The sequence below is a fragment of the Oncorhynchus gorbuscha genome, linkage group LG05 (genome assembly GCF_021184085.1).
Source record: "Oncorhynchus gorbuscha isolate QuinsamMale2020 ecotype Even-year linkage group LG05, OgorEven_v1.0, whole genome shotgun sequence".
Taxonomy (NCBI): Eukaryota; Metazoa; Chordata; class Actinopteri; order Salmoniformes; family Salmonidae; genus Oncorhynchus; species Oncorhynchus gorbuscha.
In genome coordinates, this window is record NC_060177.1 from 47,451,896 (window position 1) to 47,523,984 (window position 72,089).

General features: G+C 42.5%; 2 protein-coding genes across 4 annotated transcripts; one reads left to right on the forward strand and one right to left on the reverse strand.

The window, feature by feature from the left end:
• Nucleotides 1–8,596: 8,596 nt before the first annotated feature.
• LOC124035982 (mitogen-activated protein kinase 4-like) lies at nucleotides 8,597–34,734 on the forward strand. 2 transcript variants are annotated; one of them, XM_046350002.1, is made up of 7 exons: nucleotides 8,597–8,973; nucleotides 10,784–11,215; nucleotides 11,463–12,051; nucleotides 27,558–27,702; nucleotides 28,640–28,807; nucleotides 29,034–29,247; nucleotides 32,338–34,734. In XM_046350002.1, exons 3-7 carry the CDS (start codon nucleotides 11,509–11,511, stop codon nucleotides 33,251–33,253), a joined length of 1,986 nt encoding a protein of 661 aa, XP_046205958.1. In that variant the 5' UTR covers nucleotides 8,597–8,973; nucleotides 10,784–11,215; nucleotides 11,463–11,508; the 3' UTR covers nucleotides 33,254–34,734. The 2 variants fall into 2 exon arrangements, with proteins under 2 accessions (XP_046205958.1, XP_046205959.1); XM_046350003.1 differs by lacking the exon at nucleotides 29,034–29,247 and having other exon boundaries at nucleotides 32,338–32,583.
• Nucleotides 34,735–44,139: 9,405 nt separating this feature from the next.
• On the reverse strand, nucleotides 44,140–66,972 carry LOC124035983 (G kinase-anchoring protein 1-like). Of its 2 annotated transcripts, none has more exons than XM_046350004.1 (12): nucleotides 66,837–66,972; nucleotides 53,742–53,974; nucleotides 53,465–53,623; nucleotides 53,127–53,204; nucleotides 50,828–50,975; nucleotides 49,684–49,712; nucleotides 49,359–49,505; nucleotides 49,122–49,208; nucleotides 48,943–49,006; nucleotides 48,766–48,836; nucleotides 48,598–48,678; nucleotides 44,140–44,514 (listed from the first exon to the last, which is right to left on the reverse strand). In XM_046350004.1, exons 2-12 carry the CDS (start codon nucleotides 53,964–53,966, stop codon nucleotides 44,473–44,475), a joined length of 1,131 nt encoding a protein of 376 aa, XP_046205960.1. In that variant the 5' UTR covers nucleotides 53,967–53,974; nucleotides 66,837–66,972; the 3' UTR covers nucleotides 44,140–44,472. The 2 variants fall into 2 exon arrangements, with proteins under 2 accessions (XP_046205960.1, XP_046205961.1); XM_046350005.1 differs by having other exon boundaries at nucleotides 66,831–66,960.
• Nucleotides 66,973–72,089: the final 5,117 nt, after the last annotated feature.

A 72,089-nucleotide genomic window follows, 5' to 3' on the forward strand; every position in this document is an offset into this window, starting at 1 on the left:
TCTGCATAACCACAGACAACGCAACAAACATCATCAAGGCTTTTGAAGAGTTCCTAGATCTGTGGCTTGGGTGCTTTGGCCATCATTTGAACCTGGCCATCTCAAAGGCTCTGAAACTACAGAGCGTTGACACAGCAGTCAAGGCCTGCCGTCATCTGGTCCAAGGCCTCTCACAGAGCTGGAAGAGAAGGAGAGAACTGAGAGAAAAAGCAAGCTGCCCTCAACATGCCACAGAAAGCTCTGATCCATGATGTGGTGACCCGGTGGGGATCGACACACAAGATGCTTGAGCGTTTCCTCAGCCAACAGCAGCCAGTCTGTGCGACACAGGCTGGAGAAAGAGGATCATGGCATCAGATGCCCAAGGATGCTGACATAAGTGTCATGGACCAACTGTGCCAGCTCTTTGAACCTCTGAGCAGGTTTACAGATGCCTCAGAGACACGAGTGACACTGTCAGCCATCAAGTCTGTCCTGTACCACATCACACGTGATGTTCTGGTGGAAAAGGATACGGAGCCATCCCTGACCAAGGAGATGAAAAGGATACGGAGCCATCCCTATCCAAGGAGATGAAAAGGATACGGATCCATCCCTGACCAAGGAGATGAAAAGGATACGGAGCCATCCCTGACCAAGGAGATGAAAAGGATACGGAGCCATCCCTGACCAAGGAGATGAAAAGGATACGGATCCATCCCTATCCAAGGAGATGAAAAGGATATGGATCCATCCCTGACCAAGGAGATGAAAAGGATACGGAGCCATCCCTGACCAAGGAGATGAAAAGGATACGGATCCATCCCTGACCAAGGAGATGAAAAGGATACGGATCCCTCCCTGACCAAGGAGATGAAAAGGATACGGAGCCATCCCTGACCAAGGAGATGAAAAGGATACGGATCCATCCCTGACCAAGGAGATTAAAAGGATACGGAGCCATCCCTGACCAAGGAGATGAAAAGGATACGGAGCCATCCCTGACCAAGGAGATGAAATGGATACGGAGCCATCCCTATCCAAGGAGATGAAAAGGATACGGAGCCATCCCTATCCAAGGAGATGAAAAGGATACGGATCCATCCCTATCCAAGGAGATGAAAAGGATACGGAGCCATCCCTGACCAAGGAGATGAAAAGGATACGGAGCCATCCCTATCCAAGGAGATGAAAAGGATACGGATCCATCCCTGACCAAGGAGATGAAAAGGATACGGATCCATCCCTATCCAAGGAGATGAAAAGGATACGGAGCCATCCCTATCAAAGGAGATGAAAAGGATACGGATCCATCCCTGACCAAGGAGATGAAAAGGATACGGAGCCATCCCTATCAAAGGAGATGAAAAGGATACGGATCCATCCCTGACCAAGGAGATGAAAAGGATACGGAGCCATCCCTGACCAAGGAGATTAAAAGGGTAATGAGAGAAGACCTTAACAGATACACAGAGAAGGCAAAAAGTCATGCACACGGCTTGTTTCATTGACCTCCGCTTCAAAAGGAGCTTTTTAGATGGGCCAGAGGCTGCAAAAATTGACACTGACAGCTCTGTCCAGGAGGCCTTGAAGCTGGCAGCTGCACAAGTCAGGGAAGAACCACAAAGCACCAGCAGGACCTATAACACCCCCACAGCGGCATTGTGGGGAATTGGGACGGGAAAGGCCTGGCTGGGTTGCTGAGAGAGATTACCTCAACAAAGCAGCAGAGGCGAAGAGGGTCAGATTCTGACCACCCCAGAAGATAGAGTGGAAGAAGAGATTAAGTTCTATCTGTCTCTGCCACCCATTCCAGCAGAAGAGGATCCACTGGTGTGATGGAGGGGCCATGTATCAGAGCTGCCTCACCTTGCCAGGGTTGCCAGGAAGCTTTTGTGCATCCCAGCAACCAGTGTGCCATCAAAGAGAGTGTTCAGTGCCAGCAGGCACATTGTCTTGCCTCGCCGATTACTACTTAAACCGGGCAAAGTAAATATGCTGACAGTTTTACATTTCAATCTCAAGGGAACAAAAATGCAGACATACAGGATGTTAGGCCAGCAGCACCTTATTTCTTTATGAAGGAGAGAACGCATATACAATCAGTGCTGTTCATTTGATTTGTTTACATATTTTGTGTTGTTCATGTCAACACCTGCACATTGGATTTGTTTACATATCAAATAAAACTTAAAAGTAACACAATAACAATAACGATGCTATATACAGGGGGTACCGAGTCAATGTGTGGGGTACAGGCTCACCGTCGCTGAGGGTACAAACACACCGTCGCTGGACCAGACAGGACTGGCAAAAAGTGCTCTTCACTGATGAGTCGCGGTTTTGTCTCACCAGGGATGATGGTCGGATTCGCGTTTATCGTCGAAGGAATGAGCGTTACACCGAGGCCTGTACTCTGGAGCGCAATCGATTTGGAGGTGGAGGGTCCGTCATGGTCTGGGGCGGTGTGTCACAGTATCATTGGACTGAGCTTGTTGTCATTGCAGGCAATCTCAACTTTGTGCATTACAGGGAAGACATCCTCCTCCCTCATGTGGTACCCTTCCTGCAGGCTCATCCTGACATGACCCTCCAGCATGACAATGCCACAAGCCATACCGCTCATTCTGTATGTGATTTCCTGCAAGACAGGAATGTCAGTGTTCTGCAATGGCCAGCGAAGAGCCTGGATCTCAATCCCATTGAGCACGTCTGGGACCTGTTAGATCGGAGGGTGAGGGCTAGGGCCATTCCCCCCATAAATGTGCAGGTGCCTTGGTGGACGAGTGGGGTAACATCTCACAGCAAGAACTGGCAAATCTGGTGCAGTCCATGAGGAGGAGATGTACTGCAGTACTTAGCATCTGGTGTAGCCACCAGCTACATTGACTGTTACTGTTAACCCCCCTTGTGCACACATTCATTTCTGTTCGTCACATGTCTGTGGAACTTGTTCAGTTTGTCTCAGTTGTTGATTCTTATGTTCATACAAATATTTACACGTGTTAACCTGTTGCAACGAGCAATCCCGTATCCGGGAGCGTAATTATAGCCTCAAGCTCATTACCATAACGCAACGTTAACTATTCATGAAAATCACAAATGAAATGAAATAAATATATTGGCTCACAAGCTTAGCCTTTTGTTAACAACACTGTCATCTCAGATTTTAAAAAATGCTTTTCAACCATAGCTACACAAGCATTTGTGTAAGAGTATTGATAGCTAGCATAGCATTAAGCCTAGCATTCAGCAGGCAACATTTTCACAAAAACAAGAAAAGCATTCAAATAAAATAATTTACCTTTGAAGAACTTCGGATGTTTTCAATGAGACTCTCAGTTAGATAGCAAATGTTCAGTTTTTCCAAAAAGATTATTTGTGTAGGAGAAACCTCTCTGTTTTGTTCATCACGTTTGGCTAAGAAAAAAAACAGAAAATTCAGTCATTACAACGCAAACTTCTTTTCCAAATTAACTCCATAATATCGACAGAAACATGGAAAACGTTGTTTCGAATCAATCCTCAAGGTGTTTTTCACATATCTATTCGATGATAAGTCACTCGTGGCAGTTTGGTTTCTCCTCTGTTTAAAATGGAAAAATGCACACACCTGGAGATTACGCAATAGTTTCGATGGAGGACACCGAGCGGACACCTGGTAAATGTAGTCTCTTATGGTCAATTTTCCAATGATATGCCTACAAATACGTCACAATGCTGCAAACACCTTGGGGAAATGACAGAAAGTGTAGGCTCTCTCCTTGCGCATTCACAGCCATATAAGGATACATTGGAACACAGCGCCTCAAAAATCTGGCTCACTTCCTGTAGGAAATTTAATCTTGGTTTTGCCTGTAGCATTAGTTCTGTGGCACTCACAGACAATATCTTTGCAGTTTGGAAACGTCAGAGTGGCTTCTTTCCAAAGCTGTCAATTACATGCATAGTCGAGCATCTTTTCGTGACAAAATATCTTGTTTAAAACGGGAACGTTTTTCATCCAAAAATGAAATACTGCCCCCAGAGGTTCAAGAGGTTAAGTTTGCTGAAAATAAAACGCAGTTGACTGAGAGGATGTTTCTTTTGTTGCTGAGTTTATATCTCAAATGTAAGCTGAAGCAAAAACACGCATTGGAAAAGGAGCATGCGGAATTGCAAGCTAGGAAAGAAAAGTTGGCCATGGAACGGCAAAAAGGGCCGGTGACAGTCACACACACTCAAAGGTTCAAACCTCAAACGTAAACACAGTTGTTCACACACACTTTTCATCATGAAGGAAGCTCTGACAGGGTTTGTGCAGAAGCTTTGAAGAAGTTGTTGAACGCTGTAGGAACACACTGTGGACCAGGAGAAACCGTTCAGCAGCACCATTGACACTGGCCTAACACTCTGCAGAATGGAAGACGTGGCTAAGGACAGAGATGTCCCTAGTGAACATAGGATGTAACAGCCAAGCTGTATTGGCCTCCATTCCTGAGACAGAAGGAACCAAGGATGTATCCTTGGACAAAGAACACCCTCCCGCTGACAGTGCCCTGGGTGTTCAAGGGTGCATTAATTAAAAAGATGCTGGCAATCCGTGTTGGTACCAGCAAAGAAACTTCTGATGTCAAGCATTGGAGTCAATGTAACAGAAGTCTGACAGATGCTGTTTTACTGAAACCCAATGCTCAGAGCATTGGTCTAGTCTTCCTCACAGAAGAAGGAACGACCTACGCCTTTAGTCAAACTCAATTTCACCTCATTTCACACAGACATCCACGAAAACAAAAATAACCCACCTAAGCTGGGTAAGGAATGGAAAAATAATTCTGAACAAACCACAAAGGAGTTCAATTGCTAAAGATAAGCAGGAATGTGGATGTCAGAAGAGACAGCTCCACATACAAGTCAAACCCAAAGCAAAAACAAGGAAAGTCTTAGAATAAGAGAGAATTAATGATGGAACAGGAAGTTAATGCCAGAAGAAGCAACCATCCTGTACCAAAGAACACTTACTAGAACTAAGACTTGATTGAAAGACTTTAAGACACTGAACAACTACATGACTGACCTGGCACACCAGTTTGTCTGTTCCTGTAAGAACCGACACTAGAGATGAGAAGCATGTACGGGGAGTTGAACATTTAATGAACGGACATGGAACAAAACAGGAGCAGCGTCAGAACAAGGGGAACAATAATGCTGAAGCGGGGAACAGAGCTGGGGAACAGACAGATATAGCGGAGGTAACAACACAGGTGATTGAGTCCAGGTGAGTCCAATGAATCGTTGATGCATGTGACTAGGCAGGCAGGTGTGCGTAATTATGCCGGCAGGAGAGCGTAATGCTGGGTAGCCTGGCGCCCTGGAGCGCCAAGGAGGGAGAGCGGGAGCAGGCATGACAGTTCCAGTCTTAACGTTTCTTTTTTCCTTTCAGCTCAAGAACACACTTATACCATGCACACGTTTTTACGTAAAGATCAATCATGCACATCTACACGAAGAGACACTCAATCCCTCGTTCGTACATGAAGATCAATACATGCACTTGCATACGAATAACTCACACAAACTCAGTACACTGTGTATAGTATATTATGTCATTTTCTTTTGAGCTACTTATTAAAACTAATGTTGTTTTATTGTTTAGCTTCATGCTGTCACAATGATGGGGTCGGTGTTTTAAGAGACATTTTGTATGTATAAAAGAAAATATAGAATGGTTTGTCCTCGAGAAGCTGTTTATTTGCATGGAACATCCCTTTTCTGCTATTGTGACACCTGGTGGCCACCGTTTGAGTTTACTTGTAGGACGGCATTTTAAGGGGTTATGGGTAAAGATGGTGTCGTGGACCGAGCCACACTGGAGTGGCCACTGTTCATAGAGAGTGAGGTGAGGTGAAGGAAGCATGGAAATGTCTGAGAGAGCCAGACTTGTAAATTGTGCCAAGGAACAGAAGTTGGGTTTTGGAGAAATGCCATCAATGCGTGCTCTGCGAGCAATGCAGTGGATGAAGGCGCGTCCAGAGCGGGGTGAACAGATAGACGTGGTTATGGACCACGAGGAAGAAGAGTCTAGTGTAGTGGGAAGATTTGTGTTGAGGAATTAGTCCTGGCTCACTAGACATGATAAAGAAGAATCTGGACAAATAGGAGTGACATTTTTGGAGAAAGTGGACACTTGCCTTTTGATGGATCCATTTGTGGTTTCAGGGTGTGTGGGAAAGGAGTTTGGTGCAGTTGAATCAGTGACGGTAACTGTCGTGGACATGTGATGTTTGTTTCTTCTGACCTGAGGGAGCAGGCGTCATGTAACTTGGGTCAAGATCTGTTTCTTGCTTTGCTCCTAGGAACAGGGCACCATTAAATGGAGTGATTTCTAGGGTAGTGTGGAGGTGGAGTGATTGAAATGTAAAATTCCTGGTGTTTGTGACGCCCGTCGTTTGGTGCGACGCAGACCCGGGGGGAGCGTGGTGAAACAGAGGTGTCACTGTTTTGTCTGGTAGAGTCTCTGACTCAAAAGGACTATGTCATGTTAGCATATATCAGTTATCCTGTTAGAGCTTTTGTGCAGACTCCACTGTTCTGTTTCAGGTGCAACGTTTATGGTCATGTTGCCGTAGTGTTTAGGGGGGAGATTCCAAGATGTGGGAAGTGTGCAGAAGGGCATTGGACAGAGGATTGTGTATAAAGTTGGGTGGGTCAACTGTAGGGGTGCCCATGTTGCTGGGGATTGGATGTGTCCGGTGCAAGTGAGGCAGTTTGAAGTGGCCAGTTAAGAGTTGTGCAGAAGGTGTCATATGCTGAGGCATTTAAGAAAATAGAGGACGGGTCAAGAGCGAAGGATCCTGAGAGGATTCCAGTGAGTAGTAGATTTGTGCCAGCACAGACGGATAGGGCAACGAGTGATTTATGCTTCAGTAAGGTTGGCTTCTTAGCGTGCATAGCAATGGTCATCAACTATACCGCAGAAATGGGAATGTGTAATGTAAAAAAAACTATACTGGATGAAATGTTGGGAACCATCAAGAGAGAGAGAGAGAGAGAGAGCGCGACATGGAAATGTTTCACTTTAATTCGTTGTAAATGCACAATCCCTCAAAAAAGGAACACCACACTAGTAGAATACTGTTGTACAACAGGATCTGTGTACGTTTGACAAAACTTAACATTGCATAGGCATTACTCCAAGGTAGTTGGAATAAGGTAAGTAGAAAAAGTATGTTTCCTGAAGAAAAAGTGTACTTGCTTTAGCTGTCTTAAAGAACTTTTATTGCCTTTAGAAAGCACACTAATTACATTGTAACATATGTAGCTATATGAAATGTTAACGTTCTTACCAGTGTTTTCCAAGGAAAGTGGTAAGTACTTTAAAGTTAATTGCACTTTTGAAGAAAAAAAATCTTAAACTACATAGTTTAATTAACAAGGTAACTCTTGTAGGTATAGTCTGGGTGCCGCTAGAATCTAATAAGGAGTGTATCCTACAGGCCTATAACATATTTTTCATATTTCCCTATATGACATATACGTTTTAAGGGGAGCGAGATGTTCAGTGTCCGTGAAAACGTGGTTAATAGCGCACTGACTGCTCTCAGGATTCCCCTCCACTGAGATTGGAAGACACCTCACCTCCATGACGACTCCTTCCATGAGAGCTCCTCCCCACCCCATTGATAATCTGGGCTCCCAACGTCCACTGTGAGGCAGCTGTTGAGGGGTTTCGGCAGCCCAAAGAACGGGTGTAGGGTGAAGTTGTCTCTTGACACCGATCTTGGGTCAGTTAAGTGTTTTCTTGACTAATGTTTAGAATAGGATTGGGGAGGGGAAGCTGATTCTAAATCTGTACCTAGGGAAAACTCCCCCCTCTCCCTTGACAGAGTGGATGGGGCTAGGGCCTCTATTTCTTGTCCTTATGAGACCAGTAGGTCACTCTAGATGCTCAACTCATGATGTCCTTAAGATGAAATCCAGTATACAAAACATTAGGAACACCTGCTCTTTAAATGAGACTGACCAGGTGAAAGCTATGATCCCACATTGATGTCACCTGTTAAATCCACGTCAATCAGTGTAAATGAAGAGGAGGCTGGTTAAAGAAGGATTTTTAAGCCTTGATACATGGATTGTGTGTGTGCCATTGAGAGGGTTAATGGGCAAGACAAAAGATGTAGGTGCCAGGCGCACCGGCATAAGTGGGTCAAGAACTGCAACGATGATGGTTTTTCACGCTCAACCGTTTCCCATTTAAACTGTGGTAAGCGTTGGAATCAACATGGGCCAGCATCCCTGTGAAATGCTTTCAACACTTTGTTCTGGGAGCAAAAGGGGGTGAAACTCAATATTAGGAAAGTTATTCAGTTACATTCTCGACTTGTGTTCCTTCCTGGTATAACTGAATGGTGGACTGAAGGGCTGTGATCGAAGTGAGATCATATGAGAACCATGAGTGACACTTCCATTCTTGGTGGAATTGGGTTTGGATTGAGGATACACATAGCCATTGCATAGCGTGCAAACATAAACCATTTCGTAATTATATTTTGTTAGATATAGCTAGGCTATATCAGAGAAGAGGTTTTTCTGCTAGGGCTGTGGGATGGCGCTTCAGCAGGTGTCAGAGACAGTGGTTGACAGCTGCGAATGTGACGTCATACCGGGGGGCGCCGTGGTGGAGTTTGTGTTTTAGAAGAGGTTGCAACGCTCGGTGTGGGAAGTATCGAAAGGAAGAGAGCAGCACTCAATAATTCATAGTGTAGCTTTCACCAGCATGTGCGCAGACTACCGGAACAGATATCCTCGTATCCTATTCCTAAATAAATACTTTTTTTGCAATTAGCGGATACCTACAGTAACCACAATCTTGGGCACAGTCCCGCTGACCGATTCCATACTTTCTTTTTGACAGTCAAATAGACTAGGATTATTGTCGAAAACACGCATAGATTATTTTTTCCCTTCCCATCTCTTGCGACAGTCTGCGATGTTCATCCTAGCATATGCTGTGTGGTGAGTGCTCTCGCTGTGTTGTGATATCTTGCTTGTGCCTTTCTAGTTTTCAATGGATGGGCCGATAGATAAAGATAACGCTACGCTCGCTGAGCAAAAGGCTGGCCACTGGCCATGTTCATCAGAGGTTTTCACGTCCCAAGACATTTGGGAATGACACTTTTACTGAATCTTTTCTTTTCACCTTTCGAGGTTTTGAATGTTTCTTGTTGCGATAAGGGCGTTACACTGTAGCCGCCACCTGCACACACAATGATGCATTGTGCTACAGTAGCCTAGCCTATAACCACCGAAAATACACTACATGACCAAAAGTATGTGGACACCTGCTCGTCGAACATCTCATTCCAAAATGGACATTGATAGGCAGTTGGTCTCCCATTTGCTGCCAACAGCTTCCACTCTTCTGGGAAGGCTTTCCACTAAATATTGGATCATTGCTGCGGGGACTTGCTTCCGTTCAGCCACAAGAGTATTAGTGAGGTTGGGCACTGATGTTGGGCAATTAGGCCTGGCTCACAGTCGGTTCCAATTCATCCCAAAAGGTGTTTGATGGAGTTGAGGTCATTTCTGTATGGACCTGGCATTGTGCACGGGGGCGTTGTCATACTGAAACAGTAAAGGGGCTTACCCAAACTGTTGCCATAAAGTTGGTAGCACAGAATCGTCTAGAATGAACTAAGGGGCTTAGCCCGAACCATGAAAAACTGCCACAGACCATTATTCCTCGCCCATCAAACTTTATAGTTGGCGCTATGCATTGGGGCAGGTAGCGTTCTTCTGGCATCCACCAAACCAGATTCGTCCATCAGACTGCCAGATGGTGAAACGTGATCCTTCACTCCAGAGAATGCGTTTCCACTGCTCCAGAGACCAATGGCTGCGAGCTTTACACCACTCCAGCCGATGCTTGGCATTGCGGCATGGTAATCTTAGGCTTGTGTGCGGCTGCTCGGCCATGGAAACATATTCCATGAAGCTCCCGATGAACAGTTGTTGTGCCGATGTTGCTTCCAGAGGGAAGTTTGGAACTCTGTAGTGGAACTCCGGTTGCAACACTGAGTGTTGCAACCGGTGACAGACAATTTTGTTACGTGCTTCAGCACTTGACGGTCCCGTTCTGTGAGCTTGTGTGGCCTACCACTTTGAGGCTGAGCCGTTGTTGCTCCTAGATGTTTCCACTTCACAATAACAGCACTTACAGTTGACCGGGGCAGCTATAGCAGGGCAGAAATTTGACAAACTGACGGTGCCACATTGAAAGTCACTGAGTTCTTCAGTAAAGCCATTCTACTGCCAATGTTTGTCTATGGAGATTGCATGGCTGTATGCTTTATACACCTGTCAGCAACGGGTGTGGCGGAAATAGCTGAATCCACTAATTTGAAGGGATGTCCACATACTTTTGTGTCTGTCTGTTATTGTGCTGTGATATTTGTACCCCAGTAATTGACTAGTACAGCTTGTTATAATTATATATCTAACCATTAATTCATTTTAATGTTAAAAATAGTCATTAGAATGTGGTGATGTCTAGATTGTTCTTCCACTAGACTATGGTATGCAATAGAGGGGCTCTGACATCCCATATAAGCATCAGGTAGGCCTATACATAAGCTATGCTATCTTTTCCTTGCATCTATTATATTAGGTATGGATAACATGACACCAAGTAGGAGTTCTGTGTGAATGAGAGGCAAAAAAAGTGAATTGTGTGTTATCACCATGCAGTCCACATTAAAATGCAGCAGGTAGGATATCATCTTTGTATTTCATGCATAACTTGCTTCATCTCCCCCCTCTGTCGCAGAAGCTGCAGGTGGCAAACGGCAGTATCCAGAGTCCAGGGGGAGGCAGGGCCAGGCTACAGCTCTAGCCACAGGCTGAGGGATTCCATGGACACTCGTTAACTCAATGCCACAAAACCGGGATTGAGTGGGAAGTTTGGGAATATCGGCCAGGGGAGGACTGAGTGGGCGGGTCACTAACGGACTGATAGACTGCTATGGAAGGAGCGAGATCCACTAGAATCTCTGTGAATGTAACTCTCGGCTCATTTCCCCAGGGGGAGTTGAGCTGGGATCGCTCAGCTAGGATTAGAAACCAGTGCCGAGTGTCTGCCTCTGCCATCCCTTGCTTCTATCTGTAGCAGGCACAGTTGGGGCGTTGCTATGGAAACACTTGCCCTGCACCGGGGTGTAGAGTTGTCTCATCACTTGCTCTACTATCTCTGATACCTGAGGTAGATGGAACAAGCTTGACTACTGTTCACGTTGTTATATTCACTTTGTTGAAGAGTGAAACACTTGAAATTCTATGGAGCCTATTCCAGGAAAAGCAATCAAATCCATGCATGTTGATCTCTGCTATTATAAAACACATTTCTATTTGAAATAATGACCATTTTACAGATGGGGTTATTTACTTATGTTTATGTATGACTCTAGTTCCTTTTATTTACTTTGTCAAACCATTTACCATCCTTTCAGATTTTTTTACCTCATCATGGAATAACTGGTGGAGGTCACAGGAGCCATGGCCAAACAGGACTCCCCACTGTTCCTCCACGGCTTTGACCTGGGGGATATCTTCATAGACCCCCAGCCCCTGGGCAGCGGGACCACTGGTCTGGTTCTGTCCGCTGTGGACAAGCGCAGCGGCCAACGGGTGGCTGTGAAGAAGCTGGTGATGCGTGACGCGGTCAGCGTGAAGCACGCCCTGCGGGAGGTCAAGATCACGCGCCGCCTGCAGCACGAGAACGTGGTGCGCGTGCACGAGGTGTTGGGCCCCTATGGCCGCCCACTTCATCACGACCCAGCCCAGCTGAGCGCCCTGTACATTGTCCAGGAGTGCATGGAGATGGACCTAGCTCACCTGCTAGAGCAGGGGCCACTTCCTAGCGGGCACACCACTCTGCTCTTCTACCAGCTCCTTCGAGGACTTAAGTTCATCCACTCAGCCAACGTGCTGCACCGCGACCTCAAACCAGCCAACATCTTCCTCAACACAGACCAGTTACTGCTCAAGATCGGCGACTTTGGCCTGGCCAGAATCGTTGACCCACACTACTCCCATAAGGTGAGACTATAGTTAAAGTGGGCTGCAGTTAGAAGGGAACAGCGTTCTGGTCTAGGATCAGGTCCCAGCTGTCCGTGTTGTATTCATTATCTGAAATGCAAAATGTATCCTAGATCAGCACTCTTAAGACGCTTCATGAGTCAGGGCCCAGGATTTTTTCCTAACCATGTGACCTGACCAGAAAAAGCGTAGTCCTTAGTGCTAGGGAAAAACTCCTGTCCTACATGTAAGGCGGAGACATAAAAAAACGACAATTGTATTGTACTGCATTTCCAAACGATACAGCATTCTACCCATATTAAGATGCCTCTTTGTGCATGTTTCTGCGTGGTCGTGGTGCGTGTATGAATATATCCTTGCACCAAGTCACATGCATCAACTCTGTTGCCTTGTGTAGACTTTGATGATTCTCTGCTTTGCATCAATGGAAATGACTGCATTATCGTCCGTCTATAGCTAGTGCTAGAGACGCGCTTTCATAACCTAACCCGATCTAAGTTACCCAGTAATCAAATTGAATGATTTCCCTGTCTGTTTTGTTTTTGGGATAAGCATTCTGGGAGATTAATGTGACAATGGACTGATTTATTGTACTGCTTTATTATTGTGGTGGAACACTGTAACACTAGTAGCCCAGCGAGGGCCCAGTGGAAGAGGAGCTTTGTCCTGGCCGGGCCCAGACCCAGAGATCTGATCTCGGGGCAGCACGGTGTAGACAAGGGAAAGAGATGGCTCAGGCTGTGAGCAGGAGTGTAGCCAAAATACCAATGGGCAGTGCTGTGCTCTGCGTGAAGTCGAGAGGGGAAAAAAAGCATCTATGCTGCTCTTACGCAGTGGATTGTGCATAGTTGGGCTGAGACAGGCCAGCTATAGAGTATTCTGTGTGTCAACTACACATCTGGCCTCCCTTACCCATCATCAGAGTATGGAAGAAATGTGTTAGTTGCAACAGCTGACTTGGACATCAAACCTTCACGCCTTTGTCAGGATAAAAATCAGGTTGTATGGATGCTAGAGTGAAAAGAAGGAATAACCTGGGATGATTCCTATTAGGAAGCAGGAAAAAAACCTTGTATGTCTCTCCTCTGAATCAACACAGGCCTGTCAGAGGAGTTCAGAGTAGCTATGTGAATAGACCTTGTTCGGACATGAGGGAACGAGGGGAGGCTGAATGGAACAGGAAGAGCAAGGTTGTGTTCCAAATGGCATCCCAATACCTACATAGTGCCCTTTGGATCCTGGTCCAAAGTAATGCACTGTATAGGGAATGGGGTGTCATTTGGGACACAACTTTGTTCTCCCTGTTCCATTCAGCCTGCCCTCGTTCCCTCATGTCCAAACGTCTATTCACATACATTGCATTCGGAAAGTATTCAGACCCTTTGCTTTGAGACTCGAAATTGAGCTCAGGTGCATCCTGTTTCCTTTGATCATCCTTGAGATGTTTCTACAACTTGACTGGAGTCCACCTGTGGCAAATTCAATTGGTTGGACATGATTTGGAAAGGAGCACGCCTGTCTACACAGTGCCTCGCAAAAGTATTCACCCCCCTTGGCATTTTTCCTATTTTGTTTCCTTACAACCTGGAATTAAAATATATTTTGGGGGGGTTTGTAATCATTTCATTTACACAACATTCCTACCACTTTGAAGATGCTAAATATTTGTTATTGTGAAACAAACAATAAATAAGACAAAAACAAAGTGAATACTTTGTAGAGCCACCTTTTGCAGCAATTACAGCTCATTGGATATGTCTCTATAAGCTTGACACATCTAGCCACTGGGATTTTTGATGGATGGTTTCATGCTGGTGTACAGCAATATTTAAGTCATACCACAGATTTTCAAATGGATTGAGGTCTGGGCTTTGACTAGACCATTCCAAGACATTTAAATGATTCCCCTTAAATCCCTCGAGTGTTGCAGCACTCCACCAATCAGGCCGTTATGATAGAGTAGCCAGACTGAAGCCACTCCTCAGTAAAAGGCACATGACAGCCCACTTGGAACTTGCCAAAAGGCACAAAGACTCTCAGACCATGAGAAACAAGATTCTCTGGTCTGATGAAACCAAGATTGAACTCTTTGGCCTGAATGCCAAGCATCACGTCTGGAGGAAACCTGGCACCATCTCTACTGTGAAGCATGGTGGTGGTGGTAGCATCATGCTGTGGGGATGTTTTTCAGAGGCAGGGACTGGGAGACTCGTCAGGATCGAGGGACAGATGAACAGAGCAAAGTACAGAGAGATCCTTGATTACAACCTGCTCCAGAGCACTCAGGACCTCAGACTAGAGGTCGACCGATTTATGATTTTTCAACACGATACCGATTAATCTGCCAATTTTTATTTATTTATTTGTAATAATGACAATTATAACAATACTGAATGAACACTTATTTTAACTTAATATAATACAGTACATCAATAAAATCAATTTAGCGTCAAGTAAATAATGAAACATCTTCAATTTGGTTTCAATAATGCAAAAACAAAGTGTTGGAGAAGAAAGTATAAAAGTGCAATATGTGCTATGTAAGAAAGCTAACGTTTCAGTTCCTTGCTCAGGACATAAGAACATATCAAATCAAATTTATTTACATAGCCCTTCGTACATCAGCTAATATCTCAAAGTGCTGTACAGAAACCCAGCCTAAAACCCCTAACAGCAAGCAATGCAGGTGTAGAAGCACGGTGGCTAGGAAAAACTCCCTAGAAAGGCCAAAACCTACCAGGCTATGTGGGGTGGCCAGTCCTCTTCTGGCTGTGCCGAGTGGAGATTATAACAGAACATGGCCAAGATGTTCAAATGTTCAGAAATGACCAGCATGGTCCAATAATAAGGCAGAACAGTTGAATCTGGAGCATCAGCAAGGCCAGGTGGACTGGGGACAGCAAGGAGTCATCATGTCAGGTAGTCCTGAGGCATGGTCCTAGGGCTCAGGTCCTCCGAGAGAGGGAAAGAAAGAGAGAATTAGAGAGAGCACACAAATTCACACAGGACACCAAATAGGACAGGAGAAGTACTCCAGATATAACAAACTGACCCTAGCCCCCCGACACATAAACTACTGCAGCATAAATACTGGAGGCTGAGACAGGAGGGGTCAGGAGACACTGTGGCCCCATCCGAGGACACCCCCGGACAGGGCCAAACAGGAAGGATATAACCCCACCCACTTTGCCAAAGCACAGCCCCCACACCACTAGAGGGATATTTTCAACCACCAACTTACCATCCTGAGACAAGGCCGAGTATAGCCCACAAAGATCTCTGCCACGGCACAACCCAAGGGGGGTTGTGAAAGCTGGTGGTTCCTTTTAACACGAGTCTTCAATATTCCCAGGTAAGAAGTTTTAGGTTGTAGTTATTATAAGACTATTTCCCTCTATGATTTGTATTTCATTAACCTTTGACTATTGGATGTTCTTATAGGCACTTTAGTATTGCCAGTGTAACAGTATAGCTTCCGTCCTTCTCCTCACTCCTCCCTGGGCTCGAACCAGCAACACAACGACAACAGCCACCATCGAAGCAGCGTTACCCATGCAGAGCAAGGGAAACAACCACCCCAAGGCTCAGAGCGAGTGACGTTTGAAACGCAATTAGCGCGCACTAACTAGCTAGCCATTTCACTTTGGTTACACCAACCTCATCTCGGGAGTTGATAGGCTTAGAGTCATAAACAGCGCAATGCTTGACGCACAACGAAGAGCTGCTGGCAAAACGCACGAAAGTGCTGTTTGAATGAATGTTTACGCGCCTGCTTCTGCCTACCACCGCTCAGTCAGATACTTAGATACTTGTATAGATACTCAGTCAGATTATATGTAACGCAGGACACGCTAGATCATATTTAGTAATATCATCAACCATGTGTAGTTAACTAGTGATTGATGATGGTTTTTTATAAGATAAGTTTAATGCTAGCTAGCAACTTACCTTGGCTTACTGCATTCGCGTAACAGGCAGTCTCCTTGTGGAATGCAACGAGAGAGGCAGGTCGTTATTGCTTTGGACTAGTTATCTGTAAGGTTGGATCCCCCGAGCTGATGAGGTGAAAATCTTTCGTTCTGCCCCTGAACAAGGCAGTTAACCTACCGTTCCTAACCCGTCATTGAAAATAAGAATGTGTTCTTAACTGACTTGCCTAGTTAAATAAAGGTATATAAAAATATATATATTTTTTTAAAATCTGTGCCCAAAAATACAGATTTCCGATTTGTTATGAAAACTTGAAATCGCCCCTAATTAATCGGCCATTCCGGTTAATCGGTCGACCTCTACCTCAGACTGGGGCGAGAGTTCACCTTCCAACAGGACAACAACCCTAAGCACACAGCCAAGACAACACATGAGTGGCTTCGGGACAAGTCTCTGAATGTCCCTGAGTGGCCCAGCCAGAGCCCGGACTTGAACCCGATCTAACATCTCTGGAGAGACCTGAAAATAGCTGTGCGGCGACGCTCCCCATCCAACCTGACAGAGCTTGAAAGGCTCTGCAGAGAAGAATGGGATAAACTCCCCAAATACAAGTGTGTCAAGCTTGTAGCGTCATACACAAGAAGATTCTAGGCTGTAATCGCTGCCAAAGGTACTTCAACAAAGTACTGAGTAAAAGTATGAATACTTATGTAAATGTGATTTCAAATTTTGCAAAGATTTCAAAAAATAAAAGTGGTTTCCTTTTGCTTCATCATTATGGGGTATTGTGTGTAGATTGACGGGAAAAAAATATTTAAAACATTTTAGAATAAGGCTGTAACGTAACAAGATTTGGAAAAAGTCAAGGGGTCTATGCTTTCTGAATGCACCGTAGCTACTCCTCGGTCCAGACAACCATTGTACATAATGTGTACCTAGCTACCTCTCTATTTCTCTGAGTGGAACAGAATGTTCAGCACTGAACTCCGCTGACAGGCCTGTGTTGATTCAGAGGAGAGAGATACAGGGCGTGTCCTAAATGGCACCCTATTCCCTTTGTTAGGTTCTAAACAAACAGTGTCAAACTTCAAACAGATGACGAAGACAAAGCTCAAACCAAGTGTATTCCCCCACTGGGTCAAACAGCTGCAAATACAAAGACATGTTTACACAAACACATATATTTATACCCTCCTACGAGCCGGAGTCAACTCCTTGCACTTCTATACAGCCAATGCATCTCTGTTGCTCGTCAGGAACTTAATTGGTTCCTCTCATTGGTGTAGCCTCCTGCTAGAACATACATGGGTGTGGAAATGTATGTGTGTGACAGGACTGACTATTTCTCCTCACAGCATCTGTCCTGACCTTGGCCCAAATTCCTCACTCCTCCCTACTCCGGCTGTCCTACCTTATCAGACTGAAACCAGATTGTTGCCCCCCCCCTCTTTAGAAGCAATGAGATTTAACAATACCATGTTTTAACAGAATGTAAACTTTCTGCACTCCCCCTTCCTCACTCAGTAACTTTCCATACACCTAGTTCTTATCTCCTCTTCATTGACCCCAACAAATACCTTCATTATACAGTGGGGCAAAAAAGTATTTAGTCAGCCTCCAATTGTGCAAGTTCTCCCACTTATAAAGATGAGAGGCCAGTCATTTTCATCATAGGTACACTTCAACTATGACAGACAAAATGAGAAAAAAAATCTAGAAAATACTAATTTTCCACCATAATTTGCAAATAAATTCATAAAAAATTCTACAATGTGATTTTTCTGGATATTTTTTTTCTCATTTTGGCTGTCATAGTTGAAGTATGATGAAAATTACAGGCCTCATCTTTTTAAGTGGGAGAACTTGCACAATTGGTGGCTGACTAAATACTTTTTTGCCCCAATGTATATGTAAAATAATCAATAAGCTCTTATGTTAACATGAATAAGTGTATTTCAAGCTTAGACTCCCTTCGTTTTTGAATAGTACTCCATCCTGTTCAACATAACTTTGAAATGACTTATAAATGAACATCCTCAGTTGATTTCTATGTTTATACCTCTGAGACTTACGTCCTCTGATTTGTAATCACACTCTTATTCCCCCTCTTGTTGTACAGCTGATAATGACATTCCAGCTGGAGCTTTTGACTTTCTCCATTTCCTCCTTCGGGTTCCTAAGAGAGTTCTAGCGAAAAGACTTAAAGTAAAAGAAAACACAACATGACAGTTATTAGTAATGCGTTAAGCAATGCATAATGATATATGCAAACAAACCAAAAAAAGTTTGATAGCATGACCCACTCTGTCTTAGCCTGGCTTCTTCCAGTGTTCTAAAAAAACTCCTCATGCTTTCACTCAGTCTTCCCCTGTTAGGCCACAGGTTACAAAAGGTGTTCCCACACCATATCATCCTCACTTCAGCCCCCCCACCACCACCACCACCACTAACACTACCCATGATGCATTCTTCAAGATGCTCCGTAGTCCAGTTCCATGCTGTTACTATAGCATCTTTCACTACTACTACTGCTCCTTCAGTTACTGTCCCTACAGCGACTGCCGTGAGAATAGCTATTGCCTGGAATCTGTCTCCTGCTCCTGACCTCCGATTGCCTTTGTGGTTCACCGATGGATCTAGAACTAAATCTTTCGGATACCCCTTACCTGTTTCCCAACTCCTACCAGGTTTCCTAGCCACCACCATCTCCAATGACATCCAATTCTGCTACAGTCGGTATCTGTGAATAATACCTCTACACATCTCTCATCCCAAGGCCGGTCTACACCCTCGTTACTGTGTAGACTTTGGGTCCCAAAGGTTGATAAGCAGCAACCTTCTAACACTTCCCTGTTACCGTCACTCGGTCCCACTGCTGGCGGTTAGGAATTGTGGAGAGATTAGTTGGCATAAAAAAATATTTAAAAACACGTTTTACCCCTTTATCTCCCCAATTTTGTGGTATCCAATTGTCTCATTGCTGCAACTCCCGAATTGCTGCGTCCTCGGAAAAACAACCCAACCAAGCCACACTGCTTCTTGACACAATGCCCACTTAACCCAGAAGCCAGCCGCACCAATGTGTCGGAGGAAACCCTGTGCACCTGGCGACCGTGTTAGCGTGCACTGCACCCGGCCCGCCACAGGAATCACTAGTGCGTGACGGGACAAAGACATCCCTGCTGGCCAAACTCTCCCCTAACCCGGACGACGCTGGGCCAATTGTGTGCCGCCCCATGGGTCTCCCGGTCATGGCCGGCTGCGACATAGCCTGGACTCGAAACCATGAGTCACATGTTTCTTAATCACACTGCTCGAGACGCTATTATCACAGTGAAACTCCCTTCTGGTTAGGTGGCTTCCTGTATACAGGGAACTGTAGCTAGTCTTTCAAGAGTTGTACCTTCCATGAACCCCTCACTAAAAGTTGACAATAGAGTCTGAAATCATACCACTATCTCTGCTACTCCCACCATGATCTGGGTATGCGTGACATTCAACTTGTCTTCATAGTAGTCTCTAAATTGTGCACAGTTAGATTTCCTTTCATCTACTACAAGCTATCCCCTGTATCACTATACACAGAGGAGTGGTATCATTACCCAGAGTTACCCACTTCCTTAATTCATGATCCTCACAAATCTCCGCCCCAGTCATATTCAATTCTACTTTCCCAATTCCCTATAATGTTAACGCCTTGGTTTTTGGGACTTTGGTTTTTGCACTGATAACGGTCCTGCCAGAATCTGAAACTTAAACCCTCATGGAAACATTCTCAGACACAGGCCCCCTATGTACAGTATCAGTGAAAACTTTGGAAACACCCACTCATTCAAGTATTTTTCTTTATTTGTACTATTTTCTACATTGTAGAACAATAGTGAAGACATCAAAAATATGAAATAACACATGGAATCACATAGTAACCCCAAAAAGTGTTAAACAAATCAAAATATATTTTAGATTCTTCAAAGTAGCCACCCTTTGCCTTGAGGACAGCTTTGCACTCTCTTGGCATTCTCTCAACCAGCTTCATGAGGAATGCTTTTCCAACAGTCTTGAAAGAGTTCCCACATATGCTGAGCACTTGTTGGCTGCTTTTCCTTCACTCTGCGGCCCAACTTATCCCAAACCATCTCAATTGGTTTGTGGTCGTGTGATTGTGGAGGCCAGGTCATCCGCTGCAGAACTCCCATCACTCTCCTTCTTGGTCAAATAGCCCTTACACAGCCTAGAGGTGTGTTTTGGGTCATTGTCCTGTTGAAAAACAAATGATAGTCCCACTAAGCGCAACCTAGATGGGATCAAACATCGCTGCAGAATGCTGTGTGCCTTGAATTCTAAATAAATCACTGACAGTGTCACCAGCAAAGCACCATCACACCACCTCCTCCATGCTTCGCGGTGGGAACCACACATGCGGAGATAATCCGTTCACCTACTCTGCGTCTCACAAAGACAGCGGTTGGAACCAAAAATCTCAAATTTGGACTCATCACACAAAGGACAGATTTCCACCCGTCTAATGTCCATTGCTCGTGTTTCTTGGCCCACGCAAGTCTCTTCTTATTTTTGGTGTCCTTTAGTAGTGGTTTCTTTGCAGCAATTCAACAATGAAGGCCTGATTCACGCAGTCTCCTCTAAAAAGTTGATGTTGAGATGTGTCTGTTACTTGAACTCTGAAGCATTTATTTTGGCTGCAATCTGAGGTGCAGTTAACTCAAATGAACTTCTCCTCTGCAGGAGGGAACTCTGAGTCTTCGATTCCTGTGGCGGTCCTCATGAGAGCCAGTTTCATCATAGCGCTTGATGGTTTTTGCGACTGCACTTTAAGATCCTTTCAAAATTCTTTAAATTTTCCGCATTGACACTTTAATTTCTTAAAGTAAGGGAAGGACTGTCGTTTCTCTTTGCTTATTTGAGCTGTTCTTGCCATAATAGGGCTGTCTTCTCGATACCACCCCTTCCTTGTCACAACACAACTGATTTTGCTCAAATGCATTAAGAAGGAAAGAAATTCCACAAATGAACTTTTAACAAGCCACAAAAGTTGATTGAAATGCATTCCAGGTGACTACCTCATGAAGCGGGTTGAGAGAATGCCAAGAGTGTGCAAAGCTGTTATCAAAACAAAGGGTGGCTACTTTGAAGAATCTCAAATATAAAACAAATGTTGATTTGTAAAAAAATAAATAATAATTGGTTACTACGTGATTCCATGTGTTATTTCATAGTTTGGATGTCTTCACTATTATTATACAATGTAGAAAATAGTAAAAATAAAGAAAAACCCTTGAATGAGTAGGTGTGTCCAAACTTTTGACTGGTACTGTACTCCTCCGGCCACAAATACATTTGCACAAAGCACATTCCATCTAACCAATACACGTTAATAACTACTGCTAGTCCACTTATAAACATACTAAAATGGGCTCAAGTCAATTAGTCAGTTTCCAACAATCCTTTATCTGGAACAATGATCACTCACATGTTCTGCGCCACCTAGAAAACATATTGACTTGAACAGTGAAGAGAGAAATCTAGTGCGTTCTTTCATAAAATCTCTCTTGGAGGAAAAGGAAAAGATCAGGTTTCCTGCGAGTAAAACCTCCTTAGACTCGATATGAATTAGTTTCAGAAGCCACCTGCAGGATGAGCAGTACACCCTCCCCTCAATCTGTGCTCTCCTCACAGCTTAGGGGCAGGTCTCTCTCTCCTTCTCGCCTTTCCGAATTATAATTAGAACTATTGATAAATGATCCATCCCAAATTTAGAATGACAGTCCTAAGTGTTTCACACTGAGTCTATAATTTTAAGACCCACAACTTCGCACACACAGACAGACCCTGGCAGAATGTACATTTACAGACAGGAGAAAATATATTTACAGTATGTGCTACTTATATTACCAGCATTAACTTCTCATCACAGCCACCATTTGTCCCCGTCTTAGATTGTTCATGACCGATCACTGTCTCAATTAGAGGTCGACCGAGTATGATTTTTGAACGCTGATATTGATTATTTGGAGGCACAAAAAAGGCTTTAAAAATATATATATATTTGTAATAATGAAAATTACAACAATACTGAATGAACAATGATCACTTTTATTTTAACTTAATATACATAAATAAAATCAATTTAGTCTCAAATAAATAATGAAACATGTTAAATTTGGTTTAAATAATGCAAAAACACAGTGTTGGAGAAGAAAGTAAAAGTGCAATATGTGCCATGTAAACAAGCTAACGTTTAAGTTCCTTGCTCAGAACATGAGAACATATGAAAGCTGGTGGTTCCTTTTAACATCAGTCTTCAATATTCCCAGTTAAGAAGTTTTATGTTGTAGTTATTATAGGACTATTTCTCTCTATACCATTTGTATTTCTTACACCTTTGACTATTGAAAGTTCTTACAGGCACTATAGTATTGCCAGCCTAATCTTAGGAGTTGATAGGCTTGAAGTCATTGCTAAGAGCTGCTGGCAAAACCAGCAAGTGCTGTTTGAATGTATGCTTACGAGCCTGCTGCTGCCCACCACTGCTCAGTCTGGCTGCTCTATCAAATATCAAATCATATACTTAATCATAATAAACACACAGAAATACGAGCCTTAGGTCATTAATATGCTCATATCCGGAAACTATCATTTCAAAAACAAAATGTCTATTCTTTCAGTGAAATTGGAATCGTTCCGTATTTTCTCGAACTGGTGGCAACCCTAAGTCTAAATATTGCTGTTACATTGCACAACCTTCAATGTTATGTCATAATTATGTAAAATTAATTAGTCTTTACACAGTTCGCAACGAGCCAGGCGGCCCAAACTGCTGCATATACCCTGGCTCTGCTTGCACTGAACGCAAGAGAAAGTGACACAATTTCCCTAATTAATATTGCCTGCTAACATGAATTTCTTTTAAATACATATGCAGGTTTAAAACATTATACTTGTATATTGATTTTATGGTTGGGTACATTTGTGCAACAAATGTTTTTTTTTTCTCGAATGCGCTTTTGTTAAATCATCACCCGTTTGGAAAAGTTGATGATAAATTAACAGGCACCGCATTGATTGTATGCAACGCAGGACAAGCTAGTTAACCTAGTAATATCATCAATCATCACATGGTTATGTGTAGTTAACTAGTGATTGCGTGAAGGTGTATTGTTTTTTATAAGATAAGTTTAATGCCCGCATTGCAGCCACAAGGTCCTTTTGACGCTGCACTTGCGTAACAGGTGGTCAGCTTGCCACACAGTTTCCTCATGGATTGCAATGTAATCGGCATCCAAAAAGGCAGATTACCAATTTGTTATGACAACTTGAAATCGGCCCTAATTAATCGGTCGACCTCTAGTTAAACCACTGTTAGTGACTTCCACTGTGGCTGTATTAACCGCACGCACGGCTGCTAAGTGAGTGGAATTAGATTCCACATTCAAACCTCCTGCACTATTTCAACCTAGTGAACATTTTGGTCCACTAACCCCGCAATAGCCGTTTTGATAAATGGGTTTCATTACCTGCCATGAAAGCAGATGTACACATTCTATTATTGTACTCACAAACCCAGTCTTTTTAATTCAGTCTAAGCACATCTCATTTTGGTTTAATTGGTTTTGCTTTTCTGTTGATAGAACGCTGACATCACAACGCTGGTGTATTGATCTATTGAATTTTTGTGCCAACGACACAATAGCATCTCTGAACTCTTTATTAGATTGGTATTTTCCATCAGCAGGGAAAATGCTGACCAATTTTGTCCAGTTTGCTAAATTACTAGAATGCACGTGCACTGCTTTCAGCGCCTCCATGGCTTTGCTGTAGATTTCCTCTTCTATTCCCCCTTTTACGGGAGTGTCAGTGACCACGGATGCCATTTCAAGGGTGGTTATGTCTGCGTCTCTCTCGACGGTGTCCAGGGTGTTTAGATTTCCTCACTCACTGCTCTAATACACGTCCTCTATTAACAATTTTCCAGGGTTGTGATACCCACATCCCCAGAGAGTAGTTAAGGTATTTGTGCCTATTAATTGGTCACGGCACATGATACCTTGTGATAGAACTAATATCGAAACGTCTGCTAATTTACTACTGGAAAATACAGGAGACCTAATGTCTTATACCAGTGTCACAATTTCAGTGGGTTAGAAGTTTACATACATAAAATTGTGCCTTTAAACAGCTTTGTACAATTCCAGAAAAGGATGTCATGGCATTAGAAGCTTCAGATTGGCTAATTGACATCATTTGAGTCAATTGGAGGTGTACCTGTGGATATATTTCAACGCCTACCTTCAAACTCACTACCTCTATGCTTGACATCATGGGAAAATCAAAATAAATCAGCCAAGACCTCAGAAAAAAATGCGGACCTCCACAAGTCTGGTTCATCATTGGGAGAAATTTCCAAGTGCCTGAAGGTACCACGTTTATCTGTACAAACAATAGTATGCAAGTTTAAACACCATGGGACCACGCAGCCGTCACACTGCTCAGGAAGGAGAAGCGTTCTGTCTTTCAGAGATGAATGTACTTTGGTGCGAATCAATCCCAGAACTACAGCAAAGGACCTTGTGAAGATGCTGGAGGAAATAGGTACAAAAGTATCTATATCCACAGTAAAACGAGTCCTATATCGCCATAACCTGAAAGCCGGTCAGCAAGGAAGAAGCCACTGTTTCAAAACCGCCATAAAAAAGCCAGACTATGGTTTGCAACTGCTCATGGGGACAAAGATTGTACTTTTTTGAGAAATGTTCTTTAGTCTGATGAAACAAAAATAGAACTGTTTGGCCATAATGACAATCGTTATGTTTGAAGGAAAAAGGGGGAGGCTTGCAAGCCAAAGAGCAGCATCCCAACCGTGAAGCACGGGGGTGGCAGGATCATGTTGTGGGGGTGCTTTGCTGCAGGAGGGACTGGTGTACTTTGCAAAATAGATGGCATCACGAGGGAGTAAAATTATCTGGATATATTAACTTCTTAAGTTATAGGGGGCAGCATTTTCACTTTTGGATAAATAGCATGCCCAATTTCAACTTCCTGCTACCCATGCCAAGAATATAAGATATGCATATTATTAGTAGATTTGTATAGAACACACTCTGAAGTTTCTAAAACTGTTTGAATCATGTCTGAGTATAACAGAACTTATGTAGCAGGCAAAACTCAGAGGACTAACCGTTCAGAATATTTTGTTTTTTGAGATCTCTGTCTGTTCAGTGATTTTCTCATTGGGAAACAACATTTCTTAGGCACTTGTTTTCAGTTCCTACCACTTCCACTGGATGTCACCAGTCTTTGGAATTTGTTTGAGGTTATTCCTTTGTGCAATGAAGAGTACGGGCATCTAGGAAATGGGTAACACTGTTGAGAGTTGCGCAAGACTTGAAAAGTAGCGTTAGTTTCCTCTTGTCCTCTATTGAAAACAGATAGACCCGTCTTCAATTTGATCGATTTATTAACATTTAAAAATACATAAAGTTGTATTACAAAAGTAGTTTGAAATGTTTTGGCAAAGTTTACAGGCAACTTTTGAGATATTATGTAGTGACGTTGAGCAATTTGGAAGCTGTTTTTTTTTCTGGATCGAACGCGCTAAATAAATTGATATTTTGGATATATATGGACGGAATTAATCGAACCAAATGACTAATTGTGATGTTTATGGAACATATTGGAGTGCCAACAAAAGAAGCTCATCAAAGGTAAGGTATGTTTTATATTTTATTTCTGCGTTTTGTGTAGCGCCTGCAGGGTTGAAATATGCTACTCTTTGTTTACTGTTGTGCTATCATCAGATAATAGCTTCTTATGCTTTCGCCGAAAAGCCTTTTAAAAATCTGACATGTTGGCTGGATTCACAACGAGTGTAGCTTTAATTTAGTATCTTACATGTGTGATTTAATGAAAGTTTGATTTTATATCATTATATTTGAATTTCCCGCCCTGGCTTTTGGCCAAGTGGGACGCAAGCGTCCCCTATATCATAAGAAGTTAAAGCAACATCTCAAGACGTCAGTCAGGAAGTTAAAGCTTGGTCGCAAATGGGTCTTCCAAATAGACAATGACCCCAAGCATACTTCCAAAGTTGTGGCAAAATGGCTTAACTTCTAGTGTCCCACCTCGCCAACAGCCAGTGAAATTGCAGGGCGCCAAATTCAAAACAACATAAATCCCATAAATACAATTCCTCAAACATACAAGCATTTTACACCATTTTAAAGATAAACTTCTTGTAAATCCAGCCACAGTAAATCCGATTTCAAATAGGCTTTACTGCGAAGGCACACCAAACAATTATGTTAGGTCAGCACCTAGTCACAGAAAACTATTCAGCCATTTTCCAGGAGAGGGCTCACAAAAGTCAGAAATAGCGATTAAATTCATCACTAACCTTTGATGATATTCATCAGATGGCACTCACAGGACTTTGTTACACAATAAATGTGTGTTTTGTTCGATAAAGTTAATCTTTGTCCAAAAACCTCATTTGAAATTGGTGTGTTATGTTCAGAAATGCATTATCTCAAACAAACATCCGGTGAAAGTGCAGAGAGCCACATCAAATTACAGAAATACTCATAATAAACATTGATAAAAGATACAAGGGTTATGCATGGAAATATAGATAAACTTATCTTTAATGCAACCGCTGTGTCAGATAAATGTTTGTTTTGTTCGATAAAGTCCATAATTTATGTCCTCCTTTTTGTTCGCCCGTTTAGTTCACAAATCCAAACTCACGAGGCGCGGGCAAGTTCAGGTGAAAGTTCAGATGAGTCCAAAAAGTTATATTACAGTTCGTAGAAACATCTCAAACGATGTATAGAATCAATCTTTAGGATGTTATTATCATAAATCTTCAATGATGTTTCAACCGGACAATTCCTGTCTTTAGAAATTAAAAGGAACGCAGCTACCTCTCACAGCACGCGCATGATTTAGCTCATGGCACTCTGCCAGACACCTGACTCAAACAGCTCTCATTCTCTCCCCATTCACAGTAGAAGCCTGAAACAATGTTGTCATGGGGACATTTCCCATGAAGACGCAGGCTATTTTATGGTTAGGAGTTAGGGGTTAGCGAAGATAAAATTGATTTCCATTCAAAATCCTAAGTCCCCACAATGATAGTAAAGCATAGGCTTTGTGTGGGTGTAAAGGATGTTCTAAATAAAAAAAGACTAGATAAAGTGGTCAAGTCGTGCTATTCTAACGAGATGAAGCCGGTGTGTCATTAGGCAGAATAGTGAAAGATGACCATTTCCAGGAGGAAGGTGCAGGAATACATTTTCACAAACGCTTTTTCTCTGACATTCTGTTCCACCGTACTTAGATATATTTCTCAACATTGTAACTGACATGAAGAAGAATACTGTCTTCTATAAGCCTACCTGTAAAGTGTGAGCGTAAAGAAATGGGGGCAGCTGTAAAAATGCCCTCAAAATATCTTAGCGAAAGAGCCATTAAAAAGTTAGAGAACAAAGTTAGAGAACCTTCTACGTATGAATTTACTTGTTATGCTTACCCTGTGTGTGCTGTCGTCTGTGTGTATTGGCCAGGGCTACCTGTCAGAGGGCTTGGTGACTAAATGGTATCGGTCTCCACGCCTGTTGCTCTCTCCCAACAACTACACCAAGGCCATTGATATGTGGTCAGCTGGCTGCATCCTCGCAGAGATGCTAACAGGACGCATGCTCTTTGCAGGTAAGAGGTCTATTGAGGTGGAGAGGTGTGGGTATGAATATGATATGAGAGATATGGATTTAATGATTCAGATAAACTGGGTTGTGCCCATTTTGTTTTTAATGCTGTTGGGCAGTAGTCTATTTGTCTGTCCAGGATCTTTTTGATGTAGTGAAGAGATAGTATACTTTGTTTACTGGGATGCATAATACAGACATGTCCATTTGCCTGTCTGTTCTCTATCAGACCTGCTTAACAGTGTCAATAAGTGTAATTATTAGAAGCAAAATGATATGGCGTGTCTTCCAAATGGCACCCTACTTCCTATGTAGTGCTCACATTCTTTTACCAAGGCCCATAGGGCTTTGGTTAAAAGTAGTGCACTATAGGAAATAGGGTGCCAGTTGGGACAGAGCTGAGCTTTTATGTTGTCCCGCAGTGACAGTGTCATTATAACTCCCACTGTTGTTACAATTACACTGGCTGAAGTAAAAAAAACAAAAAACAGATCATTTGGAGACTTGAACAGAAACAAAACAGAAAAAAATGATTTTTGTGCTCGCATTATATAAGCATTTTTAAGGCAGTTTCTTTAGGATTTTGGTGTCATTGTTTAATATCACGTACATATACTTTTATCCAGACCTAATTTATTCAGTATGTGGTCCATGACCTTGTCAGTAGTCATGAGGGCGCAGCTTTTCTCTTCCCAGTAGCCTGCTCCAATACCAGTCTTTAAAAATACTTCTACTAAGTTAACCTCAAAATTTCAACACTAGCCTTTAACAATTTCTTAACTTCTACCACAGAAATACTTTTGGACAGCCTTGTTTTTCTTCATGAAAATGGCCTTTTCTAGTTTTGGAATCATGATTTGATTGATATGCTTCTTTACTCCTGGTACTCTGTGTCTTCCTGGCTGGTTCCTCCTGGCTGGTTCCTCCTGGCTGCTCTGCAGGAGCCCATGAACTGGAACAGATGCAGCTGATCCTGGACACGGTGCCTGTGTTGAGGGAAGAGGACCGCCTGGACCTTCTGCAGGTCATGCCCACTTATGTCAGCCATGACTGGAAGATCAAGAGGTCATTTAGGGAGCTGATCCCTGAGGTGGAGGTGGAGGCGGATGGTGAGCGGGATGGAGGGTGGAGAATTAGATGGAGCCTTTGTTCTCTCTTAAACGATAACTGTTTTATGCTAAAAATCATGAACACACGTGTCTAATTAACTTGTTGCCTACTATTCCCAGAGAAAAAAAGATTTATTCCTGATTCGATATGGCATTACTTGCAGCCACGTATGCACATAATTTGAAACCATTTTCTATTCTCCGTTCACGTCTCTTTCTCCACTAGCCATTGATTTTCTGGAGCGTATCTTGACCTTTAACCCCATGGACCGGCTGACGGCAGAAGCTGCCCTGTCCCATCCCTTCCTGCAGCAGTACTCATTTCCTCAGGACGAGCCCATGTCGCCCCAGCCCTTCCGCATAGAGGACGAGCTGGATGATAGCCTAATCACGGAGCCTGGCCACAGTCACAGCCAGGCCTTTAGCTCTCATTGGGACAGGTGTGTGTCTAGCCTGGTCCCAGATCTGTTTGTGCTGTCATGTCAACTAGCGACAAGGAGTTGACATGATAGCACAAACAGATCTGGGACCAGGCTAGTGTGTGTCAGCCATAGAGATTCATCTAAACTCAGCAAAAAAGGAAACATCCCTTTTTCAGGACCATGTCTTTCAAAGATAATTCATAAAAATCCAAATAACTTCACAGATCTTCATTGTAAAGGGTTTAAACACATGCTTGTTCAATGAACCATAAACAATTAATGAACATGCACCTGTTGTTAAGACACTAACAGCTTACAGACGGTAGGCAATTAAGGTCACAATTATGAAACCTTAGGACACTAAAGAAGCCTTTCTACTGACTCTGGAGGCATGATGACATCAGGACTGCAGATGTGGCCAGGGCAATAAATTGCAATGTCCGTACTGTGAGACGCCTAAGACAGCGCTACAGGGAGACAGGACCATCAGCTGATCGTCCTGGCAGTGACAGACCACGTGTAACAACACCTGCACAGGATCGGTACATCCGAACATCACACCTGCGGGACAGGTACAGGATGGCAACAAAAACTGCCCGAGTTACACCAGGAATGCACAATCCCTCCATCAGTGCTCAGACTGTCCGCAATAGGCTGTGAGAAGCTGGACTGAGGGCTTGTAGGCAGGTCCTCACAGAGATCACTGGCAACAACGTCGCCTATAGGCACAAACCCACCGTTGCTGGACCAGACAGGACTGGCAAAAAGTGCTCTTCACTGACGAGTCATGGTTTTGTCTCACCAGGGGTGATAGTCAGATTTGCGTTTATCGTCGAAGGAATGAGCGTTACACCGAGGCCTATTCTGGAGCTGGATCGATTTGGAGATGGAGGGTCCGTCATGGTCTGGAGCGATGTGTCACAGCATCATTGATTGGACTGAACTTGTTGTCATTGCAGGCAATCTCAACGCTGTGCGTTACAGGGAAGACATCCTCCTCCCTCATCCTCCTCCCCTGCCTGCAGGCTCATCCTGACATGACCCTCCAGCAATGCCACCTGCTTGTTTTGTGCGTGATTTCCTGCAAGACAGGAATGTCAGCCATGGCCAGCGAAGTGCCCGGATCTCAATCCCATTGAGCACGTCTGGGACCTGTTGGATCGGAGGGTGAGGGCTAGGGCCATTCCCCCCAGAAATGTCCTGGATCTTGCAGGTGCCTTGAAGGAAGAGTGGGGTAACATCTCACAGCAAGAACTGGCAAATCTGGTGCAGTCCATGAGGAGGAGATGTACTGCAGTACTTAATGCAGCTGGTGGCCACACCAGATACTGACTGTTACTTTTTATTTTTTATTATTTTTATCCCTTTTTCTCCCCAATTTCGTGGTATCCAATTGTCTCCCATACAGGCTCGGGAGAGACAAAGGTTGAAAGTAATGCGTCCGCCGATACACAACCCAACCAAGCCGCACTGCTTCTTAATACAGTGCGCAACCAACCCGGAAGCCAGCCGCACCAATGTGTCAGAGGAAACACTGTGCACCTGGCAACCTTGGTTAGCACGCACTGATGAGACAAGGACATCCCTACTGGCCAAGCCCTCCCTAACCTGGACGATGCTAGGTCAATTGTGCGTCGCCCCACGGACCTCCCGGTTGCGGTCATAGTACATTAAACAAAAATAGAAACGCAACCTGCAACAATTTCACTGATTTTACTGAGTTACATACAGATCATGTAAGAAAATCAGCCAATTTAAATAAATAAATTCAGCCCCAATCTATGGTTTTCACATGACTGTGAATACAGATATGCATCTGTTGGATACATTAAAAAGAAAAAATCTGATCCACGCCCCTGTCAGTATCTGGTGTGACCACCATTGCCTCTTGCAGTGCGACACATCTCCTTTGCATATAGTTGATCAGGCTGTTGATTTTGGCCTGTGGAATGTCCCACTCCTCTTCAATGGCTGTGTGAAGTTGCTGGGTATTGGCGGGAACTGCAACACGCTGTCGTCCACATTGATCCGAAGCATCCCAAACATGCTCAATGGGTGAAATGTCTGAGTATGCAGGCCATGGAAGAACTGCTCGCCCACACGACGCCATGCACGGTCTGCCATCTGCCCAGTACAGTTGAATCTGGTATTCAGCCGTGAAGAGCACACTTGTCCAACATGCCAATGGCCATCGAAGGTGCGCATTTGCCGACAGAAGGCGGTTACGACGCAGAACTGCAGCCAGGTCAAGCATGCAGATGAGTTTCCCCGAGACGGTTTCTGGCCATTTGTGCACAGACAATCCCGCAGGTAAAGAAGCCGGGTGTGGAGCTCCTGGGCTGGCGTGGTACATGTGGTCTGTGGTTGAGTCCGGTTGGACGCACTGCCAAATTATCTAAAACAATATAGGCGGCTCATGGTAGAGAAATTAAAATTTGATTATCTTGCAACAGCTCTGGTAGACATTCCTGCAGTCAGCATGCCAATTGCACATCTGTGGCATTGTGTTGTGTGACAAAACTGCACATTTTAGGGTGGCCTTTTATTGTCCCCAGGACAAGGTGCACCTTTGTAATGATCATGCTATTTAATCCGCTTCTTGAAATGCCACACCTGTCAAGTGGATGGAATATCTTGGCAAAGGAGAAATGCTCACTAACAGGGATGTAAACAAAATTGCGCACAAAATGAGAGAAATAAGCCTTTTGTGCATATGGAACATTTCTGGGATTTTTTATTTCAGCTCATGAAGCACGGGACCAGTAGTTTACATATTGAGTTTTATATTTTTGTTCAATATAAGTTGTAGTGTCTACCAGGTGGTTTCAGTTTCGTATTAATTTATCTTTCATTGTGTGTGTGTGTGTGTGTGTGTGTGTGTGTGTGTGTGTGTGTGTGTGTGTGTGTGTGTGTGTGTGTGTGTGTGTGTGTGTGTGTGTGTGTGTGTGTGTGTGTGTGTGTGTGTGTGTGTGTGTGTGTGTGTGTGTGTGTAGACAAATTAGGAGCAAATGTAACGGGTATAAAGACAACAAATATTTACTTCACAACAATAGATCGAAATGGCAACTTAATTGTTTCATTGACAAGCACTTTGTTTCCACTGTGCAGGTATGAGACCAGCCTGTCATCAGACTTGTGCTGGCAGCAGCAGGGTGGGTGTCAGTGCTTGCCTGGGGTCTCGGAGGTGGTTGACCCAGAGGAGGAGGAGGTCCTGAGGGATCCCAAGGCAGGCTCTAACCCCTTGTTGGAGGAGGCCCAGGTGGACCCTCGCAAGTATTCCCACAGCAGCTCTGCCGAGCGCTTCCTGGACCACTCCCACTCCTCTCTGGAGCGTGCTTGTGGGGGCGGGGCCTATACTGAGCTGGACTGTGACCGTTCCTGTGACTACAAAGTGGGCTCTCCTTCCTATCTCGATAAGATTGCGTGGAGGGAAGACAAACCGCAGCACTACTCCGAGCCCAAACTGATCCTGGACCTGTCTCACTGGAAGAGGAACAGACAGGTGCCTGAGCCTAGAGGGGCCAGTTTGGAGGAGCTGCCTGTCGAGGAGCTGCCTGGGGACCTGTTCCAGGAGATATCTCGGTGGGTAGAGAGCACTCAGTCTCTCCTCCACTCTCCCAGCCTGCCCCAGGAACCCCTGCCCTACTCCAGTTCACCCCCGCTGCCCCTCTCTCCCACTTCCCTCCCCGCTCACCTCTTCCACTGCTGTTCGCCGGCTGTACGGCCCTCAGCTGGACTGGACGAGGATGACACACTCAGCCCACCTGCCTCATCCCGCTCTCCTCCCTCTCTGTTGCCCTCTTCTCCTCCGATTCCTTCGCCAATCCATGAGCGCCTCCAGATGCCTCCCTCCAAGGGGCAAGGGGGCCCGTTTGACCTGGATGTGTTCATCACAGCCCTGAAGCGGTGTGGTCAGAATGAGGACCTCGGTGGAAACCCAGACGGGGCCAAACAGGCCAACATCAATGGCGTATCCAGGCTTCCAGAGCGCAGACCGCCCCCACGTCAGACTCCCAACTCCTGAAAGGAGCTGGGGTCCAGGGCTAACGCAGAGAGCACTGGTAGACTGAATAGTGAACGCATGTAGAAGGGGGAAAAAAGGAAGTTGCACATGATTTAATGGGTACAGTTCTTTTTTTCTTTACCCATAAATCATTGGTGTGTGCGACTTTCTTTCATAAGTAAGCGTTGCCTTGACACTAACCCTGCTCACTTAAACTAGCGGTGCTGCTCCTTTGTTCAGAGCTGCTTTTACTGTATGTTACAAGAATAAGAGGAGAGTGAGGTGTGGGTCAAGTTCCATTTGGTACTGTATGAACAACGTAAGCTTCGGGTGGTTTTGCTACTGCATACAGTATGTCAGCGTGGTCACTGCTGTAAATGAATGTACGTTGTACAGTATCTAACCGAAAGGCCTGTTGCATCAATGCAGCGACGTGTACTCATTACAAGAATGCCTGCAAAATGATCAACATTTGGTTGGAGAGAGGAACTCCTGGGTATTCCATAGCAAAATAGGTTGAAGAGAAAGCAAATCAGCTATTTATGTTGAAATTACTATTTTTTTTTGTTCTTTTTTGTTGTTGTTGAGAGCCCTCTTATGATGATGCCCTTTTAGGGTAAGAGCAGTTTGAAAAGACCACCTGAAAGAGTTCCAAACCTCTCTGCCAATAACAACTAGTTTCCAGTTTTCCCCTCCCCACTACCAGACAGTCTAGCACAATTCTTGCTAAGAAGCTACCGTTGTTTTTTTCAATTAAAAATGGTCAGAAAATAAATCACAGTAAGGACCCTTAATTGTTACCCAGATAAACATGGCTGCATTGGACCTTTATAAGGTTCCGTTTGGGACGTAGCCCTCGTCTCATGCTTTTTACCATTGTTCCTACTAGTCAATGACGGCGAACGTTCCAAAATGTCACAATGATATTATACTCTTGAGTCATGAGCAATTCATCTCATTGCACAATATCACCTGGCGTTCTAAAGGGGACACAATAAGCGAGCATCGTCAAGTCTGGAAAATGCAGGGTGCAAACTGTTGTTTTCAGAGCAGTGCATTGTCATTTTAACATACAATAAAAAAGCACATTGGACAGACACTGCCAGGGACCAGGTTCTTAAAGGCCAACTAGGCTTCATGTGCAGTGTCAGATGTTATCTGGGCAAGTACATGTTATTTTATTGGTAAAATAGGAGTCCGCAATAATATCAGAAATATCTTATTAGATCCGATGTGCTTGTTGAGACGGAATTATGTTCCTTTTAGTCTGGGAATCGGGTTATGAATGTGCCTCAGAATAGGCCTACAGGCTTTTGCAGACCCAAATAGGCCTAGGCTTCCAGCTCGCTGAATGTAAATAGTTTTGCATGGCTTGATCCTTGATGAAAACTATCAAATTATTTTAACTATCTTTATTTGAGGATGTTTTGGTTGTATCACATATGGTAGAATCTGCAGCTTTCACAGCTGAAATCAATTTACACGATCCCTTTTGCAGTTCCTCTTTTGCTGATCAACTAAAAATAAAAGTTTACTAAACGTTTTGTGTAGGGTGTTTTTTAAATCCCCTTTTCCTTTGCTGCTGATATCAACATAAATACTCGGTTATGTGCTCCGGGGGATGCAAATATTGGACTGTGACTCAAAGTCAAACATCAACTCTGACTGTGTCCATAAATGACAGTTTCGCAGTATTTCATCAGCTCTGGACTGAAGGTTCCCCTACTTGACTTCCCCTCTCCCTCAATCATAGTGGGTGAAATGCAAAACTGACCCACGGCCCTCATCTATGGGTAACTTTATACACGACACGCAGGTTGAAATATGAAAACAAACTCTGAACCAACTATCTTTATTTGGGGACAGTTCCAAAAGCATTAACCATTTATGGCAATTTAGCTTGCAGTTGCTAGCTAGCTTGCTGTTAACGTTTATATCCCAGGACAAATTAGCTGAGTTATTTTACCTGAAATGCACAAGGTCCTGTACTCTGACAATTAATCCACACATATTTCTAGTCATCTCTCCTCCAGGCTTTTTCTTTTTTGGACTTTATATGGCGATTGGCATATAACTTTCATAGTTAACACGACGACCGACCGAACTCAGTTCATCTTTCAATCACCCACGTGGGTATAACCAATGAGGAGATGTCACGTGGGTATCTGCTTCTATAAACCAATGAGGAGATGGGAGGTGCAGGACTTGCACCGCGTTCAGCGTCACAAATAGAACCGACTTCTATTTTAGTGCTTGGCAATGCAGACGCTCGTGAGCAGTGTGGGTGCAATAATTTAATAACATGTATGTTTAAATGTATTTTGCAACGCTCACACACGCAATGAGAGCGGATGTAAGGGAGGACACAGAGAGGGAATGAACACTCCAAGGCTCATGACTCTCTCTCATACACAAACATCCTCCTCAAGTAACACCTATCTGATACAAAACAAGTGCTTTCCTGACTAGGGTTGGATTTATTCCATAACGCAGAAGATCAGTGTTGTGGCCTGATTGAAATTGAAAAGCAATGTTTCGGTGCTTGGGAAGACCGCATTCACGGTAAATACTGCAAAGGCTATGTCGGCTCAATCGAAAATTACCTTTACATTTCAACCACTCTACAATGCTGAGCTTAGGCTTTACTGATTGAATCTGAACTTCAGCATTACGGATTTAACCGAGCCCTGAGATCCCTGCTCCAGTTTCACATGTACTTCAATGGCTCCTGAATTTTCAATTCTCTCTCTAGGCAGAAGAGAGTTTAGTCAACAGTGCCTCCCCCCCCTCCAGTGGTGGACAGAGCACATTGTTTTTGTCACAGGCCAGGTGCACTCTTGGCAGTTTCAGCGATACACACAATTAATAGCCTTAATCTCAATTTAACTTGATATGGAAAATATGAAACATTTGATGGGGTTTGGAAAGAAAACACTTCATCTTCCCATATTTAGGCCTAACCTACCTAAACCCTGTTCACTTGTGAAATAGGGTGCGGTTGCCCAGGACCATGGCTATGAGAGTCAGCCACCTCCCATTGTATTTATGTCATATACATATTAGTCTTAGCAAGCTCTTTTGGCAGAAAGCTAAGCTTTCGCAAACTAAATCTACAGAAAAAGCATACAAAGGCTTTATCTGAAAAACACAAGCATAATTACAACCCTGGTTCATTTATGCAACAGCTATATCAAAACTTGAATACTTTATTAAAATACATTATCAAACAGATTTGATTCCAATTACAAAGTTAAAAGTGCATACAGTGCCTTGCAAAAGTATTCATCCCCCTTGGTGTTTTTCCTATTTTGTTGCATTTACAACCTGTAATTTAAATATATTTTTATTTGGATTTCATGTAATGGACATACACAAAATAGTCCAAATAGGTGAGGTGAAAAAAAAGAAGAAAGAAAACTACAATTACAATTAAAAACGGAAAAGTGGTGCGTGCATAAATATTCACCCCCTTTGCTATGAAGCCCCTAAATAAGATCTGCTGCAACCAATTACCTTCAGAAGTCACATCATTAGTTAAATAAAGTCCACATGTGTGCAATCTAAGTGTCACATGATCTGTCACATGATCTCAGTATATATACACCTGTTCTGAAAAGCCACAGAGTCTGCAACACCACTAAGCAAGGGGTACCACCAAGAAATGGCACCATGAAGACCAAGGAGCTGTGGAGAAGTACAGATCAGGATTGTGTTATAAAACAGTGCACCATTAAATCCATTATTAAAAAATGGAAAGAATATGGCACCACAACAAACCTGCCAAGAGTGGGCTGTACACCAAAACTCACGGACCAGGCAAGGAGGGTATTAAATCAGAGGCAACAAAGAGACCAAAGATAACACTGAAGGAGCTGCAAAGTTCCACAGTGGAGATTGAAGTATCTGTCCATAGGACCACTAAAGCAAAACCCGAGTGGTTTAAGGGGAAACATTTAAATGTCTTGGAATGGCCTATTCAAAGCCCAGACCTCAATCAAATTGATAATATGTAATATAATAATAATAAATAATATATGCCATTTAGCAGACGCTTTTATCCAAAGCGACTTACAGTCATGTGTGCATACATTCTACGTATGGGTGGTCCCGGGGATCGAACCCACTACCCTGGCGTTACAAGCGCCATGCTCTAATATGTGGTATGGCTTAAAGATTGCTGTACACCAGCGGAACCCATCCAACTTGAAGGAGCTGGAGCAGTTTTGCATTGAGGATTGGGCAAAAATCCCAGTGGCTAGATGTCCCAAGTTTATGGAGACACATACCCCAAGAGACTTGCAGCTGTAATTGCTACAAAAGGTAGTGGCGCTACAAAGTATTGACTCTGGGGGGGGTTGTGAATAGTTATGCACCCTGACGTGGTAGCCATGTTGTGTTAATCTTGAGGGTGCTAAATGATACAACAACCCCCCAAAGAAAAAAAACTATTTTATTTCCAGGTTGTAAGGCAACAAAATAGGAAAAATGCCAAGGGGGTGAATACTTTCGCAAGCCACTGTACCTTTACAGTTGGTAAGCCATACTCTTTTCTGGCCTACACAACTATCATATGGCATCAATGCAGTCTCCGACAGCATTGAACGCCTGTCCCAAACTGCATAAAACACGTCACTGAAACACAAATCGTCTTACATGGCTGTTTACGCTAATAAGGGTTAAAACATTCACAGAGAATGACACAGAAGTTAGCTTACCAAAAGTTTGACAGAGTTTGATCAACACAGCCAACGGCAATGACAAGGATGTGCACCGTTCCATGTCTTCCAGGGAGGAGGCAAAACTCTCGCATGAAAGGTTCTGCTCAAGTAATTATGACATTGCTCACCTTGATTTCACGATGGCGTAGCAGTTCAGACGTCTTTGTCTTCGTCGTGTCCTGTGTATATAATTTTTTTCCCATTCGTATATATTCTTTCATATTTTTTTTACCTCAGTTTCAACATTCTCTCCTGCAACCCACCTCACCCAATGTGGTATGGATCGGCTATTTTCTATACTTTAGAACCGGAACCCCCAACAAAAGCTAGCCAGCTAACTAGCTAATAGCCCGTTAGCGATCATCAGCTAACCATAGCCCGGTCAAATCCTGCCAGTCTGCACAGCGCGATTCAACCAAGAGTATACCAGATTGCTTCTTCTCCACATCTCCGGTTTCCTACCACAAACTCCTTTTCACCTGGATCCTGGCAGCTAGCAAGCTGCTTTCCGAGTGGCTACCCCCTGGCTAACGTCTCTGTCCGAAGCAAGCACCAGTGAGCCTGGAAGTAGCCTTGTGCTGGGCCCATCTCCCGTCTAGCTGAAGAGGTCCATCAGCCACTCTTTGGGCTACAATACATATTTTGCCAATTTGCCTGGACCTCTTTTACTGCCGACATGGAGCCCCGCTAATTACGTTTGTCTACCAACTTAAGCCGCCCAAGGGGTTTCAACAGGCTCCTCCATTGCGACGTCCCCTGCCCATCCGCTAGCCTGCTAGCCGCGGCACGCTAGCTGTCTAGAGCATATCGGACTGTTAGCTGAAGAAGACCATCAGCCAATTTCTTGGGCTACAATAACTATTTTTCCAATTGGCCTGTGTAACAGTACTCTTCTTGCGTTGTGTACAATCAATCATCGACACAAGCTCCAACTTGTAGCACCAGCCATGGAGATTTATTCTGATAGAAACAGCACAAAATTGCACGTCATGCAATGCACGGCTCACCATCCAACTCTGCACTCACGCATGCTGGTTTGGTGCTTGTTCACTGGCATGATTCTAACTGAAACATCCTCCCTCGTAAGCAAGCTACGCAAACCAGCCAATAAGATGCCATGTTGAGTAGGTGAAGGCAAGACAACAAAAAAACATTGGCTTATTAACAAAGTGGCAAGGGGAATCACCAATATAACCCTGTTACACCTGGACCCTTTTACTGCCTACACGGAGCCCTGCCAATCCAACACTACTGGTCTGCCGACATAACCTTCAGAGGGGGCTACAACAGACTCTTCCGTCACGACATCCCCCTAAGGCCCTTCTGCTAGCACCGGCCCGCAAGCTATCTGATTCGCTTTGTCTCCAGCTCGCCTACCCTCCCACTGGTCCCCATAATTACTCGGCTATGCATGCCTCTCCCTAATGTCAATATGTCTTGTCCATTGCTGTTTGTGATTGTCTTATTTCAGTGTAGACTCCAGCCCTGCTCAATATGCCTTAGCTAGGCCTTTTGTTTCACCTCCCACATATGCGGTGACCTCACCTGGTCTAAATGATGTCTCTCGAGACAAAACCTCTCATCATTACTCAATGCCTAGGTTGTATTCCTCCACTGTATTCACATACATTTACATTTACATTTAGGTCATTTAGCAGACGCTCTTATCCAGAGCGACTTACAAATTGGTGCATTCACCTTATGACATCCAGTGGAACAACCACTTTACAATAGTGCATCTAAGTATTTTAAGGGGGGGGTGAGAAGGATTACTTTATCCTATCCTAGGTATTCCTTAAAGAGGTGGGGTTTCAGGTGTCTCCGGAAGGTGGTGATTGACTCCGCTGTCCTGGCGTCGTGAGGGAGTTTGTTCCACCATTGGGGAGCCAGAGCAGCGAACAGTTTTGACTGAGCTGAGCGGGAACTGTACTTCCTCAGTGGTAGGGAGGCGAGCAGGCCAGAGGTGGATGAACGCAGTGCCCTTATTTGGGTGTAGGGCCTGATCAGAGCCTGGAGGTACTGAGGTGCCGTTCCCCTCACAGCTCCGTAGGCAAGCACCATGGTCTTGTAGCGGATGCGAGCTTCAACTGGAAGCCAGTGGAGAGAGCGGAGGAGCGGGGTGACGTGAGAGAACTTGGGAAGGTTGAACACTAGATGGGCTGCGGCGTTCTGGATGAGTTGTAGGGGTTTAATGGCACAGGCAGGGAGCCCAGCCAACAGCGAGTTGCAGTAATCCAGACGGGAGATGACAAGTGCCTGGATTAGGACCTGCGCCGCTTCCTGTGTGAGGCAGGGTCGTACTCTGCGGATGTTGTAGAGCATGAACCTACAGGAACGGGCCACCGCCTTGATGTTAGTTGAGAACGACAGTTTGTTGTCCAGGATCACGCCAAGGTTCTTAGCGCTCTGGGAGGAGGACACAATGGAGTTGTCAACCGTGATGGCGAGATCATGGAACGGGCAGTCCTTCCCCGGGAGGAAGAGCAGCTCCGTCTTGCCGAAGTTCAGCTTGAGGTGGTGATCCGTCATCCACACTGATATGTCTGCCAGACATGCAGAGATGCGATTCGCCACCTGGTCATCAGAAGGGGGAAAGGAGAAGATTAATTGTGTGTCGTCTGCATAGCAATGATAGGAGAGACCATGTGAGGTTATGACAGAGCCAAGACACATCCTACCATACCCTAGTCTGTACATTATGCCTTGAATCTATTCTCTATTCTTCTGCGCCCAGAAACCTGTTCCTTTTACTCTATGTTCAGAACACACTAGACGACCAGTTCTTATAGCCTTTAGCTGTACCCTTATCTTACTCCTCCTCTGTTGATGTAGAAACCTTGGTTTCATGCATATTAACATTAGAAGCCTCCTCCCTAAGTTTGTTTTACTCACTGCTTTAGCACACTCTGCCAACCCAGATGTCCTAGCTAACTGCAAGCGTGGCAAATCAATCACTATTTTGCTTCCCCTGCCTCCTATTCGGTGGCGAGGATGTGTGGTCCAGGTCTGGGTTTAAAACTTCTGTCTGAAAGGGCCTCAAGCTTAAAAGGATAAATATTCATACGCAACACCATGGGCCAGAAAAAGTTGAATACATTGGCCATGCTGTCAATCTAGCATAACGTCTGCTGCGTTCAAGATAACTGGGAACTCGGGCTGGGAAAATAGGTTTCGATCAGTCATCCAACTCGGAATTCCAAGTCCGGAACTCTGGCCGCTTTACAGAGCTCCGACCTGAAGTTCACTGACGCCATGATTCGACCTGAGTCAAGGAATATGTCTTGTATACGGCTGCATAAATTATGTAATATGCCAGGGAGATATGTATACAGTAGCTAAGTACTACTAAGTGTATGTTGTGTAGTAAGCTGTTAGTAGTCCATGTGTCTCACTCTAAGAAATATAGCCTGTTTTGGTGAAACGTCATCGAATATTGCAAGAGGTTTCATTGTCTGCTTATTTCCCCCCGTTACTTATCCTACATTTCTGACTTGGTGCACAGGGAGAATACTGTAAAAACAGCCCATGTTCTGAATTCATTCTCTGTACATTTATAAAGTGCTGAACAAATAGTGAACTACTCACTCATTGTCCTATTTGAAATTATGGCTTGCCTCTTATCCGCTCATCGTTCCCTTATGCCGTAGTTTGTACATCTCAATTGTTATATTGCTTATATAGGTCTACCTCATTAGTATCTTAGTCATCATTGTAGGCAATGTTGAAATGATTTCTGTCACACCCTGATGTTTCACCTGTCTTTGTTCTTGTCCCCACCCCCCCACCAGATGTCTCCCATCATTATCCCCTGTGTATTTATACCTGAGTTTTGTTGCCAGGTTGTCTTGTCCCGTCAAGTCCTACCAGCGTGTTCCCTGTGCTCTAGTTTTTTCTTAGTCTTCCCAGTTCTGACCTTCCTGCTTGTCCTGATCCCGCCTGCGGTCCTGTACCTGCCTGACTCCGATTTGGATTATGACCCTTTGTCTGCCTCTTATTTTTTATTAACCCATTCCCCTCTTCAGAGGACAAATCTACTTTTTTTACAAATCTACTTTTAAATATTTTTTTTTACAGCTTTTGTTACATATACATACATTTTGCATACATGGTACTTTTTATATAAAGCAGTCATAACAATAATACATTACCAAACAAACTCTTCAATCCCAAACCTCAGCCACTCTCAGCCCATCCCACCTATCACCATAGACCACCCTAGTTCCGTTTCCATGTGCCATTTAATTTTCAATTGTGATGTTTTACATTATTTATATTTCTAATCATATAGTATCGACAGAATGTGAGTTTAAGATGAAAACCTTCCCTACGAGTATCATTTGACTGACTATGGCTTTCGCAACTCACCCAACACTGCTATTTGTAAGGTTAATTTTAAATGCATGTTGTGATTATTATTATTTTTTAACCATTCCTAAACCTGTGACCAGAAACAAGCTACATAGGGGCAATACCAGAATATATGATCCATTGATTCCGTCTCTTCGCAGCAAAATCTACAGAGCTGAGATAGATGTATGCCCCATATACAGTTGAAGTTTGGTCATTAAAACTAGTTTTTCAACGACTCCACAAATGTCTTGTCAACAAACTATAGTTTTGGCAAGTCGGTTAGGACATCTACTTTGTGCATGACACAAGTAATTTGTCCAACAATTGTTTACAGACAGAATATTTGACTTATAATTCACTGTATCACAATTCCAGTGGGTCAGAAGTTTACATACACTAAGTTGACTGTGCCTTTAAACAGCTTGGAAAATTGCAGGAAATGTCATGGCTTTAGAAGCTTCTGATAGGCTAATTGACATCATTACAGTCAAATGGAGGTGTACCTGTGGATGTATTTCAAGGCCTAACTTCAAACTCAGTGCCTCTTTGCTTGACATCATGGGAAAATCAAAAGAAATCAGCCAAGACCTCAGAAAAAAAATGTTGACCTCCACAAGTCTGGTTCATCCTTGGAGCAATTTCCAAACGCCTGAAGTATTCACGTTCATCTGACAAACAATAGTACGCAAGTATAAACAGCATGCGAAAACTGCAAATCAATCCCTGAACAACAGCAAAGGACCTTGTGAAGATGCTGGAGGAAACGGGTACAAAAGTATCTATATCCACAGTAAAACGAGTCCTATATCGACATAACCTGAAAGGCCGCTCAGCAAGGAAGAAGCCACTGCTCCAAAACAGCCACAAAAAAGCCAGACTACGGTTTGCAACTGCACATGGGGACAAAGATTGTACGTTTTGGAGAAATGTCCTCTGGACTGATGAAAAAAAATAGAACTGTTTGGTCCATAATGACCATTATGTTCAGAGGTAAAAGGGGGAGGCTTGCAAGCCGAAGAACACCATCCCAACCGTGAAGCACGGGGGTGGCAGCATCATGTTTTGGGGGTGCTTTGCTGCAGGCGGGACTGGTGCACTTCACAAAATAGATGGCATCATGAGGTAGGAAAATTATCTGGATATATTGAAGCAACACCTCAAGACATCAGTCAGGAAGTTACAGCTTGGTCGCAAATGGGTCTTCCAAATGGACAATGACCCCAAGCATAAATCCAAAATGGCTTAAGGACAACAAAGTCAATATATTGGAGTGGCCATCACAAAGCCCTGACCTCAATCCTATAGAAAAGGTATGGGCAGAAGTGAAAAAGCATGTGCGAGCATGGAGGCCTACAAACCTGGCGGTTACACCAGCTGTCAGGACGAATGGGCCAAAAATTCACCCAGCTTAGTGTGGAAAGCTTGTGGAAGGCTACCCGCAACGTTTGACCCAAGTTAAACAATTTAAAAGGCAATGAATGCTACCGAATACTAATTGAGTGTTTGTAAACTTCTGACCCACTGGGAATGTGATGAAAGAAATAAAAGCTGAAATAAATCATTCTCTACTATTATTCTGACTTTTCACATTGTTAAATTAAAGTGGTGATCCTAACTGACCTAAGACAGGGAATTTATACTAGGATTAAATCTCAGGAAATGTGAAAAACTGAGTTTAAATGTATTTGACTAAGGTGTATGTAAACTTCGATTTCAATTGTATATGATTTGTCATGAAGAGGCTCCACTAAAAGATGCTAAAGTCTCATCAGCACCAAAAACAGTTTTACATCTGTTGTGTACCATTAGCACATAGTAATATCACAAAAGGAGACATGATTTTACACTGAAAAAGTAGTTTATTTAACTTGCAGTGAAAAAAAAAAAATCACACCTGTCATTTGGCATCACCCCAGAGAAGGCGGGGAGCAGACAGAACAAAAGGAGGAACTGCGATGTCAGTCAACAGAAAACATACAGCCTTCATTTACAAGCCTTTTAATAACTTCTGCAGTGCGGCACATCCAGGAGTTGGTGTGTGTGGTATACAAGGCATGCATAGTGCATGAAGACAAGAGAGTAGAGAGTAACCATACAAACAAATAGACCCTGAAGAATAGGAGTGCTTTGCTTCGTTGTATTTTGCAGTCAATGCTCTTCCCTCTGCAGTCTTCATAGATCAGACTCTGAACACTTTTTCCCCTTCCTGTTTCCCTGCCAATCAGAGGAGACCAGGAAGTATGGAGTGAGTACAGAAAGTTTGACATTGTTAGTTTGTTGGTCTGCTTGTCTGGGGCTTGACTGTCTCCAAGGGCTTAAGACAGCTCAGGAGATTCGACATTTCATGATAATATCCTTAAACTGAAATACACTAACAGTTCAGCATATTTGAGAAGTAATTAATCAAAGTTGGTATATTTATGACATTTTGGCATTACCCAGGCCTCCTTTAAGACTCCATAATATTTCATCTGTAGGTGTTACAAAGCAAAAATGGGTGTTATATGAAGCTTTACCGCTTACTTGGTAATATGAGTAGTATTTTGAGTTCAAAAACAACAAAGAAGAATATTGACAAATAAACACGAATAGCGTTAAAGCCCTAATAACATGTTGAGGCGTGACCTGTTTATGGGCATAATCTTTCCAAATGCCGTTAATCACTTCTCTATTTCATCACCGCATGGAACCTTTCAAGAACACATGTTATCCGTACAGCCCCTTTTAAGCGCAGAACACCAACACGGAACACATCTAGGCTACAGTCCAAACACTTAAAAGACACACCCTATCCCCTCAGCCCTCAAAGTAAGTAGACCCTTCTGATGAGGTATCATGACAAGTATACACTTGCAGGGGAAAGGGGTGAGGGAGGAAGGAATGGTTTTTAAAATGGACTGCCCTTGCCCGGAAATTCATCACTCGTTCATCCCGCGACGATTGTGTTTTTTAAATGCACTACAGTCAATTATGAGTGCATGTCTACTTATTTTAAAATACATAATGAATAATATACAGCTACTGTATGAAAGCTAGCAAATTAATTAGCTAACATTAGCCTACCTAGCTGGAAATTCTGTAGAAGGAAAATGCTTTATTTCTACAATTTCCAAAAGATGTTGCAACAGGGAGAGAGTACAGCTAGATTTACTTTTTATGAGACGTGTTTGTGCCGTCATGTACATTATTTGCACAATTTGTAACTTATTTGCATTCGTTTTTACTTACACTTGTTGTTGACTTCTCCATTGATGTTGTTTTTAAGTTTTCGCTGACTTCGGATGTACAATCGGATGTACAATCGTCGCAATTTGAAATGAGGGGAGTTTCAGGCCTCGGAGTGAACATAATTGTACACTCGCAAACGCAACTAAAAACTAGGGTTGAGGGGCTTAGGTTGCAAACTTCCCTTGCTTGGCTTATCAGTGGGGCCGCCCGCCAAGATGGCGATGGGGATTCCCCCAAGGGCATAAGGCAAGGGTAAGTGGACGAGGGTGTGTCTTTTATGAGTTTGGACAGCAGCCCTACCAGTCAATGCTGGCGCCTTTAACATCACTAAAGACCATGTGCCATTCTACAAAATAATTTTTAAAAATGTTGCCCAATATTCCCAAAGCTATTTTCTATTTTTTTTTGCCTAGGATTCGTGTGCATGTCGCAGGTCGTTTTAAATTATTCTGGAGTCAGTATGTTTTGGTTTTATAACAAACTACATTTACATTGTTTAGCAAGTCATGTTACCCAGCAACATGATAACATGACCATTGACTATGCACACATTCTGATTGCAAGAACTGAAAAGGAATAGGCTACCGCTTCAAAGTACTGTAGGCTGCATATGTAAGAGTGGGGTGTGTATGATTGTGTGTGTTAGAGCAGTGATTCTCAACTGGGGGGGATTTTAAAAAGGTAACCTTCGCACCGAAACTTATTTTGAAAGGACACCGATGTACCACTTATTGTTGATGACTTTACAAGGCCAAACACTAAGATTGTCATGATAATTGATGATTAAGAATTCCTAATGATTGGAGAAAAACAAAACAATTTTAAACACTGGTACGTGTTACTGTTCATTAATATTATTGGACTGGTGTTGATGTTATGTTCTGAGTCTGATAATTTATTACACCCCACTCCTGAATTGGTCTCCTAATTAAAATGGCTTATTCTCCTGAATTGATAACAAGTGTTTTCTCAGTTAACATGGTTGTGTAATGACTTTATTTAATACCATAATTGAGACAGTCTATTTTGCAAGTGAAACCTGCCCAAGAAGGCAGCTGCAACACAACATTATAAAAAGTAACAGTCCATAATATTGGGTCGCGACTCAATAGTCATGGTCAAATTTGGGTCTCCAGGCAAAACCAGTTGAGAACCACTGTTAAAGGATGCATGTGAGAGCAGGTGTAAAGCGGCAGTAAAACTCCTATAGTGTGCAGCCCGCAAAATTCCAGCCCCCCTACTAACGTTGAAGTTCCTGCCTCTTCTTCTGTGGGGTTTATTGGCGGTTGGCATCCAACGTTATGGTGCATTATTACCATCTACTGTAGTAGATCACCCATGCCTCACGCCTATGTACTGGAGTCATAGCTTAAAAATTGACCAATGGAAGTATAAAGAGGGGTTTATGCAGATGCAGGAATGTCCACATACAGGAACGCCCCAAATTGTGGGCTGCAGTTTCACCCTTCTCAAAAAGACGGGACAGGCAGAACAGTGACTGTATGCTAGCAGGATAGTCCATATCTCCAATCTTTTGCACATAGCGATGTTGTTTCCATTAGTGGATGAATTGGCCTAATTTAGCATGTGTGGTAAAGCCTCAACCCTTACCTACCTTTCCAATTCAAATGAGCTTGAAAATGACAACATTTTTATTGTTGTGTGTGCCTACAGCGACAAAACGCAAAAAATTAGACATGTCCTAATTGAGGCATCAAAGCTGACAACCCGCCCACCCAGCTTCGGTTGGAACATTATAATTCAAAACAAAACAATGCATTCTAAAACGCACGTATTTTGTGAGTTTAGGTCATAAGTGAGAGAGAGTGGGTGTGAGGAGATGGGAGAGGGTGTAGGCCTGTGTGTAAAGTTCTCTGAACCGTACAGATGGTTTAATAGCTCTTTGTATCCATAGAGCCAGTCCTTTTTCCTCCTGTAGTCACACTCATTTAGAATGCCTGAAGATTTAACAGAACTTAAAGCTGTGTGTGTGTGAGCAAGTGTTAACCTTCAAGAACATTGATAAGAGGGAGTAGGCCTACTTAAACATTGGGAGCATTAATAGCTAACTGTATGTTACAGTGACTTGTGTTGTTTATGGTGAAAATGCTATTAAAACATTCTGATGTAGCCTAGATAATTCAGTGTTTCCATCCCTTACAATCAAATCAAAGTATGCCTGTAACTCAATGCATTACTTTTTAAATTGAAAAATCTTTCTTTAGGGCCACATTTGAGCAAATTAACTCATGCCATTAGCGCGATTAATTATTTGAATCGTTTGACAGCCCTAAACATGATATACTATACAGGTATATCAACATTCCAGAGTGGGAAATCTGCTACTTTTAAAGATTTGGCCCATACTTCACAGCGAAATTGGTAGGCAATGTAACCAATCACAGTCCTTCTTTAATAACTTGTATAATTGCACCTCCTGCAAATCACCAGAAGAGGGCGATCATTTTAAATCTATTTTCACATTCACTCGGTTGGTAACACTAACAAATTGGATCATAACTCTAAAGGTAGCAGAGATCCCACTCTGTAACTTTGATATGATCATAGAGTATATTATGTTCAACAATATATAGAAAACATTTCCAAATCTAAAATGGTGGTTTGTTTTCAATATTGATGATTAGATTTGTCAATATTCATACATTAAATAAAAAACAAAATGTTCAATCACTCATATAGTAATGAGCTGGACAGAGTGAATGGTTCCGTTTTGTGAACTATTCTGGAGAGTGAGGACTACTGCTGCTGCACTGTTAACTTGGTAATCTTCCTAGAGGTGACTTCCTGCCTGATCTAAGAGTGGAACACACGCACGCACGCACACACACCTTATATTTAAAAAGACATCCCATTCGACTCACAGCTTTACACAGGTTGAACAGCACAACAAACTGGGGGGGTCATTCTACACTGCAGCCTTTACCCCTCTCTCTGAACCAGGCGTGAGCTGTTGGTTTGATTTTAGACAGGGACACTTTATGAGACACTAAATGTGTGTTGTATTGAGTTTTACTTGCAAGTGCGAGGAGTATCTATGTGACGTCTTACCTGATGGTGTTTTGGCTGATCTGTTTGCAAACCTTTCACTTTCGACTTCTCCTGTTCAAGTGAGGCATGTAGTGATGTCACCTGGAGAGAGAAATAAATGTCATTCAACCAGGATGACAGCTTTGCATGGCTTTAATGGTTTGAGACACACGCACAGCACACACACACCTGTGAAGACAGCTCCTCTTTGATATTTAGAAGCTCTTCCACCTGCAATAGGATCTCTGCTTTATCTTTCACTGTGGAGAGAGGAAGAGAATGAATGAGAACAAGTAGGCCTACCTAATGCATCAGTAATGGATTACTGTATCGTCTCAGATTGAATTAGGAGTGCAGTAGCTGTACTCTCTCCCTGCTGCAACATCTTCAGGAGCTGGGAGTTTCTGGCTTTCACTTCTTTGTACTTCACCTGAGGATCGAGAACAATAACACGTTCACACCACCTGTAAATGCCAGATGGCGCTGTTCTGTCTTCTTGACATGCTCCATCCAAAGCCCAGTACAGTATCCATCCAACGACTCACCTCCCATTGTGAAATGACCTTCTTTAACTTCTCGATTTCTTGGTCTTTCTTCTCCAAGTCGTCCTTTAGCTGCTCAGTTCGGGGGTCCTGGGAGGTGTGATGGGAGGCACAGTTAGGCTCTGAGAGATAAGAGTTACCCTGTCCTCCATGGTCTCATCAGCAGTCACTCAATGGTCGAATATAATTTGATCATAAAGCCATTATACTTGGAATGAACTGATTTGCAGTCAGTCTCACCGGTTCATGCTCTGTTGAAGTCGTGACCTCGGCGTCAGTGTTGTTAGAAAACTGCTCCCGTCTTTTTTCCTGCTGTACAATTTTGCTAACGTCATCCTCAAGCTTGTTGAAGAACTTGTCTTCTGGAGGTGTGGGCAGTTTGGTCTCCTGGAGAGTGGATTCAGCATTTGAATTATTAAAATCACACACAACCTACACAATTTGCGCAAGTGCACGTCATATCACCACCTGTCCATTACATTCATCCTTACATTACAGGGTTTAAAACCCTCGACCGAAGTACTGCAAGCCAAACACCGAATACAACAATGATGCCATACCTCACCTCTTTCTCCTGCTTCTTACTAAGCTGATCTGTAACGGAGAATCGTGGTTTTTAAGGAGAATTCAACAAGTCAAGTGAACGTCGTTAAAAAACAGAATAATAACATGAGCGAGGCCACTGAGAAAACAGACAATTATAGCACATTTATACACAGCACCTGCTCAAAGTTGACTGTTAAACAAGTAGTCCTAGTGTTACTGCTATGCTGGTATTGTATTGATGAAATGGGGCAGTGCTCAATGTTAAAGACCCAATGCAGCCTTTTTTCCCCTGAATGTCAAATCCTTTCTGGGTAACAATTTAGTACCTTACTGTGATGGTTTTCAATTAAAATGGTAAAAAAAAGAAACAAGTGTAATTTCTTAAGCAAAAATGTAGGTTGGACTGTCTGGTACTGGTCTGAGAGGGGAGTGGAAAACTGAAAACTAGCGGTTATTGGTGTGGCAGGTAGCCTAGCAGTTAGCAGTTAGGGCCATGAACCGAAGGTGAAAAAACAGTGCCCTTGAGCAAGGCACTTAACCCTAATTGCTCCAAAGTCGCCATTGATAATGACAGACCCTAGCCGTGACCCCACTCTCCAAAGGCTGTCTCAGGGAGAGTTGTGGTATGTAAAAAAATAAAAACATTTCCAATTCACACTTGTACATGTCTGAAATAGGACAAATATAAGCACTCACCTAATGATTTCTTACTAGTGTGTATTATTATTATTGGCTGAGGTTTGGAACGCTTTCTTATTGGTCTTGTTGGGTTCTAACATGAATTATAATTATTACTGTCACTATAAAATCATTTATTGATTAAGGGGAAACAGGAAATATGTGTATGGAAAGTTACTGAGAGAGACGAGGGGGTACAGAAAGTTCACCGTTTGTTCAAACACGTTATTGTTATATATTAACACATTTACCACTTGATGTCACCAGGCAGGCCAAAACTCCATCTCACCAAAACAGGCAGAAATTTCAAGCAGTCTTTTCAAACAGCTCTTACACTAAGATGGCATTATTATAATTTTCACAATTTCACAGTATTATTCCAACCTCATAGTGTGGAAATATATATAAAACACAGGAAAATCAGTAATTTTTTGACTGCACTGGGCCTTTAACATAAGTGTAGCTCTAGCCACTGCTGGTCTCACCCCCCTCTGCCTGGAAGTCCTTCAGAGACACTGTCATCTTCTTGTCTTTTCCCTGCTGGCTCTTCTTCTTGTCTTTCTTCCCTGCCGCTGCTCCTCCTCCTCCTCCTCCTCTGGACTTGGGAGAGGGAGTATCTGTTCCGTCATCATCCTGACAGGAGGCAATTTAAAAGAACAGCATCTGCTTTAATGGAACATTCATTTCCTCATCAAAGAATAAACATTTTGGTCCGAGCCATTTGTGTGTAGTTCTCCCTCTATGGTTCTGATTTCTGTTAATCGTTTAATGACAGATGTTTTGTGACAGGGTGCTGTATACTCATGCCTGATTGCTACTGACAAATTTAAGGACCGGCCCTGGCCGCACCCTGAAATAACTTCCTCTGTTAGTATCCATTAGCTGCTCATCTGTCTGTCCCTTGCTTCCTCCACTACATGCACTCTGTGCATATCTCTGATGGTGTGAGTATCTATAGAAATGCCTCTGCTTGCTGTTCTGCTCAATGAGACAGAGAACAGTTACTGATAAAACAAGTTACTTTTCATCACTCTAAACCAACTAAACTCAAGGAACATCAGTATTTTCATTAAAATAATCTCTCCTGTGGAATCTGACAATGTTCTGGTCTTATATTTGACATGGTTGAAGTTCTGACATGTACTGCGCAGCACAGCACAACCAAATGGCTAGGCTTCAAAATGTTAATGATCATTTTAGTGATACCAGTAACCTAGGTATTGATGAAAAAACAGGCACTACAGGCACTACCCCGGCCCTAACACGATGTACAGTTTTGAGAACAAATATTAATTTTCAGAGTTTGCTGCTTCAGTGTCTTTAATATTTTTGTCAGATGTTACTATGGAATACTGAAGTAGAATTACAAGCATTTCATAAGTGTCAAAGGCTTTTATTGACAATTACATGAAGTTGATGCAAAGAGTCAATATTTTCAGTGTTGACCCTTCTTTTTCAAGACCTCTGCAATCCGCCCTGGCATGCTGTCAATTAACTTCTGGGCCACGTCCTGAATGATTTCAGCCCATTCTTGCATAATCAATGCTTGGAGTTTGTCAGAATTTTTTATTTTTTTGTCCACCTGCCTCTTGAGGATTGACCACAAGTTCTCAATGGGATTAAGGTCTGGGGAGTTTCCTGGCTATGGACCCAAAATATCGAGGTTTTGTTCCCCGAGTCACTTAGTTATCACTTTTGCTTTATGGCAAGGGGCTCCATCATGCTGGAAAAGGCATTGTTCGTCACCAAACTGTTCCTGGATGGTTGGGAGAAGTTGCTCTCAGAGGATGTGTTGTACCATTCTTTATTCATGGCTGTGTTCTTAGGCAAAATTGTGAGTGAGCCCACTCCCTTGGCTGAGAAACAACCCCACACATGAATGGTCTCAGGATGCTTTACTAAGGCATGACACAGGACTGATGGTAGATTTTTTCCATATGCCCCAAACAATCGAAAAAGGGGATTCAGAGAAAATTACTTTACCCCAGTCCTCAGCAGTCCAATCCCTGTACCTTTTGCAGAATATCAGTATGTCCCTGATGTTTTTCCTGTAGAGAAGTGGCTTCTTTGCTGCCCTTCTTGACACCAGGCCATCCTCCAAAAGTCTTCACCTCACTGTGCATGCATATGCACTCACACCTGCCTACTGACATTCCTGAGCAAGCTCTGCACTGGTGGCGGCCTGAAGCCTTCTTCACAACAATTGAACCGCTCTCCTTGAATTTCTTGATGATCCGATAAATGGTTGATTTAGGTGCAATCTTACTAGCAAAAATATCCTTCCTGTGAAGCCCTTTTTGTTCAAAGCAATGATGACGGCACGTGTTTCCTTGCAGATAACCATGGATGACAGAGGAAGAACAATGATTCCAAGCACCACCCTCCTTTTGAAGCTTCCAGTCTGTTATTCAAACTCAATCAGCATGACAGAGTGATCTCCAGCCTTGTCCTCATCAACAATCACACCTGTGTTAACAAGAGAATCACTGACATGATGTCAGCTGGTCCTTTTGTGGCAGGGCTGAAATGCAGTGGAAATGTTTTTGCGGGATTCAGTTAATTTGCATAGCAAAGAGGGACTTTGCAATTAATTGCAATTCATCTGATTACTCATCATAACATTCTGTAGTATATGCAAATTGCCATCATACAAACTGAGGCAGCAGACTTTGTGAAAATTAATATTTGTGTCATTCTCAAAACCTTTGGCCAAGACTGTATAATGTCGGGGTCCATCGGGCTCGGGTAGCAGAGCTCTAGTGCTGCATTGGGGGAGTATGGTACCTGTTTGTGCTCCTCAAACTCCAGTTTACTCATAATCAGTGCCTTCTCCAGGTCTGCCTCATACAGCTCACTCGTTAACTGCATTGGTCAGAAACAAAGACGAAGATTAAGGATGGGATTAGCTGGGGGATATCAGGTAAGGGTAACATCCATAAGAAATTATAATGCCCATTCATGCCCACCATGTCAGGTGTTACCATGAGCCCTGTTCAGAAACAACCCCTAAGCAATCATGTAGATATGAAGAAAATAAATGTAGTTGTAGGACCATATTTCACCATATCTCTAAAACCTATTTGATCCTCTCAGATCGGGGGGGGAAATCTGTCAGGTTCTACCTGGTAGTCCCTCTGTTTCCATTGCTGCCAGCCTTCCGGGGGCATGGATTGGTCCCCTGCTGCGGGATGGAGTAGCTCATTGGCCACACCCTGCAGCGACAGGGAGGGGGGCGGGGCAGAGGACTTCTGAGGGAGCTTCTTAAAGGCAAGACTCCTTAACTGGGGACAGGAGACAGGAGTCATCATCAGTCCACAAGGTCAGTTGAAATAGTAAAACTGAAACCTTTGAGACCTGATGTTGGGTTCAGCGAGAAGTTTAAATGCCCCTGCCAGTCACCTCATTGGCCTCGCTCTGTTGCTGCTCTCGCTTCTTCTTCCTCTTCTCCTTCTTGCCGTTGCTCGCGGTAGATTTCCCCTCGGTTGCCTTCCCAGGCCGACCCTTTCCAGAGTCCCGGCCACCTCTGGTCTTTCCTGACTCCAAATCGGAGTCCGAATCAGAGTCAACCTGAAGCAGGGCAAAGCGAGAAGCTGTGGTGTGGACGGAGATCATTGCTGATGCCATCTGCTGACCTATGCACAACAAACAAGATACACGCAGAAAGAAAACACGTCAAATTAGGCAATGCATAACAAAACCTATCTAATCTGAACCTCTCCAGTGCAACCCTAACAATAAACAAAAAGAAAGCCATAAAAAACAGACCCAATACCATAGAGATCCTATTAAATTACTAGAGGACTACGTAATGAAGCCTCAAACTTCCAGAATGGGATGAAAATTGCAGCCATATTGGTCAGGAAGAAATCCAAACCAGTCTAATTGGAAAGAATGACAGAGGCATAATCCTGATTTTACCGATGTAGGAAAATAAAATGCAGGCATGTGATGTAACATATATTGTGTATTACAATTATTGTCAACCTATAATATTGTCAAATAGAGCGTTCAGAAAGTATTTATATCCCTCGACTTAATCTACATTATGTTGTAGCCCGAATACAATACCCCATAATGACAAAGCCAAAACATGTTTTTAGAAATTGTTGCCCTTCTTTAAAAAAAAAAAAAAAATATAGGAATATCTCATTTACATAAGTATTTACACCCCTGAGTCAATACGTTAGAATCACCTTTGGCAGCGATTACAGCTGTGAGTCTTTCTGGGTAAGTCTCTTAAGTGCATTGCACAGCTGGACTGTACAATATTTGCACATTCTTCAAGCTGTCAAGTTGATTGTTGATCCTTGCTAAACAGCCATTCAATTCTTGCCGTAGATTTTCAAGCCGATTTAAATAAAAATTGTAACTAGGCCACTCAGGCACATTCAATGTTGTCTTGGTAAACAACTCCAGCATATATCTGGCCCTGGGTTTAATGTAGTTATCCTGCAAAAAGGTGAATTTGTCTCCCAAGGTTTGTTGGAAAGCAGACTGATTTTACCTGCGCTTAGCTCTATTCCATTTCTTTTTATCTTAAATAACTTCCTAGTCCTTGCCGATGACAAACATACCCATAACATGTGCAGCCACCACCATGCCTGAAAATATGAAGTGTGGTACTCAAGTGATGTGTAGTGTTTGCCCCAAACATAACACTTTGTGTTCAGGACATAAAGTTCATTTCCTTGACACTGGAATATTTTGGAATATTTTTAGGTACAGGCTTCCTTCTTTTCACTTCGTCATTTAGGTTAATATTGTGGAGTAACTACAATGTTGTTGGTCCATCCTCAGTTTTTTGTCCAGTTTTAGTCACCCGTGGCCTCGTGGTGAAATCCCTGAGCAGTTTACATCCTCTCCGTCAACTGAGTTAGGAAGGACGCCTGTATCTTTGTAGTGACTGGGTGTGCTGATACACCACCCAAAGTGTAATTAATAACTTAAACATGCTCAAAGGGATATTCAATGTCTGCTTTTATATTTTAACCCATGTACCAATAGGTGCCCTTCTTTGCGAGGCATTGGAAAAGCTCCCTGGTCTTTGGTTGATATTCACTGCTAGACTGAGAGGCCGTACAGATAATTGTATGTGTGGGGTACAGAGATGGGGTACTCATTCAAAGATCATGTTAAACACTATTATTGCACACAGAGTACATGCAACTTGAACAATTTTTTTACTACTGAACATATTGAGGCTTACCATAAAAGGAGTTGAATACTATACTTATTGACTCCAAACATTTCAGCTTTTCATTTTAAAATTAATTTGTAAAAATGTCTAAAAACGTAATTCCACTGACATTATGGATTATTGTGTAGGCCATTGACAATCAATTTCAAATTCAGACCAACACAAAATGTAAAGAGGTGTGAATACTTTGAAGGCACTGTACTTATAAATACAGATTATACAAGGGGGTATTCTGTGTAAATAGCCTCTAAAATATATCTTAACAGACCAGAAATGTCTACATTTTGGTTCTTAGAAAGCTGTGAATACGATGATAAAATATCAGTTCTTGTTGCATTTACAACTTGTATAAGTCCTATCATCAACTGAATGGATTGTTTGGCATACAGTACATTCGGAAAGTATTCAGACCCGTTGACTTTTTCCACATTTTGTTATGTAACATGCTGACCATACCGGACACGTCACGTCATTGTTATTCAATTATTGCGCGTCAATGAGCGTCTGCGACGCCAAGGGTTAAAATTGAAGTCATTCCTATTTCTGACGCAGATCGCGCTGAAAGTCCTGCCTCTCCCATCTCCTCATTGGTTTGTAGAAGCAGGTACCCACGTGCCATCTCCTCATTGGTTATACCCACGTGGGTGATTGAAAGACGTACTTTGTTGCCGGTTGTCGTGGTAATACTATGAAAGTTTAGATGCGATCACCACATAAGTTCAAAGATGAAAAAGCCTGGAAGGAGGATCGATGACTAGAAACGATTCGGTTGGCAGTTTTAATTAATTGTCGGAGTAGAGGTCCTTGTGCAATTCAGGTAAAATAACAACTCAATGTTTATATCCCAGGACAAATTAGCTAGCAACAGCAAGCTAGCTAAATAGGACAAATTAACATTAGCTAGCAAGTGCAAGCTAACTAGCTAAATTGCCATACATGTTCAATGCTTTTCGACCTGTCCCCAAATTAATGTTATTGGTTCAGTTTGTTTTGATATTTTAACCTGCGTGTCGTGATCGTGTTTGTTGTGGGGGGGGCAAAATAAATTTATGCACTATGGCGCACGCACGCAGCCGGTTTGGGTTGCGTATTACAGCCTTATTCTAAAACTGATATTTACTTTTTCCTCAATCGACACACAATACCCCATTATGACAAACACAAAAAACTGAAATATCACATAGACATAATTATTCAGACCAGTTACTCAGTACTTTGTTGAAGCGCCTTTGGCAGCGATTAGAGTCTCTCTCTCCCTCTCTCATTGTCCTGTTGGAAGGTGAACCTTCACACCAGTCTGAGGTCCTGAGCGCTCTGGAGCAGGTCTTCATCAAGGATCTCTGTACTTTGTCCGTTCATCTTTCCCTCGATCTGGACTAGTCTTCCAGTCCCTGCCACTGAAAAACATCCCCACAGCATAATGCTACCACCACCATGCTTCACCGCAGGGATGGTGCCAGATTTCCTCCAGATGTGACGGTTGGCATTCATGCCAAAGAGTTCAATCTTGGTTCCATCAGACCAGAGAATCTTGTTTCTCATGGCCTGAGAGTCCTTTAGGTGTCTTTTGGCAAACTCCAAGTGGGTAGTCATGTGCCTTTTACTGAGGAGTGGCTTCCATTTGGCCACTCTATCATAAAGGTCTGATTGGAGGTGTGCTGCAGAGATGGTTGTCCTTCTGTAAGTCTCATCCATCTCCACTGAGAAATTCTGGAGCTCTGTCAATGTGACCACCAGGTTCTTGGTCGTCTCCCAGACCAAGGCCATTCTCCCCCGATTCCTCAGTTTGGCTGAGCGGCCAGCTCTAGGAAGAGTCTTGGTGGTTCCAAACTTCTTCCATTAAAGAATGATGGAGGCCCCTGTGTTCTCGGGGACCTTCAATACTGCCAATATGTATTAGTACCCTTCCCCAGATCAACACAATCCTGTCTCGGAGCTCTACGGACAATTCCTTCGACCTCATGGCTTGGTTTTTACTCTGACATGGACTGTCAACTGTGGGACCTTATATAGACAGGTGTGGGCCTTGTCCAATTGTAGAAACATCCCAAGGATGATCAATGGAAACAGGATGGACCGGAGCTCAATTTCGAATCTCATAGCAAAGGGTCTGAATTAGGGTTGCAAAATTCAGTTGGTGGATTCCCAGAATAAGAAGGGAATAAGCAGGAAATCCAGAAATCTCCAACCAGGAATGCAGGGGATTTATTGTAAGTTCCTGGAATTTTGCAACCCTAGTCTGAATACTTGTGTAAATAAGGTCTCTGTTTTCATTTTTAATACATTTGCAAACATTTCTAAAAACCTGTTTTTGGTTTGTCATTATGGTGTATTGTTTGTAGATTTTTTCATCCATTTTAGAGTACGGCTGTAACTAGGAATGGACGATATAGTCGGTGAACATATCAGAATTGGCCAATATTAGCGAAAAATGCCAAGATCGGTATCGGCCCAATGTCTAGTTCAACGCCGATGTGAAAAACTGATGTCAAAGCTGACGTGCATACCTATATAACGTAAGTACATGATGTAATGACGCATTAAATTTTGCACTACACCTGCGACACGGCATTCCTAACCTAGCCACAATGTCTGCTGTGTGGATTGAGCAAACAAGTCATTTGAATGAGCAAGAATTTCTGCGAGATAACTCAAATGCAAAATCCATTAACGCCAAGATAATGGAATTCATTGCCCTTGACAGTCAACCGTTCTCTGTCGTGGGTGATGTTGGCAACTGATCGAGCGCCAGTACATACTAACGTTACCAAGTGCGCTATTGTTCAGATGTTGCCCTACCGGAGTTACACAGTAGTAGAGTCACTGCTATTAGCCTCAAGACATACTACGGAATGCCATTGGGTCTTTGAATGTCAAAAAAGATACACGTCAAATAACACAATTTGACAATGACACTGTTTAACGCGTTAAATATGCTTTTCATTTGACACGTCAAATAACACAGTTCTATTTTTGCATGTTGTGTGTTCTGAATTTGCACGTGCAAGCCAAGTGCCACCACTACTATCAGTAGCACTGTCAAAGTTGTAAAAAAAAGGCTGCAAACAAGCAAACACCGGCAACAAACGATTGGTTTACAAAACCGCGTTGGTAATAAAGCATTATTTGTTCGACTGCAACTTCTGGGGTAGCTAGCTAGCTAGCTTTAGCTTGGTACCTAGTTAGCACCAATACAACAAGCCTGAAAACAATGACCAGTAGAAACTGCAGGCATTTTCACTATTCTTAGCAATGATTTAGGAATGCTTGTGAGTAAGTATTAGCTAGGTAGCCACTTGTTGTTCGCCTATTGAAATTGAACAGCTAGCCAGCTACTTAACCCTGTTGCCCAAAGCTAACGTTATAAGCAGCCAGCTAGCTTCTTCTGGCTAGTGAGGCTCGACCTGACCGGCTTGTGTTGTAAAGTTAGCCACAATAAGGATTAGGCACAATAGTGGAATTTGCTGTTTGCCTTCAAAATAATTGTACCTATTTGAAAGATATGCAGAAAGTTACAATTGGTGGAATGTCATATTTAGACTAGATAATGTTAAACAAGGTTGGAATGTGAAGCAATGAAATGGGGTATCAGTCGACTCAGTGACACTCACAGAACACAACTGTTTAGAGTTTATGCAAATATTAGCGAAGTAGCTCTTATCGCGAGACTGCGACTGTGTGAAATCATCTTCCCAGACAGCCTATTGTGTGTATTGACAATCATATTGCTCTGTACAGCTTTACATAAGGATTGGTGATCAATGAAATGGAGTAACAGTCTACTCAATACCCAAGATATTCAGAGTTATCAGACTCCAAAACAGCCTCGCTAGAGGATTCTGGTCCTTGGATTATGATTTTAACACCGATACCGATTATTGGAGGACCAAAAAAAGCCGATCTGTGTATATATACACACAGTTTAAGTTAACATACACCTTAGCCAAATACATTAAAACTCGGTTTTTCACAATTCCTGACATTTAATACTAGTAAAACTTCCCTGTCTTAGGTCAGTTAGGATCAAGACTTTATTTTAAGAATGTGAAATGTCAGAATAATAGTAGTTATTTCAGCTTTTATTTATTTCACTACGTTCCCAGTGGGTCAGAAGTTTACATACACTCAATTAGTATCTGGTAGCATTGCCTTTAAATGGTTTAACTTGGGTCAAACTTTGCGGGTAGCCTTCGACAAGCTGGGTGAATAAGTTAAGTTGGGTGAATTTTGGCCCATTCCTACTGACAGAGCTGGTGTAACTGAGTTAGGTTTGTAGGCCTCCTTGCTCGGACATGCTTTTTCAGATCTGCCCAAAACTTTTATATAGGATTGAGGTAGGGACTTTGTGATGGCCACTCCAATACCTTGCCTTTGTTGTCCTTAAGCCATTTTGCCACAACTTTGGAAGTATGCTTGGGGTCATTGTCCATGTGGAAGACCCATTTACTGCCAAGCTGTAACTTCCTGACTGAGGTTTTGAGATGTTGCTTCAATATATCCAGATAATTTTCCTACCTCATGATGCCATCTATTTTGTGAAGTGCACCAGTCCCGCCTGCAGCAAAGCACCCCCACAACATGATTCTGCCACCCCCGTGCTTCACGGTTGGGATGGTGTTCTTCGGCTTGCAAGCCTCCCCCTTTTTCCTCCAAACATAATGATGGTCATTATGGCCAAACAGTTCTATTTTTGTTTCATCAGACCAGAGGACATTTCTCCAAAAGGTATGATCTTTGTCCCCATGTGCAGTTGCAAACCGTAGTCTGGCTTTTATATGGTGGTTTTGGAGCAGTGACTTCTTCCTTGCTGAGCGGCCTTTCAGGTTATGTCGATATAGGACTCGTTTTACTGTGGATATAGATACTTCTGTACCCGTTTCCTCCAATATCTTCACAAGGTTCTTTGCTGTTGTTCTGGGATTGATTTGCACTTTTCGCACCAAACTATGTCAATCTCCAGGAGAAAGAACGCGTCTCCTTCCTGAGTGGTATGACGTCTGCGTGGTCCCATGGTGTTTATACTTGCGTACTATGATGAACGTTGTACAGATGAACGTTGTACCTTCAGGCATTTGGAAATTGCTCCAAATGATGAACCAGACCATTTTTTTTCTGAGGTCTTGGCTGATTTCTTTTAATTTTCCCATGATGTCAAGCAAAGAGGCACTGAGTTTGAAGGCAGACCTTGAAATACATCCACAGGTCCACCTCCAATTGACTCAAATTATGCCAATTAGCCTATCAAAAGTTCCTAAAGCCATGACATAATTTTCTGGAATTTTCCAAGCTGTTTAAAGGCACAGTCATCTTAGTGTTTGTAAACTTCTGACCCACTGGAATTGTGTTACAGTGAATAAGTGAAATAATCTGTCTGTAAACAATTGTTGAAAAAAGTACTTGTGTCATGCACAAAGTAGATGTCCTAACCGACTTGCCAAAAATATAGTTTCTTAACAAGAAATTTGTGGAGTGGTTGAAAAATGAGTTTTAACGACTACAATCTAACTGTATGTAAACTTCCGACTTCAACTGTATTTGTAATAATGACAATTACAACAATACTGAATGAACAATGAACACTTATTTTAACTTAATATAATACATAAAGAAAATGTCTCAAATAAATAATGAAACATGTTAAATTTGGTTTGAATAATGCAAAACAATGTTGGAGAAGAAAGTAAAAGTGCAATATGTGCCATGTAAAAAAGCTAGAGTTTAGGTTCCATGCTCAGAACATGAGAACATATGAAAGCTGGTGGTTCCTTTTAACATGAGTCTTCAATATTCCCAGTTAAGAAGTTTTAGGTTGTAGTTATTATAGGAATTATAGGACTATTTCTCTCTATACCATTTGTATTTCATATACCTTTGACTATTGGATGTTCTTATACGCACTTCAGTATTGCCAGCCTAATCTCGGGAGTTGATAGGCTTGAAGTCATAAACAGCGCTGTGCTTCAAGCATTGCTAAGAGCTGCTGGCAAATGCAGTACAGTGCTGTTTGAATGAATGCTTATGATCCTGCTAATGCCTACCACCGCTCAGTCAGACTGCGCTTTCAAATCATATACTTAATTATAACATAATAAACACACAGAAATACGAGCCTTAGGTCATTAATATGGTCAAATCCGGAAACAATCAATTCGAAAACAAAACGTTTATTCTTTCAGTGAAGTATGGAACCTTTCCATAGTCTAAATATTGCTGTTACATTGCACAACCTTTAATGTTATGTCATCATTATGTAAAATTCGGGAATATTAATTAGTCTTTATACAGTTCGCAATGTGCCAGGCGGCCCAAACTGCTGCAAAAACCCTGACTCTGCTTGCACTAAACGCAAGATTTCCCATAGTTTCCCTAGTTAATATTGCCTGCTAACATTAATTTATTTTAACAACACATGCAGGTTTAAAACATTATACTTGTGTATTGATTTTAAGAAAGGCATTGATGTTTATGGTTAGGTATAATTTGTGCAACAAAAGTGCATCGACTCGATGAAATCAGCCCTAATTAAATCGGCATTGCCGATTAATCGGTCGACCTCTAATCCACGCAGTATTGTTTTCCCTCTGAAATAGTGTTCAATACACATAGGTTGACAATAAATGTGGCTCGATTCACAATTGTTTCAGAGTCCTGCAATAAGAGCAACGATGCTAATGTTCTCTGGGTGTCACTGAGTAGACTGATACCCCATGTCATTGATCCACAATCCATAGGTAAGACTGTACACAAAAATAAGTATCCCCCAATACATTTCTAAAGTATAATACATCCACTGTGATTTCAACAGATTTGTCAAATTAACAAATTATTATCTTTTGTTGACGCAATACAACAACAATCCAACCTCGTTTAGCATGATCTATTCAATTATGGAATAATTCTACTATTTGTATGCATTTGCATCACCGTCAATGACATTTTTAATTTGAAGGCTAACTGCAAAGTCCACTATTGTGGCAAGCTTCACAGATGGGTCCGACCACCATTAGTCAAATAAGAACGGTCTTATAAACTAGGGTTATTTTAGATGACACCTAGATATATAGTTAGCTAGCTATAGTTAGCTAGCTAACTATAGCTACTGAAACCTGATTGTCGTTTTGCTATGTTTTTGGGGAAGAATATTGTTTGCATCCATGAGCTAGCTAGCTTTTTTTCTATGACCAGCACTGTAGTTGCACGAGACAACTTTACCAGCATCATACGAGTAAATGCCAACAAAATTACTTTTTGGTCTGTGTGGTGTGTGTGTGTGGGTGTAACCTTTATTTTACTAGGCAAGTCAGTTAAGAACAATTTTTTATTTACAATGACGCCCTACCCCGGCTAAACCCAGACGATGCTGGGCCAATTGTGAGCCGCCCTATGGGACTCCCAAACAGGACTGGATCTTACACTTAGATGCAGTGCCTTAGACCGTTGCATCCATGTGTGTGTGTATGTGTTAACTATTTAACTGTACTAGAATGCTTAAAAGGCTGCTAAAATTGTAAATATCGGTATCGTTATTTTTGTCAAGGAAAATATTGGATATTGGTATCTGCCAAAAATGTAATATCGGTGCATCACTAGTTGTAACGTAACAAAATGTGGAAAAATGGAAGTGGTCTGAATACTTTCCGAATGCACTGTATTTGCAGGTAATACAAATGTAAAAACAAATTAATCATTATTCTAAAACTGGCTAGCTAGCTAACAAACATACAGTGCAGATAAATTGCTTAAATTCATTAGAAATAAGCTTTGTGTGTGTGTATGGAACATTTCTGAGATCTTACTTCAGCTCATGAAACACAGGACCAACACTTTACATGTTGCATTTATATTTTTGATCAGTATAGTATTATAATTCCCTTATTATATGCCCAATACAATGTGAATGCCTGGTTCTACAATTAGCTAGCCTGCCTACTTCTGATCTTCAACTAAAAGACAGCCTACATTATAGCGAGCAATCAAAGTAGTAAAACACTTGCTGGCTAGCTAGCTAGCTGGATGGAGATTCGTTTTACATATCACTTGATGCTGCTGCACTTGCCCAATGGACTAAAGGTGCCTAACGTTACTCCTTATAGTCCAATATGACTTTACATATTCTGACTGAAGGTGAATTGGCTCTAGAAGCCAAAACAGACAAATACTTCATCTAAACTTGAATCAATGCTGTAATAAAAACAAAAAGATCACATCAGAATAATTTCACAAATGCTAAATACACACTTATGTACACAGTTAAGTCCGTTTTAACACAGTGAAAGTCGACAGTACTTTTGTGTCATCTGTCTTCAGTTAAAACACAGGTATTCAGAGCAACCTGGTCTCAGAACATTTAGAATTTTTCTGTATGAAAATCTGTGTCACTCCATTTACCAACACTATAAATTTATCTAAATGTATTTTTATTTTTATTTCACCTTTATTTAACCAGGTAGGCTAGTTGAGAACAGGTTCTCATTTGCAACTGCGACCTGGCCAAGATAAAGCATAGCAGTGTGAACAGACAACACAGAGTTACACATGGAGTAAACAATTAACAAGTCAATAACACAGAGAAAAAAGGGGAGTCTATATACAATGTGTGCAAAAGGCATGAGGAGGTAGGCGAATAATTACAATATTGCAGATTAACACTGAAGTGATAAATGATCATGTACAGGTAGAGATATTGGTGTGCAAAAGAGCAGAAAAGTAAATAAATAACAACTGTGGGGATGAGGTATGTGAAAATGGGTGTGCTATTTACCAATAGATTATGTACAGCTGCAGTGATCGGTTAGCTGCTCAGCTAGCTGATGTTTGAAGTTGGTGAGGGAGATAAAAGTCTCCAACTTCAGCGATTTTTGCAATTCGTTCCAGTCACAGGCAGCAGAGTACTGGAACGAAAGGCGGCCGAATGAGGTGTTGGCTTTAGGGATGATCAATGAGATACACCTGCTGGAGCGCGTGCTACGGATGGGTGTTGCCATCGTGACCAGTGAGCTGAGATAAGGCGGAGCTTTGCCTAGCATGGCCTTGTAGATGACCTGAAGCCAGTGGGTCTGGCGACGAATATGTAGCGAGGGCCAGCCGACTAGAGCATACAAGTCGCAGTGGTGCGCAAGTCGCATAAGGTGCTTTAGTGACAAAACGGATGGCACTGTGATAAACTGCATCCAGTTTGCTGAGTAGAGTGTTGGAAGCAATTTTGTAGATGACGTCGCCGAAGTCGAGGATCGGTAAGATAGTCAGTTTTACTAGGGTAAGCTTGGCAGCGTGAGTGAAGGAGGCTTTGTTGCGGAATAGAAAGCCGATTCTTGATTTGATTTTCGATTGGAGATGTTTGATATGGGTCTGGAAGGAGAGTTTGCAGTCTAGCCAGACACCTAGGTAATTATAGGTGTCCACATATTCAAGGTCGGAGCCATCCAGTGTGGTGATGCTAGTCGGGCATGCGGGTGCAGGCAGCGATCGGTTGAAAAGCATGCATTTGGTTTTACTAGCGTTTAAGAGCAGTTGGAGGCCACGGAAGGAGTGTTGTATGGCATTGAAGCTCGATTGGAGGTTAGATAGCACAGTGTCCAATGACGGGCCGAAAGTGTATACAATGGTGTCGTCTGCGTAGAGGTGGATCAGGGAATCACCCGCAGCAAGAGCAACATCATTGATATATACAGAGAAAAGAGTCGGCCCGAGAATTGAACCCTGTGGCACCCCCATAGAGACTGCCAGGGGACCGGACAACATGCCCTCCGATTTGACACACTGAACTCTGTCTGCAAAGTAATTGGTGAACCAGGCAAGGCAGTCATCCGAAAAACCGAGGCTACTGAGTCTGCCGATAAGAATATGGTGATTGACAGAGTCGAAAGCCTTGGCAAGGTCGATGAAGACGGCTGCACAGTACTGTCTTTTATCGTATGATATGGTATGTATTACATTTGGGGATGTCTATCACCATTTCATATAATATATTACAAAATTACAATTCTTATATGTTACGAATTTGAAAAATGTATGTTTGCTAAATGTATGATATGTTACATTCTATATTGTTGTGGCTAATGCTAACATACGCTAGCTTAACATCAGCTAGCCTAGGGGTTAGGGCTAAGTTTGGGAATTAGGTTAAAGGGTTAGCTAAAAGAGTTAAGTTTAGCTAACATGCTAAGTAGTTGTAATGTAGCAAAAAAATGTAAGTAACATGTAAGTAGTTGAAAAGTTGCTAATTTGCTCTAAATGCTGAGATTCGAAGAAATCATTGGGTTGCTAGAAGTTCAGGGTTAGCTAAAAATGATAAGATTAGGGTTAGCTAACATGCTAAGTAGTTGCAAAGTATCTAAAAAGTAGGTAAGCAGTTGAAAATGTGTTAATTTGATCAAATTGTCCATGATGAGATTCGAACGTTTGCGTTATACGCCCGACCAACCACCGCCCTTCCGCCTTTAGTAACCATACCAAACATAACATACCTATTTGATTACACCGGATTTACGTTGACCACGTTACGTCTAGTCTATGAGAGCAGGCTGTTCGGGGAGACAGGTAGCTAATTAGCACAGGTAGTCAGTCCACTGTCGTCTGCTTTCCGTAAACATGCGCTGTAACATGGAAATAAAACCGTGTGGGAACCCTAACCCAATTAAGGTGTGTAACGTTTTTTATTTTGTATTATTGTTTCTCGCTGATATTGAATAAGGTCCTTATGCTTCCAAAAACCGTACCGAAAATTGTGTTAATGTTCAGACAGAGCGTCGGGGCGATTTAAAAAAAAAAACTCCCTCGTACAGACGACGACTTCGCCCAATGATTTAGCTATGTGGAATGGAACTGAGAGTCACGATGAAGGGCTACTACTAGTCTAACTGTCTCGTAATGGCATGTCACTTATTTAGCTAACTGGGTTGCCTTTATAGTCGGTTGACACTTTCAAACTAAATGTATAACTCGGCGCAGAGGGGAGTGGTCATTCGGTAATTGGATAACTAAACGTTACTTTAGCTAGATAAGTTAACTTATGCTACTGAAAGAAACTGTCGTCCGATTAGCTTGGTTCAAAGAAAGCATCGAATGTCGTTGCCTAGCTAGCTAAGTCAGATAAAACAGCTCTAGCTACATATATTGCAGCCATATCCATATGCAGCTGTAAACTAACACCGCTAAGTAGCTAGCTCGTATTATGGTTCGTTTACATGAAACTCATGCTTTTATAATTTGGAAATCAGTTCATTAAATATTGCATTGGCAATGTTTGAGGGGAAAATATTAATAAACCAAAAATGTAATTCAAAACATACTTTCACCTGTTCAAGTAGCTAGCTAGCTAGATACCACACGTTCACTTTCCGTCGGCAAAGTAACTACGGTGGCCCAGTTGCCTAAAAAGTATTCTACAAGACAAAACGGGCCCGTGATGGCGAACTCTGGTCTCAGGAAGGCATATGCAAATGAGTTCACGTCAGTAGAGGGAGACAGGTCTACTTTTGCAACACTGTAGTAATGACTGCCTTTCCAGACCAAACTGCCTCAACATTTATTTATTTAATTTAACTAGGCAAGTCAGTTAAGAACAAATTATTATTTACAATGATGGCCTACCCTGACCAAACCCGGTCAACGCTGGGCCAATTGTGTGCCACACTATGGGACTCCCAATCACAGCCGGTTGTGATACAGCCTGGACATACCGTGCCTTAGACCGCTGCACCACTCGGAAGCCCTTCATCTGAAGAGACTTTACATCATTTAATAGTACTTTTTTTGTCCCCCACCATTAAACCCGAGGAGGACTATGGATCTATCTCCATACATTCTTAAGTTAGTCACACGCAATATTTCAGACAACACTGCCCCGATTTTGCACAAACCTGGTTGAATGAAGCGTATTTACACAATTACACTTGTTGGCCCAAGGGTGGCACTATAGTAATCAACTGCAATTCCAAAATTTGAACAAGCATATATCCTGTCCCAGTCATGAGATTCTGTGCAGATATGCAGCTCCTCATGTGCAGTATGTTTCCCATAAGAACCTATTACATTTCCTGCAAATTAGACTGAATACTTGTTACTAATTAGCACAGGGGGAGCAGCATCACTCGTGCGAGGTGACATGTTTACTGTTGCCTTTGTTGTTTTACTTTTTATGCGCTTTGAGATTTTTTGAAAAGGGCTACACAAGTAACAATGTATGTATGACTGCTGGTCTGACCAATCGGAATCCACACTTTAGGATTGTTTTGATCACGCGGACTGGGAAATGTTCTGGGCAGCCTCAGAGAATAACATCGATCTATACGCTGACTCGGTGAGTGAGTTTACAAGGAAGTGCATTGGAGATGTTGTACCCACTGTGACTATTAAAACCTACCCTAACCAGAAACCATGGATGGATGGCGGCATTAGCGCAAAACTGAAAGCGCAAATCACTGCATTTAACCATGGAAAGAGGACTGGGAATATGGCTGAATATAAACACTGTAGTTATGAATTCCGCAAGGTAATCAAACAAGCCAAATGTCGGGGCAAAGTGGAGCCGCAATTCAACAGCTCAGACACGTATGTGGCAGGGTCTACAGGCAATTACTACATAAAAACTACAAAAAGAAAACCAGCCACGTCATGGACACTGACATATTGCATCCTGTCGGGCTGTATCACCGCCTGGTACGGCAACTGTACTGCCCTGTACCGCCCAACAGCAAGGCTCTCCAGAGGGGGGTCTCTCCAGGGCACCTACAGCATCCACAGGAAGGCCAAAAAGATCAAGGACAACAGCCACCTGAGCCACTGCCTGTTCACCCTGTTACCATCCAGAAAGCGAGGTCAGTACAGGTGCATCAAAGCTGGGATCGAGAGATCGAAGCTGTTTTTCAATCTCAAGGCCATCAGGCTGCTAAACAGCAATCACTAATTCAGAGAGGCTGCTGCCTACATAGAAACTCACTAGTCACTTTAAACAATTGCACTTTAATCATGTTTACATATCTTACATTACTCATCTCATATGTAAAGTATATACTGTATCTTATGCCATCTATTGCATCTTGCCTATGGCGCTCGGCTGTCACTCATCCATATATTTATATGTACATATTCTTATTCCATCCCTTTAGATTTGTGTGTATTAGGTAGTTGTTGAGGAATTGTTAGATATTATTGCACTGTCGGAACATATCACAACACTTGCATTAACATCTGCTAACCATGTGTATGTGACCAATAAGATTTGATTTGCAACGTTGTATCATGATCATCAGTGGTGTAGTAGTGAGTATAGGGGAGTCCATTTTACGTCTGTCACTTTCGGTTGAATTGTAAACGACTGGTATGTCCTAGAAACATTGTTACAGTGTGTAATGCTAAAATGTGCATGTTTGTATAAAAATATTTTCAATCTACCTCAATCTCCTTAATTTTTTCTAAAATTGTTACTTTGTGCGCCGATCTCCCCTACGGCGCCCTGTTTTCACATACATTTATGACTTTTCCCATATTTTTTTCAGGTTTTCACTCTGAAAACCACACCTTTTCTTTTATAGAAAGACAAAAAAAAAATATGTTCTAAGTACACAACAATATTTAAACCACGTAACCGTGTGTAGTTGGCCTCTAATTCAATTGCACACCTAGCAAGAGACCATTTAGCTAGCATTACTTCTGTTGGGTGAATTGGGAATAAGTAGGGTAATTATTGCATTTCTGTCTTCTGTGATTTAGGAAACATTGGAGAATTTCATAAATGTATCATGGGTTGGGCTAATATGTGGGACAGGATGTCTGAAAAGGTTACAGAAGACAGAAATGCAATAAGTGTCCCACTTTTTTTCTGAATTTACTCAAATAACAGAACTAATAACAGTACTACAATACAAAAAAATACAGGATATAGTACTACAAGAACCAGAGCCCAATGGATCTATTTTCTCCATTGGAGGGTGTCCCTAATGTAAACTGGATCTCTTTCCTCCATTGGAAAAGCCTATAAGACTGTCCCACTTTAGCTACTCCATGCTGTCCTACTTTAGCTAGCTATAGTCAGTGGAAACAAATAAACAAATGAAAATTGTCAACTTTGTTATGTATTTTAATGCACCAGGTAAATGTGCATACTATGTAATCACAATTTGGCACAGTGAATTATTTGACAGTTTTCTAACCTTTTCAAAACAGAAAAAAGCTATAATCTTGCAGCGTTCTTCACAGGGTGAACTTCCTATTTGAAGCTTGCTCTGTCGCCTCTCTGATGTCACACCAATGAAGTGATGTGATTTTGATCATGTGGTTTCTCTGCAAGGGCTTAGTAACAATCATTTAGATGTTCTCTTGTCAGAACAATAAATAAACGCATTAGGATTAAGCAGTGTCAGTTTATATGATATCCCACTCTTTCTGAATTCACCCTACTGTACAATGTAGGCTACATGTGATGGCAGAATTTGCAAAACAAATGCCCATCAATTGTTAGGCTTCAAATCATCATGATATCATTCTGCCAGGTAGGACTACTTTGCAGTCAACATTTAATTTTGAAAGGTTTTTTTGGAAAGCCCTATTTAGACATTTTCATTAAAACAGCACATGATGACTTAAATGTGCATTGAAAAGATTTAACCAAGACTTCAGACCAAACTTTTCCAATACCTGGTTTGCATACCTATTGTTGTCTTAGTTGGAATTTACTGGTAGATATCATGATTTGAAATCTCTTTCCTACGGATGTCATTGAATTCTATGAGCTTCTCCCATGCGACAACCAGTTGAGAGCTGCACACTCTTGCTGCCTGATATTCCGCTGAAACTAGCTACACTACATGACCAAAAGTACACTATGGGTCAAAAGTTTTAGAACACCTACACATTCAATGGTTTTATTACATTTTTTTACTGTTTTCTACATTGTAGAATAATAGTGAAGACATCAAAACTGTGAAATTACACATGGAATCATGTAGTAACCAAAAAAGTGTTAATACAAATCAAAATATATTTTTTATTTGAGATTCTTCAAATAGCCACCCTTTGCATTGATGACAGCTTTGCACACTCTTGGCATTCTCTCAACCAGCTTCATGAGGTAGTCACCTGGAATATATTTCAATTAATAGGTGTGCCTTCTTAAAAGTTAATTTGTGGAATTTGCTTCCTTAATGCGTTTGAGCCAATCCAGTTGTGTGTGACAAGGTGGGGGGTATAGATAAAAGACCATGTCCATATAATGGCAAGAACAGCTCAAATAAGCAAAGAGAAACAACAGTCAATCATTACTTTAAGACATGAAGTCAGTCAATACGGAACATTTCAATTACTTTGATGAAACTGGCTCTCATGAGGACCGCCACAGGAATGGAAGACCCAGAGTTACCTCTGCTGCAGAGGATAAGTTCATTAGAGTTACCAACCTCAGAAATTGCAGCCCAAATAAATGCTTCACAGAGTTCAAGTAACAGACACCTCAACATCAAATGTTCAGAGGAGACTGTGAATCACTCCTTCATGGTTGAAATGATGCAAAGAAACTACTACTAAAAGACACAAATAATAAGAAGAGACTTGCTTGAACCAAGAAACACAAGCAATGGACATTAGACTGGTGGAAATTTGTCCTTTGATCTGGAGTGCAAATTTGAGATTTTTGGTTCCAACCGCCAAGTCTTTGTGACGCGGTGTAGGTGAACAGATTATCTCTATGTGTATTTCCCACCATAAAGCATGGAGGAAATAGGTATTATGGTGTGAGGGTGCTTTGCTGGTGACACCGTCTGTGATTTATTTAGAATTCAAGGCACACTTAATCAGCATGGCTACCACAGTATTCTGCAGCGATATGCCATCCCCTCTGGTTTGGGCTTAGTGGGACTATCATTTGTTTTCAAACAGGACAATGACCCAACACACCTCCAGGCAGTGTAAGGGCTATTTGACCAAGAAGGAGAGTGATGATGTGCTGCATCAGATGACCTGGCCTCCACAATTCCTGACCTCAACCAAATTGAGATGGTTTGGGATGAGTTGGACTGCAGAGTGAAGGAAAAGCAGCCAACAAGTGCTCATCATATGTGGGAACTCCTTCAAGACTGTTGGAAAAGTATTCCAGGTGAAGCTGGGTAAGAGAATGCCAAGAGTGTGCAAAGCTGTCATCAAGGCACAGGGTGGCTATTTGAAGATATATTTTGATTTGTTTAACACTTTTTTGGTTACTACATGATTCCATATGTGTTATTTCACAGTTTTGATGTCTTCACTATTATTCTACATTTTACTGCCCTGCTAAGCATTCAACGTGTATCAAGTACTTTTGGCCGTCAGAGAAAATGTACTGAATAAAATGTACATTATTATCTTTAAGAATGTAGTGGAGTAAAAGTAAACGTTGTAAAAAATTTTTTTTTAACAAATAGTAAAGTACAGATACCCCCCCATAAAACGATTTATGTAAAATATTTTTTTAAGTACGAGTGGGTTCGCTGTTGATAGTCAGTGTGGCTATGTGATGCATCATCCCCGGTGGAAATCTCCTGTAAAATGTAAGCTACACTGAATGCCTACCAACATAA

Bases quoted from the DNA above. Each gene is read 5' to 3' on its own strand.
- LOC124035982 (XM_046350002.1), top strand. From the start codon at position 11,509: ATGGCCAAACAGGACTCCCCACTGTTCCTCCACGGCTTTGACCTGGGG. The intron at 28,808-29,033 runs GTGAGCGGGATG...TTTCTCCACTAG, and splicing joins GGTGGAGGTGGAGGCGGATG to CCATTGATTTTCTGGAGCGT. The intron at 29,248-32,337 runs GTGTGTGTCTAG...TCCACTGTGCAG, and splicing joins TTTAGCTCTCATTGGGACAG to GTATGAGACCAGCCTGTCAT.
- LOC124035983 (XM_046350004.1), bottom strand. From the start codon at position 53,966: ATGGCATCAGCAATGATCTCCGTCCACACCACAGCTTCTCGCTTTGCC. The intron at 49,713-50,827 runs GTGAGACCAGCA...TCTCCGTTACAG, and splicing joins GGACTTCCAGGCAGAGGGGG to ATCAGCTTAGTAAGAAGCAG. The intron at 48,679-48,765 runs GTGTGTGTGTGC...TTCTCTCTCCAG, and splicing joins AAGAGGAGCTGTCTTCACAG to GTGACATCACTACATGCCTC.